We start from the raw sequence: 71,865 nt of genomic DNA, 5'->3' as shown, positions 1-71,865 counted from the left end.
CATAGATAATTGTAAACTAACTATACCAACAGATAGATAACATTTTTGTGAACCTAACAAATTTTATTTCACTCTTTTTGGACACCTACAACATTTACTATAATTTTTTAAAGATTGGCTCAAAACTAAATTGAATAAACATTTACTAATTCCCTGGAAAAAGAAAAACCGAAATCCATCCGCACGGCCCACAAGCGAGCAACGCGGCCCACGCATGCGCAGCGCGCACACGATCTACCGGCACGGCCCACGTGGACGCGGCCCAACCGCGCGACGATGGCCCGCGACAGGGAGGCCTGTGCGCGCCGGTACACTTGCTAAAACGTCCTCGAACTACCGGTGATTCACCCCAAGGTCTGTAGTACTATTCCCACAGTCAGCGTTTAAGCAAATTAACCCTCAGAACAAACTGTCTTCACCACGGCTAAGTCCTCGGGCACCCGCGCACGCATCGGCATGGCGGCGTTGGCACAGGACGGTTACGCCGGCCAACCTAGCCCTTCCCCACCCCCGATAATGAGCCGATGCTCACCTAGACGCAAACTCAAAGCGGTGAGCGGCGAAGCGACGAACAGAGACGCAGTCTTGAGCTCTCTCCATGGTGGCGGACCCCTCCCTGTGGTGGTGGTCATGTTCCCATGAGCCAAGGCACAATGACATGAATGAACTCAAGAATGGGCATCAGCAACTCACCCAGAACCTACTAGATGTGGTGACATGACCGAGGACGGACCGGGTGAGTCTGGCCATGCGCACACGGCAAGCCTCGCCGCAGACATTGGTGGCGCGACCGTGTCAGCTGCTCCGGTAAGGCAGTGGCGGTGAAAATGGGGTGCACACGGGATGGAGGGGAACAGGGCAAAGACACAGTGCCAAATAATTGAATGGAGGTGGACGGTGCAAGGCGAATTGGACAGGCACTGTCGTTCGGTCTTAAGATGGCCAACGGTGGGGAATCTCCAAATTGAAGCTCGACATGGTGTGGCTGCAGCAGTGGGTGAGCTTGGCGCATAGCTAGGTTCCCAATTGCGCTTTCGGCGTGTGCAATTGCTCGGATTGGACCGGCTCTACGAGCTGGCCTTGGCGTGGCTCGGTGACGCCAGTGCGACACCATTAAAGGCGAAGGTGACTGGGGGCGCAGAGTGGTGCACGCCACTCAAAAGAAATGGCCAAGGGCACACAGGGAAGGTTACACGTGCACATACAAGTCGGCACGGCTCGTGCGGCCATAGTGCCTTAATTGGCAAGCCGATAGTGACACGGCCATGTGTCGGTGCAGGAGGCAAGCACAGCAATGGTAGTGGCGACGCGACGCGAGCGGCGTGGGCGCACACGATGTGATGACATGATGTAGGGGCAACATGCACGTGCTAGTGATGACAGCTATGGCCATGCGATGCCACGCATCTATGCGGACGATGACGGCGCCTAGCGGAGCAGAGCCTACACAGCGCGATAGGGCAGCCCCAGGGCACCAACAATGATGCCAGCGTTTGCGTGCATCGCAACAGAGAGGAGGGCCCACTGTTGGCAAGGGCTACCGGCCACCGCAGCTAGCCGAGCTCGGCCAAGTACGCGTGCTCGCTCACATGGCCGGTGCGTCGACGACATCACAGGAGCAATGGTGACCGCATCCAGACGCTGAACTTGGCCGGGAACGTGCCACACACACTGTTTTTAAAGCGTCCCAAAACCCAATTCGATGCTTCAATTGCTAAACCACATATTCTATACTCGAGAGGGCATGTTAGGCTATCAAAACCAGCCATGAAACCATACCACTAATTAATCCAATTCTCCTACAAAAATTGCCAAACTTGGCCTCATAAAACCCTTTCAAACTTACGAAATCGACTAAGTATTGCTCAGGTTCGCGTCAAATTCAATTTCCAAGCTATTAAGTATGCTAGCTAGTGAATACATTCTATAGTGTTTTCGCTATAGATACATTCTATAGTGTTTTCGCTTAATAAAAATTGATTTAAAACCCTAAATGATATAACTTGACTATGAAATGTAACTTTCGTTTCGTGTTTCTGATGATCGTTTCAATTTATAGAATTTGATTTTCACACTATATCACATGCATTAACACATAACCATGATGCTCATGACATGTTTTAGCAAAAGATTTACAGTGTAACACCGAGGGTGTTACAAATCTACCCCCCCCCCCCCGTAAAACAAAATCTCATCCCGAGATTTCATGTGTCAAGTGTGGGAAATGAGATAAGAATTACATTTCAATGCAGACAACTACCTCGGTGAACCAGAAAGATGGGGGTAATGCTTCAAGATATAGTCCTCTTGTTCCCACGTGGCTTCATCCTCCAAGTGGTTTTGCCACTGAACTTTGTAGAATCTCACCACATTGTTCTTTTTCTGTCCAAGATCTTGACAGGGTGCTCAATATAAGTTAAGTCGGGCTAGAGGGGAAGTCCTTCAATTTCTACAGCTTCATTCGGGACCCGCAAACACTTCGTCAACTAAGATACATGGAACATATCATGTACCGCCGATAAAATATCTAGAAGTTGGAGACGATAAGCAACTAGGCCACACTGCTCTAAAACCTTGTAAGGACCCACATATCGAGGGGCTAGCTTGCCACGGAAACCAAACCGATGCACCCCTCTCATAGGAGACACCTTGAGGTACACATAATACCCAACCGCAAACTACAAAGGCCTTTTTCGCTTGTCCGCATAAACTTTCTGTCGGCTCCGAGCTGCCTTAAAATGACTCTAAATAATGCTGACTTGCTCTCGGGCTTCTTTGATGAAATCAGATCCAAAATATCCACGGTCTCCCACTTCAACCTAGTTAAGTGGTGTCCTACACTTCTTTCCATATAGAGCTTCAAATGGTGTCATACAAATACTTTCTTAATAGCTACTGTTGTAAGAAAACTCAGCTAACTTCAGGCATTCACCCCACTTCTCAGGAAAAGAAATGGCACAAGCTCTCAACATGTCCTCGAGTACCTGGTTCACCCTTTCCGTTTGGCCATTAGTTTGTGGATGATAAACTAAGCTTCTAAGGAGATGAGTACCAAGACATTGCTGTAGTTGCTCCTAGAAACGAGAGACAAAAACTGACCCTCTATCAGAGATGATAGTAAGGGGAACTCCGTGTAGGGTCACAACCCGGTCAAAATATATCTGGGCATACTTCCTGGTTCAATATCTAGAATCCACTGGGAGAAAATGAGCTGACTTGGTAAAGCGATCCAAAATGACCCAAATAGAGTCATAGCCCTTGGATGTGCGGGGCAAACCCATAACAAAGTCTATGGAAATATCTTCCCATTTCTACACAGGGATCGGCAAAGGCTGCAAATATCCCGGGGTATGCATATGATCTGCCTTAACTCTCCCACAAGTGTCGCACTCCGCGACGTACTTGGTGATGTCCTGCTTCATATTGGACCACCAATATAAGTGGTGCAAATCATCGTACATCTTGAGTTAGCAGGATGGATAGACAATTTGGAATGATGAGCTTCATTCAAAATCTTCCTTCTCAGCTCCTCATTTGATGGAACAACCAATCTGTCCTTGTACCTCACTACACCTTGCTCATCAATACTAAACTGAGGACCACGCCCTTCGACAATTAATTTCTTGATGTGAGGAATTTCTAAAGTGTCTTGCCTTTGTTCTATGATAATCTGCTCAAGTAAGTCTGAGACTAAGGCAATGTGAGCTAGCACCTTAGCATGGTTGAGAGACAAAGGTGCTTCTTCAACCTGATATGACTTTCGGCTCAAAGCATCAGCTACCACATTAGCCTTTCCGGGGTGATAATGTGCCTCCAAGTTATAATCCTTGATCAATTCGAACCATCTCCTTTGCCTCATATTTAACTCAGACTGAGTGAAGATACATTTGAGGCTCTTGTGATCTATAAAAATGTGTATTTTGTTGCCCAACAAATAATGCCTCCAAATTTTTAGAGCGTGGACCACAGCATCCAGCTCTAAATCATGGGTGGGGTAATTCACTTCGTGCTTTTTTAGTTGGCGTGAAGCATAAGCTATCACATGCCCCTCCTACATAAGCACACATCCCAACCCCATCTTTGAGGCATCACAATATACATCAAAAGGTCTGTCAATATCTGGTTGGGCCAAAACAGGAGCAGTGGTAAGAAATTTCTTCAAAGCTTGGAAGGCTTCTTCATAGGCCGGACTCTAAACAAACTTGGCTTCTTTTTAGAGCAGCTTGGTCATCGGCTAAGCTATCTTGGAGAAGTTTGGAATGAAATGCCGATAGTATCCAGTTAGACCAAGGAACTGACGAATCTGGTGCACTAACTTGGGAGACTTCCAATTTAGCACATCTTGCACCTTGCTGGGGTCTACAGAGATACCGTCAGGTGTCAAAACATACCCCAAAAACTACACTCGATCTAACTAAAACTCACACTTGCTGAGTTTGCATACAGCTTGTGTTCCCTCAATCGAGTCAGTACTATCCGAAGGTGTTGGACATGCTCTTCCTTGTTCTTGGAATATTTCAAGATATCATCAATGAATACCACCACAAACTTGTCCAACTCCGGCATAAAGACTGAGTTCATGAGATACATGAAGAATGCAGGAGCATTGGTGAGACCAAAAGATATGACTAGGTATTCATACAGCCCATACCTAGTAGAAAAAGTTGTCTTTGGTATATCTTGTGGTCTAATCTTAATCTGATGATAGCCTGAATGAAGGTCAATCTTGGAGAACAGCTTGGCACCAGCTAGTTGATCGAACAAAGTATCAATATGAGGTAAAGGATACTTGTTCTTAATGGTTACTGTATTGAGAGGACGGTAATCCATACACATCCGTAGGGTGCCATCCTTCTTCACAAAAATAGCTGGACAACCCCATGTAGCACCTGATTTTAAGAACAAAACCAGATACACACCATATGTGAGCCCAGGAAGTCAAATCTCACATATAACTACAAATAAGGGTAATATCATAAGACAATGCTTATTACATAGCATATTAGTATAAAGAATAAAACCTCAGAGTACAGACAACGGAAAGACAACTCCGATCTTCAGGCGAGTACTCCAAATCCACAGGGACAACTGACTGGTTGATCGCAAGCCTAATTCCTCCAAACTCTAGCAATCTGGTACCCATCCTGGATTTTTATCCAAATTATTGAAAAAAATAAAGCAAGTGTAAGTACATGTCGTACTCAACAAATATAACATGGGGTTCATGAGGCTCAAAAGGCTGACACTGGTTTAACTGCGATTAGCTTTTAATGAGTCATGTTTTAGCAATTGGGTGGTAACAAGCTCATCACAAGACATATAAACACATGATCAGGTAAACATGAATAATGAATAGCATAAACAATAATCATTAGTGAGCATCTTTATTATCAGTATCAACAATGTTCATCATCTTTTCTATAAGGGTTCCAAGGCCGCTCATGACCATGAGCACGACTGATATACTAGTTTTACACTCTACAGAGGTTGTGCACTTTCACTGTGAGTCATGATTTACCCTTTTACCCGAGGTGATCAGCCTCTTGACCCACTACCAAGGAAGGTTGGCAGGGTTCACTATGAAGCCTTTCAAAGGTTCGTCTAAGAAGTTAGGGCCATTAGATTTACTCGGCAAACAGATATAGGAACCCCCCTTCCCGATGGCACAATGACACGTAGCCTATACACAAGGGGACATAGGCTGTCCTATACCCGATTCGGCAAGCCATTCTTACGCCAATAAATGTAACCTCTAACAAGCTAGAAAAGGTCCTCATACTGAGTGAAAGCTAGAGCCATATAGCCCTCACAGTTGTACTGTAAGTCTCGGATGATCACTTACAGATAAGTCCTTAGGGAGAGGAATCTAGAGCACCATAAAAACAGCCCAATGCTCTAGCCCCCTGATTCCATGTTGCTAAAAAACATCTTTTAATGTTTATTGCATATATCATTAGTCAAGTTACAAGATCATGGTCTTTAATTGAGCGCTAGCATCATACTACCCAATGCAATAACCCAAAGGTATCAAGGTACAGGGCAACAAAATACTAGGAAATCCTTAGTGGCAGTCAAGGTAGAGACATGCAACATGGATTAAATGATTAAAGGTGTATAGGACAATAAGGATAGTCTCATGACATACTTGCCTTAACACACTGATCCTTCAGTAAGCTTTAATCTTCAACGTTCTTCTTCTTCTTCTTGATCACCACGTATATCTCACCGACTGGACGTAATCATAAAGCACCACACAAGCATCCATACAATCATACACGAAGCAAACAATAGATCTAAATTAGAATAGTACACCAATTATAGAAAAATAAGTCAAAGAGTTTGAAACATGATTCTACGCATCGCTACGAACACACAAACGCGAGAGGCACACTAATCGAAGCTACGGTGAAAAAGATGCGTCTACCGATAGATCTGCTTTATGCGCGGAAAAGGAAACTATAGGCTTCATTTATTTTAACTATATAAAAGCTTATATAAATTGAATTAAATCAAATTTAGATTCGAATTATAAAACTAAAGTAAAACAAATTACATTTTACTTATAAAATCCAGTTGCATAATTATTAATCAAATTATAATTTAAACCATGAAATTCCAGAAACAGTGACACGATAAACATTGTTACTAACGTGTAGATCTCGTCGCTATGAATACGAACCTAACACAATTTGAACAAGTCAAATCGGAGTTAAAACGGAGAAGTTATAGCTAAAACAAAACCAGTGGCAAATCTGTAATTAGCTGAAAACATATTTTCACGTCAACCGATTAAAATACGCTTTTAAAAGAAGAAGACATATTCTATGCAATATGTAATGGACCGCGGATTAAGTCTTAGATAATTATAAGGGTGTTTTTGAAAAACTCACAGCGAAGGGGTATGAGGAGATCTGGACCGTTAGATTAGAGAGGAACAGCCCACATTGGATTGGCGGGGGAGAGAGAGAGAGCTGGCCGCTGGAACAGTGGCCGATGGCAGCGATTTGGCTGGTGTTCAGCGTTTGCTCGCTGGCATAATTGGGGAAAATGCCTACGGGCTCAATTAGGCTCAGATTTTGGCACGGGGGCTAGAGAGGGCCAAGGTGAACTCAACTAAGCGATCAATTGCAACTATCGATGAACGGAGACGGAGAGCAACAACCTATGGTGGTGGTGGAGCAACTGCTATGCGGCACAGGGCAGCACAGAGGGAAAAAGAAGAAGAAAAGGGGCTCTAAGTGCTCGAGAAGTACTCCCAAAGCTCGGAGATCTTCTTACCGTGACGGAGAAGCGACGGGATGACCCGACGGTGATGGCTTCTTCTCGGCGGAAATTGGAGGGGCAGCGCCAGGGCGCAGACGGCGTTGCGGCTTGCTCCCGGACTCAGTGGGGAACGGCATAGTGGAGGAGGCTACTATTTAAGAGGCAGGGTGGCTTAGGGCGCACGCCATCGAGCGAGCGTGGACGGGCGAACACAGACGTAGTCGAAGAAGCCATGCCGGTTATGAGCTCGAGCTAGGGGATGAAACTAACAGGTAGGTCCTACCTGGCAGTGAGAGAAGAGGCGGGGTTAGGCTGTCAGCCAGAGAGAGACGGAGGAACGCGCGCCTACGCGGCTTTGTTAGGCCGGCCTGCTGGGGCTTCGTCCTAGGCTTCGCGAGTGGAGGCGGAAGCGGGCCTGCGCGCAGGCTGCTGTGGAGAGGAAGAGTTGCTGCGGTGATGGGCCGCGCACGTGGGAGAGCACTTGGGCTGCGGGGCTGAGGGAGAACAGGCCGGCGCAGTGGGGAGAGGGAGAGAGTGTGTTTTCCTTTTTTCCATTTTTTTCTATCTTGTTTTAAGAACCAATTTCAAATGTAAGCCAAATCAAATTCAAATAGAGTTTTGAAAATACTTTTCAACTCAAATAAAAATGAGAAATTTTGGTAAGTTTTCCAAAAAGAAATTTTTACAACTTTTTAAATTCTTTTATTTTTCAAATTTTCTTTTCTTTTACTTCAAAGCTATTTTCATTTACAAAAGCAATTTTAACTATTTTAAATTTTCAATCAAAACCACTCAACCAAATAAATCAAATGCAAGGGCATGTATGCTCAGACATGTTGCTTCCTTATGATAAATTTTAAATTAATGAAAATTTTTATTTTCCTATGTTTTCATGAGCACAAAATTCACAAATAGATCATTTTAAACCTATTTTCAAAAGAGGCAAATTTTAGGGTGTTACAGCCCATGGTGAAGAGCTAGGATGGATGAATCCTTTTTCCAACAACTCTTCTAACTGTTTCTTCATTTCAGCCAATTCCTTCGGGGCCATGTGGTACGGGCGTTGAGAGATAGGAGCAGTGCCAGGCTCTAACTCAATGGAGAACTCCACATCTCTATCCGATGGCAATCCTGGTAGATCTTCAGAAAAGACATCCGGGACCTCATAGACCACATGAATAGAGGCAAGATCAGAAGAAGCTTCAGCATGAGCAGCAACAAGAAAAGTTGGATCTGAGGGCATAAGAAGAGACAACCTATCCTCAAAAGAAGGAAGTCGTAACTCAACAACTCTCTGCTTCAGATCCAAGACTACCCCATATACACATAACCAGTTCATTCCCAAAATTGCATCAATGCCTTACCCAGGCAATACCATGAACTGGAGACGGTAAATGTGAGTGGCTAATACTAATTCAATTGTATCTGTTTGAGTATTAACGCACAACTGCGCACCCAGAGTACTAATTCTATAGGCAAAAGGTATAGTCATAAGAGGTATATTGTGCCGGTATGTAAATCCCATGCTCATGAATGAATGTGATGCATACTAGCCATCACCGGTTCATTTTGCACCAGAATCAAACAACACATAAGCTGGATGGGACTCAATGGTGAACATACTAGCCATCACCGGTTCATTTTGCAATATTTCCTCAGCCTCCATGAAATTAACCTGTCCAGATCAGCTCACTGGCACTTTCTTCTTAATAATTGTCCGCTTGATCAGCTGAGAGTTAGCTGAGGGCTAAGCAGACTGGGTAGGCTGGTTTTGTAGACACTCTCGAGCATAGTGGCCCTCCCTGCCACACTTGAAACAAGCACCAGGCTTGTTCCCTTGTCCTTGACGAGATGGGACCTACTGTCCCTGGGGTAGCTGATGTTGCACCTGTTGAGTGGGTGCATGGTACTGAGTGGAAGGTGTTTGAAAGGTCTACCGAGGCTGTTGAAATGAATGCCCACCTGAAGACTGATAGGGCACCCACCTGACAACCTGTACCTTCTGCGCCTGAGGGTGACTAGAAGACCTAGTAGCCACCCACTTGTGCTTCCATTCTGCTTGAGAGTCACGCTACAATCCCTCCATGGCAATAGCAGCATTCATCATCGCCCCAAAGGTCTGGTAGTTCCCAGTATATAACTCCTTCTGTAGGCTGCAAGAGAGGCCGCGATAGAAACAGTCCCTCTTCTTCTCATCTATATCAACATGAGTCCCAGCATACTGTGATAAGTGGTTGAACTTGTTGACATAGTCCATCATGAACATGCTTCCTTGCCGAAGGTCCAGAAACTCTATCAACTTCCTATTTAGGACACCAGCAGGAATATAATACTCTCTGAAGGCCGCAGTGAACTCCTGCCAGGTCACCCGGTGATCTGTCGGCTGCATGGCATTAAAGGTGTCCCACCATGCACTAGCAGATCCCAACAGCTATTGCACTGCAAAGCGCACTTTCTGCTCCTCAGTTATGGTGAGAAGCAGAAACTTTTGCTCTAGGATACGAAGCCAATGCTCCGCATCTAGAGGCTTAGCCATCGGCGTGAACGTGGGTGGGTGCGTCTTTAAGAAATCCTGATAAGAGGAGGGTCCCTCAAGACCACGGGCACCACCCCCGTTCCCACCATTGCCTCCGTGGCCTCCACAGGTGAAGCCACCGATAGCCTATGCCAGCAGCTCCATGGCACGAGCTGACTCGTGATGAGCAGCCAACATCTCCACCATCATCTCCGCATGAGTCATCGGAGGTGGCGGTGGCCGAGGAGGAGGATCCAGAAGTGGATCATCATGGCTCTCCCCGTTGCCATTCCCATTGCCCCGACCACTTTCACCTTGGCCCTTGCCATGACCGTGGCCCACTCCGGCGCTGGTGCTCCCGCGACCAGACCTCAAGTTCATCTAAAAACAGATAGGAACCAACCATTTAGGACAACCCTCCAGATCAGGAATAAGAGATTAGAGAAATGATAATACATTTATTGAAGCATTCTTTTAGTTATCCTATCAATTCACTAATCCAATTATACATGTAGGAGAGTTTAGTTTAAGCAAGATTCTATTATCATGATGTATGCATCGGCCTATACGTTCACTCAAGCCAGAATATAGCGGCATTCGCAAAATTTTTGGCACATCGCACACTCACTTTCCCAATGCTAAATGGTTTCTTACACAACATAAGTTAGTGTACCTACAGAAAAATGATTAGATAAAACCAGTGCCGCTATCCAAGATAGACCATATTGCTAGGGCTTATACTTATTTACATAATTTATCGCATCCTACTTTTTGCAAAACTTTTGTTGGTCAAATTTTAGGTTTTGGAAAAGGGTGATGAAACTCATAAACTCATTATTGGCTCTGGTACCAACTATGGCAGAACTGCCCAACATAACGCACTTACGGAGGCGCTCGTCTACCACCAGACACTAAGCACCCCGAGAGCGAGCTACATCAGGCGGATTCCGTCGAGTACACCCCAAGGGAGAGCCCTAATGAGACACATTTTTCCCATAGGATCCAATAATGAGAATAAGTTTACATTACTTAGTCCATTTCATACATCCAAAGTTCTCAGAAATATATTATTACAGTACCAAATTTAGAGTGCAGAAATGTAGCAGCGGAATGAAAAGAAACATCTATCATTAATATACAAGGATCCATCTGTGCCCACCAGAGGAATCCTTCACACAACAGCTACTCCTCAAGCAGTACCTGCAATAGGGGTAAATAAACCCTAAGTACACAATCTACTCGTAAGACTTATCCGACTAGTGGGAATAATTTCCCGACTCCAAGGAATATGATAAGCTTTATGGTTTGCTGGGTTTCCTTTTTGTAGAAAGCAATACTAATAGTGAATCCTTATTTATGTTATTATTAGCAGTCATGTTTAATCCATTATCTAGCCATTCTATGTAATCATCTGTTCTACTTTCAAGCAAGGGTTGAGCAAATAGTTCCATTTCATCACCTTTCATCTTTTAGTTCTTACTACGGTGCTAGACTATAGACAAGCCATACCAGAACACCGGCGATTCATGAATCAATTTGCCTAGCTAGGTACCCCAAAACACACGCCCCGCTTGTACCCCAGGCACAAGCAGGTCCAACCCATCACTCTCCTGTCATGGGGTCCAGGTCCCCGTCCAAACTTGGACTCCAAGCCCCCACTCCTAAGTCCTAGACTCAATGCGGTGCTTAGACCTCCACCATCCCCGCCTCCAATCAGTCAGTTCGGAAAGAGCCAAAACCCACGACAAGAGAGCAACAAGTCTTTCCTGCGCCCATACCCAAGTATGTGCTCGGGATAATAAGTCTGTAACTTGCCTAGAACCCAATGCAATGGCCGGTCTTTAACCGACACAGATAGGGAAAAAGTGTAACCAGGCTATGCCCTATTGGCCACAGGACACAGCCTCTTACACCCACCAATACTCAAACCATATCCTTGCCCGGTCTCCATTTTCCGTTCCTCCATTTTATCATGAGTGATCATAATTATCACCTATTGTGAGTAACGGCAGGTTATTCATGCTACCAAAATCCTGAGCATAGCAGCTACTCAACCTATACTAGTAGGACTCATAGGTAAGTATATCTTTGCATGTAGTTTTCGTAAAATGCATGTAACATAAATGCACATCATATATATATTCAGTGATCATTCGAAAAATAAGGGTTATGCACCGGGGCTTGCCTTGGGCAGGCGGGGTGTCAACAAAATCAGCAACTGATGGCTCCAGGGCTCCCTCCTATAAGAGAATCTCCTCCTTGTACTCCTCAATGATCTCCTCATAGTCTTGTTTGCCCGTAGGCACGAACTCTACCAACTCGTTATCTACATGCATGAAATGATAATGCAACACTTAGTAATACGGCAACATCAACTCTTAAAATAAGAATACATCTATCAAGCTACTAAACTAACTGTACCAACTAAGATGCTAAGTTACCTATTATTCCCACTAAACAGGTATGAAACATTTAATGTATTAACTTAGCAACCAAAGGAATCCCTATTCTTAATATCGATTTACTCTATATATGATAAAACAAGGAGTACTAGCTACTCTATTTATCAACCTACTCTAGGGCCACAAAAATTACAATGATCACATAATAATCTAATGAACCTACTGTAAAAATTTCATGGCTAAAGTTATCACCAATTTGCCACCAAAATTTCTACAAATATTAAGCTAAATAATACTAAGCTTTCCTAAATGAATTAATGAATCTATCACTATCACAGATAACTGTAAACTAACTATACCAACAGATAGATAACATTTTTGTGAACCTAACAAATTTTGTTTCACTATTTTTGGACACCTACAACATTTACTATAATTTTTCAAAGATCGGCTCAAAACTAAATTGAATAAACATTTACTAATTCCCTGGAAAAAGGAAAACTGAAATCCATCCGTGCGGCCCACGAGCGAGCGACGTGGCCCACGCACGCGCAACGCGCGCGCATGCGCGATCCACCAGCATGGCCCACGTGGACGTGGCCCAACCGCACGATGACGGCCCGCAACGGGGAGGCCCGCGCATGCCGGTACATTTGCTAAAACATCCTCGAACTACCGGTGATTCACCCCGAGGTCTGTAGTACTATTCCCATAGTCAGCGTTTAAGTAAATTAACCCTCGGAACAAACTGTCTTCACCACGGCTAAGTCCTTGGGCACCCGCGCGCGCACCAGCGCGGCAACGCTAGCACAGGGCGGTTTCGTCGGCTAGCCTAGCCCTTCCCCGCCCCCAATAACGAGCCGATGCTCACCTAGATGCAAACTCAAAGCGGTGAGCAGCAAAGCGATGAATGGAGACACGGTCCCAAGCTCTCTCCATGGCAGTGGACCCCTCCCTACGGCGACAGTCATGTTCCCGTGAGCCAAGGCACAATGACGTGAACGAACTCAAGAATGGGCATCAGCAACTCACCCAGAACCTACCAGACATGGTGACTTGACCGAGGATGGACCGGGTGAGTCTGGCCACACGCACATGGCAAGCCTCGCGTCGGACAGCGGTGGCGCGACCGTGTTAGCGGCTCTAGGAAGGCAGTGGCGATGAAAATGGGGTGCGCACGGGATGGAGGGGAACAGGGTGAAGACACAGTGCCAAATAATTGAATGGAGGTGGATGGTGCAAGGCGAATTGGACGAGCACTGCCATTCGGTCTTAAGATGGCTGGCGGTGGGGAATCTCCAAATTGAAGCTCGACATGGTGTGGCTGCAGCAGTGGGCAAGCTTGGTGCGTAGCTAGGTTCCCAATTGCGCTTTCGGCGTGCGCAATTGCTCGGATTGGACTGGCGCTACGAGCTGGCCTTGGCGTGGCTCAGTGATGCTGGCGCGAAGCCATTAAAGGCGGAGGTGACTGGGGCCGCAGAGTGGTGCACGCCACTCAAAAAAAATAAACAAGGGCACACAGCGAAGGTTACACATGCGCATACGAGTTGGCATGGCTCGTGCGGCCGCAGCGCCTTAATTGGCAAGCCGACAGCGACATGGCTCTATGCCGGTGCAGCGGGCGCGCGCAGCAGCGGCAGCGGCGACACGAAGTGAGCGGCGTGGGCGCACGCGATGCAGGGGCAATGTGCACGTGCTGGCAATGAAAGTTGTGGCCATACGATGCCACGCACCCGCACGTGCGACAACGGTGCCTGGTGGAGCAGAGCCTGCACAGCACGACGCGGTGGCCCTAGGGCACCAACAGCGACGCTAGCGGCAGCGTGCATCGCGACGGACAGGAGGGCCCGCCTTCCGGCCAGGGCTGCCGGCCACCGCAGCCAGCCGAGCCTAGCCAAGCATGCACACTCGCTCACGCCGCCAACGCGCTGACGATGGCACAGGAGCAATGGTGACCGTGTCCAGATGCTGAACTTGGCCGAGAATGTGCCACGCATGATTTTTAAAGCGTCCCAAAAACCCAATTTGATGCTTCAATTGCTAAACCACCTATTCTATACTCGAGAGGGCATGTTAGGCTATCAAAACCAGCCATGAAACCATACCACTAATTAATCCAATTCTCCTACAAAAATTGCCAAACTTGGCCTCATCAAACCCTTTTCAAACTTACGAAATCGACTAAGTATTGCTCGGGTTCGCGTCAAATTCGATTTCCAAGCTATTAAGTATGCTAGCTAGTGAATTCCTTTCTCGACTGTAGGTATTTCATCTTCATCTACCAAGTTCATACTCCTAACCTTATTAAAATTTCGTATATACATTCTATAGTGTTTTCGCTTAATAAAAATTGATTTAAAACCCTAAATGATATAACTTGACTATGAAATGTAATTTTCGTTTTGCATTTCTGATGATCGTTTCAAGTTATAGAAATTGATTTTCACACTATATCACATGCATTAACACATAACCATGATGCTCATGACATGTTTTAGCAAAAGATGGGTGTTACACTCATTTTGCGAACCATCATCCTTAGATAGTGCAGAGTGCACCAGAGGTCTCACTTGAACCGGTAAATTCGAGGCATTCCCAAACTCTTCAAAAAGATCTTCCTCGAATTCAAAGGGAAACAAAGAGGGATGAGGTTCGTCATCCTCTAGAGTGTGGTGTGTTCCCTTAATAGGGGGCTCTATGGCAACCAAATCATAAGAGGGATTTGAAGGAATTTCATATTCGGTTTTAAGTGCCTCCTCTTGTTGGTCGGGGCATGACTCCACTACTTCAGGAAACTTGTCATATATGCTAGTGTAAGGGGTGTCTTTGAGGATTCTCTTAAGAATGGCCTTCCCCTCACTAATAGTTTTATGCGTGAACGAGCCTCCAGAAGATATGTCAAGGTGGAGAGCAGCTTCTTTGCTAAGACCAAGATGTAAGTGATGTAGGAGTATGTGGTCAGGCAAAGAAAGGTTTGGGACGGTATTGATGAGGTTTGTGAACCTAGCCTAGGCTGCTCCTAGAGTCTCCTTCTCCTTTTGTTGAAAGGTAAGAATTTCTATTCGAAGGGTAGCAATTTGAGAAAGAGGGAAGAAAGCGAGACAAAATTTATCTTGAAGTTCATCCCAATTTCCATGAACACCTCCTATGGTATGAGCATACCATTGTTTTACTCTTCCCAAAAGGGAGAATAGAAACAATGTCCATTTAATGGTCTCGTGTGTCATGCCAGAAATATGTAGGTAAGAACACAGTTGCTCAAATTCCCAAAGGTGGGTATAAGGATTTTCATCTTCTTGCCCAGAGAAGGATTGCTCCCAAACCATGGCTATAAAGCCAGGACAGAGTTCAAAGCCAGAAGCTGTGATTGGCTTCGATGATTGTGGTGGCTCTAAGAACTCACCCTTCGGAGCGGAGAATTTATGAATAGGAGTGGAATCCATGTGGTGGGTGATGATTGTGGTGAGGTGAATGCGGTGGTGGTAAAACGGAAAACAAAGATACATGGATGACTTGGTTTGATTCTAGAACAGCTACCATTCCCCAGCAATGATGCTAGAAAGCTTGTTGGTATTTATTAACGCAAACAGATAAATCCGCAAGCGCACGGATACTGCTATAACTTTCACCTGGAGTATTCCTAGGTATCGATTTCCACGGGGAACGAGAAGTGAACTAGAAAAGATCAAGGTCATCCAAGGATAAATGTTTTTGTGGGTAGAGAGGGGTTTTCTAAGGTTCTTCCAAGACAAACTAGATAACCAAGGTTTAGGCTTACTAAACTCACTTACTTCAGAGCAGCGGTTCCTTTCCGATCCTCGAAAAGACTAGGAAGGGGTGATCGGGGTCAGACCACCAAAAGCTCTACGAAAACACCAAACCAAACGTGGTGGAATACAAAGGCCTGGTCAGAGCTGTCACCTCTGGGGATACCACAACTATCCGTAGGTTTGGGCGCAAACTCAGGTAAACTCTAGCCTAGACACCACGTCTATGCTAGCGATTACTACTCTAGTCCGGATCCTTAGACTAGAGCACTCGGTCGAGCGGAGTTCCCGTAAAGCAAAGTAAGAACTAAACTTTAATTAAATAGAGAACTTGGAAATTCCAAAGAAGGAACCTGGATACTACTCATGAATGAGTCGGCTCCATAGAGGTACAAAGTCGAGGAGGACCCGACAAGCCTGGTTCCTCCTTAGCTCTATTCCTCTCCTCTCTTCCTCTTTTCTCTATTACAACTAGGTGCAAGCACCTAGAGGGACACTACTACTACAAATGATATGAAGATTGAAGCTCAAGGTAGGTGTGTTTGAAGGTGAGCACTACCCCTCCTTCCTTTTATACTAGTTTGTGGTCGGTTTTGCTAAGGTAAAACAGGAAACTACCCAAAACCGACCCTAGGCGTCATTAATGCACCACCTGACGAAGATAGGCCTGAGAGGCGGTGGTGGGGGTGCGGGTGCAGGCTAGACCCTGGTTGGCCTCGCTCGCCACCGCCTTCCTCCTATGGGCTCTTGACTAGGCCTGGACCTCTCCCATTGCTCTGCCCAGGTAAGTTGTGTAGGTGGACTTCTTTATTCATTTCTCTTGCGTATTTCTGCTTTACGCTTCTCGACTTGCGTCTTTTGCATGGTTTTCCACTTGTATTTGAATATGAGCCCTACAAAACATGTTTTCTCCAATACAAGTGGTAATAGGTTAATAGTATATGCATATGTGTCAAAAGTATGTTTATTTCTCCTGTTTTGGATAGTAATTGGAGGTCAAATGTTGTCGTTAGTGACCACCAACATGTATGTTGAACAACCTCCCGGTTTTGAAGATGAGAAGAAACCCAACCATGTCTACATGTTGAGAAAGGCTTTGTATGGATTGAAGCAAGCACCTAGAGCATGGTATGAGAGATTGAGGGATTTCCTACTCTCTAAGGGATTTAATATGGGAAAGGTTGACACCACTCTCTTCACCAAGAAGCTAGGCAATGACTTATTTGTGTTGTAAATCTATGTTAATGATATCATATTTGGATCAACCAATCAAGATTTTTGTAAGGAGTTTAGAAAGATGATGGCAAGTGAGTTTGAGATGTCCATGATTGGAGAGCTTAGTTACTTCCTTGGTCTTCAAATCAAGCAAATAAAGAATGGCATATTTGTGAGTCAAGGCAAGTACATCAATGACATGCTCAAGAAGTTTGGCATGGATGAAAGCAAAGCTATTAGTACACCAATGGGGACAAATGGAAGCTTGGATAGTGATGCTAGTGGCAACAATGTGGATCAAAAGATGTATCGATCTATGATTGGAAGCCTACTCTATGTGACCGCATCAAGACCGGATGTAATATTTAGTGTATGCATGTGTGCTAGATTTCAAGCCTCACCAAGAGAAAGTCATTTGAAGGCAACAAAGAGAACATTGAGGTACTTGAAGCATACACAAAATATTGGATTATGGTATTCCAAAGGTACAAGGTTTGAGCTTATTGGATATTCTGAGATTATGCGGGATGCAAAGTTGAGAGAAAGAGCACATCGGGAACATCTCAACTATTAGGAAGATCACTTGTGGCTTGGTCATCAAAGAAGCAAAATAGTGTAGCACTTTCAACCGCCGAAGCGGAGTACATTTTGGCCGATAGTTGTTGTGCTCAATTACTTTGGATGAAGGCTACTTTGAGTGACTTTGGAATAAAGTTCAAACAAGTGTCATTGCTTTTGTGATAATGAGAGTGCCATGAAGCTCATCAATAACCCGGTTCAACATTCAAGAACAAAGCACATAGATGTTCGCCATCATTTCATAAGAGACCACCAACAAAAAGGGGACATTTGCATTGAGAGTGTGGGCACCGAAGATCAACTTGCCGATATATTCACCAAGCCACTTGATGAGAAGAGGTTTTGCAAGCTAAGGAATGAATTGAACATACTTGACTTCTCAAATATGTGTTGATGCACCCCCATTATATGACATGCCTCCCCTTCAAGCAAAGCAAGGTAAAATTGATTGACATGTCATTCATCCATTGCTAAGGACTTGTTTAGTGCATCTAATCATTCCTCACATGTCTTAGGCTCATTTATGAAAATTAAATGGATTTGATGCTTATATGGTACCACTATTGCTTGTATGCTTGACTTGATCTAGTGGTAGTGGGCTTGTGAACCTAGTGTTTGATCTAGAGCATGAGCTATACGTGTTTAACTCAACATGGTACAAAATAACCCTTATTTAGAGATGTGAAGAAGCTTGTCCTTGGATCAAACCGAGTTAAATATCTTTTGCAAGTGATCTAGATTGAACCAAATTGGGAAAATGATCCTCACTTCACATGGTTTCGCCCCAACTTATCTAAAATTTGAGCTCATCTTTTGTGGTCATTGATGACAAGGGGGGAGAGAGATTCACAAAGATAGAAAGATAGAGAGATAGAGATTCACAAATATAGAAAGATAACAAATGAAATGACATTGTAAGGCGGTCAATTAAAATTTGAAGCACACAAGTAGGGGGAGCAAGCTCATAAACTTATATGTTGCATTTGTATGTGTATTACATATGTTTGCTTGCATGGCACAAGTTCTTAAATTCCATGTCCATGCTTGTATGGTGTATGCTAGATGTAGGATTGATTGATGAAATAAAAAACTAGCATGCATAGGACGGTAGTTAGATGTGTCTTGCATGTTTTATAAGTGGTACTAGAGCCTTGCTTATAATGTTGATCTAACAAGGTATCTAGTGTTTGTGTTTTGCAAGTGCTATCTAACTAACCATGGTGCTAAGGATGGTGTTCAAATGGCAACTCTGTTTGGTATGACGCTTCAAAGGTCCATTCTTTACACTTAGCATAATTTGGTAGTCATTACTTCCCCACACTTCCTAACTATGCATATGTGCAAGCTTTCAAATCCAAACTTCATAGCACATATGTGGGGGGAGCTAATGCTACCAATTCGGGTTTATGAAACTTGACCATATCCTTTACACATGGTAAAATGCTTGGGCAAGCAACATGAATCCAAAAAGATTTTATTGAATATCTTTGTGAAAAGGTTGTCATCAGTTACCAAAAAGGGGGAGATTGAAAGCCCTAGTTTGGTTTTGGCTAATTGATAAAACCTAAGTACTAACCTTTGTCATGAGTGTCATGTGAACAAGGTTGGTACATACCAAGTGACGGAGCATGGTGATGAAGTCCATGGAGATGGATATGGACATGTGTTGAAGATGATCAAGCTCCAACTTGAAAAGAAGAAAGAGAAAAACAAAAACAAGGTTGATCAAGGCAAAGGTATCAAATAGGTTTTTGTTTTGACACTCAATACACCATAGAGGGTGTGAGTGTGTTTAGGATAGATAGCCGTATTATAAAGAGGGGAAATCTTTGGCTAAGCGGTTATCGAGTGCCACTAGGTGACATGATTCTTGTATATGCATTAGGGACCTAGTGTGCTAACAATTAACCCTTGAAAATGCTTTGTGAAAATGCTAACACACATACACATTGGTGATACACTTGGTGGTTAGCACATGGAAGCAAGGGCGGTGAAGTTTGAGTTGAAAAGGAGCATTTCAGGTGTAACCGGACGCTACAACAGTGACCGGACGCTACTAAAACAGCGACTGGATGCTACTGAAACATGCGACCGGACGCGCTTGTGCAACTATTCATAGACAGGCAACACATGCGGTTGAATGACCTGACGCTGGGTGAGTCCGGTCAGTAGTGACCAGACGCGTCCGATCGCCAAAATACCTCTCTGGAACCTCTCTGGATCGCACCGAACGCTGATGCAACAATGACCGGACGCTACTGCAACTTCGACCAGACGCTACTGCAACTTGCATCGCAAGCTACAACTTCAACCGGACGCTACTGCAACTTGCATCGCAGGCTATTACAACAATGCACCAGACGTGTCCGGTCATCCCGACCAGCGAGTCCGGTCGTTGTGCAGGGAGCCCCCTCTTGTGCCTAACGGCTCTATTTCGTTTGGGGTCTTTAAATAGACCATGGCCAGCCTTGGGCTCTCACTCTTGGCACTTTGACATACTTGACATCCTTGTGAGCCTAGGCAAACACCTCCCACTCATCTCCATCATTGATTCATCATCATAGTGAGATTGGGAGTGATTCCAAGTGCATCTGCTTGAGTCATTGCATCTAGTGGCACTTGGGGATCGTTGTGGCTGCGGATTTTCAAGGAATGGATGCAGATTTCAGTCTTGATGAAATTGAGGTGGTGGTCAGATCCCTACCTAACAGCCATGCTCCTGGGCTAGATGGCTTTAATGGCCTATTCATCAAAAAATGCTGGAGCTTTATCAAAGATGACTTCCTCAAAATGTTCGGAGACTTTTGCAGCCATAATATTGATCTTACAAGCATTAACTCTTCTGTTATTGCCCTGATTCCAAAGAAGGAGAATCCTGAAACTGTCAATGATTTTAGGCCCATCTCCCTGCTAAACTATTCTCTGAAATGTATCACCAAGATTCTGTCAATAAGATTGCAGAAAGTCATTCTTCAACTTGTTCATACTAACCAATATGGTTTTATCAAGGGCAGAACTATTCAAGACTGTCTTGGTCTTTTCAGTTTCTACACCTTTACCATCAATCCAAAAAAGAAATTATTATCCTGAAACTTGACTTTGAGAAAGCCTTTGACAAATTGGTGCATCAAGTGATTTTGGAGGTCCTCAAACACAAAGGCTTTTCAGACAAGTGGGTCAGATGGATTCAAAACTTGCTAGGAACTGGTACCTCAGCTGTCCTTCTTAATGGAATACTAGAAAAATCTTTAAGTGCAAGAGAGGAGTTAGACAGGGTGATCCTCTCTCACCACTCCTTTTTGTTCTGGCTGCAGACCTGCTACAAACAGTGGTTAATAGAGCATGGCAAGCTGGGGTTCTCAAACATCCCATTTGTGACAATTTCCAAGGTGACTTCCCAATTGTTCAATATGCTGATGACACCCTGCTCATCTTACCTGGTGATGCTAGAGTGCTTTTCAATCTTAAGGGCCTACTCAGATCAGTTTCAGACTCCACTGGGTTACATGTTAATTTTGCAAAATCCTTCTTGGTACCAATCAACATGGACTATGATAGAGCTACTCACCTTGCCAATACTTTTGGATGTCAAGTTGGTGGTATGCCTTTTACCTATCTAGGTCTGCCTTTGGGTACCACTAAACCTACCATCACAGAGTTTGCACCCTTGCTTACCAAGATTGAAAGGAGACTGTCAGGAGTCAGCAAATTCCTATCCTACAATGGAAGGCTTATTCTGGTCAACTCAGTGTTCTCAGCTCTCCCTACTTTCTACATGTGCAGCTTGAAACTCCCACCCCAGATCATTAAACAGATTGATATCTTCAGAAAACATTGCTTGTGGAGCAAAGGAGATATTGATAAAAGAGGCAAGTGTTTAGTTGCTTGGGAGATAGCTTGCAAACCAAAAAATCAAGGCAGTTTGGGCATCATTGACATTCAAAGTCATAATGAAGCTTTACTCATGAAGTTCTTAGACAAGTTTTATAATAACGTTGATGTTCCCTGGGTCTCACTTACCTGGTCAAAATTCTGTTCTTTTTTGGTCAGATATCTGGGTAGATCAAGCTATGAAAGATAAATTCCCTCAGCTATTCTCATTCACGAGGAAGCCTAAATGCTCTGTCAGATTTTTCCTCAGCCAACAGATGGATAGAATTTTCAGCCCCCTTTCCCAGATAGCACAGGCACAACTAGATGAGGTACACCAAATCTTACAATCTAGAAATTGGGATGAGTCTATCAAGGATACATGGCACTACAGTTGGGGATCCTCAAAATATAGCAGCAAGAAAGTCTATGGCATACTTATTGGCACCAGTCCAGCCTCTCCTCTCTTCAAATGGCTTTGGGGCTCAAGCAATTTAGGCACTCACAAATTCTTCTTCTGGCTTCTCTTAAGAGACAGATTGAATACCAGGAACCTGCTAAGGAGGAAAAACATGGACCTTGATGACTTCAGTTGTGTTCTTTGTAACTTGGGGTGTGAAGAAACTAGTATCCATCTATTTTTTGAGTGCCCTTTTAGCAGAGATTGCTGGGCCACGATCCCAATTCTATGGAATCTGAATTTCAGCCCCCTTGACATGATCTTGCATGCAAGAGCAGTCTTTAATAATCCCATCTTCAGAGAAATTATCATCACGGCATGTTGGATTATTTGGAACATGAGAAATAAAATCATCTTTGATAATGGTCAGAAGAATGTTGATAGTGGAAAAGAGAATTCAAAGCTGAGCTTGGCTTGGTGTGTACCAAAGCCAAGGGTTCTAAGAGCACCCTTCTTAGTTCTTGGAGAGACAACTACTTGTAATATCTTTTGCCTTTTCTTTTTAGGCCTAGATGCCTTGTATTTTGCTCTTTATTTTGCTCCTTTTGTAAAAACCTCGTGTACATAAACGTTCTTTCATTTAATGGAAAATACAAAAATATAGGTAGGGGATTCCCCTACTGGTTCGGTCAAAAAAAAGATGTACCTAGAACAAAACCAAAACGACTTATAATTTGAAGTGGAAGGAGTATATTAGAAAAAAAAAATAGAGTCCTTACTAATTACTAACCATTGATTGATTAACCAATAATAATAATATATATGCATATATATGTGACGACTGATGGTGTTTTGTGGGCCAAACTAATGGCAATTGATATTTAAGGAGATGGCTATGAGGAGGATAGAGATGATGATGATGATGAGCGGCGGCGGAGGCGAAGGAATAGGTAGATAGCAGCGGCCATCGGCGATGACAAAGATGATAACTACGAAGCCAAATGAAAGGAAGGATGAACTAATAAAACCGTATCAGTTATTGAGAGTTAGCTAGCACAACTGAGCGTGCAACGGTCTATCCATTTGTAGAAATAGTTTATCTGTTCCGATCTGGCTGTAATGACGGGAGTTGTGTCAAGTGCTAATGACTGTGATTGGTAGTGTATCCCTGTAATAACTTCGCGTTGTACTAGCATGGCCGGTTTTTCTTTTGCTGTTGAGGTAATGGGTATGCAATGAAAAAGAAATAAGATGTTAGAACTTATATGAAATTTGTAACCAACAACTCCTGACCTGAGGAAATCATAACTATTTAGAATTATGCCAAGCACCGGGTTCTGTAAAATTAACCTGAGGAAATCATGACTATTTAGCATCATGCCAAACACCGGGTTCTGTAAAAATAAGAATAAACATAACCAGAAGCATAGTCTATCGGTAATTATGCCTCTGGTTAAATTAATACAATCCTTTCACGCAAACTATCTAGGTGTGCTGAGAATTCGCAGAATCCAGGGGTAATAGCATACAATGCAAGACCAAGAAATGGAAAGCTCAAGAGAGGAAAGTTGGGCACACCACCCCCAACTTAGAGACAAATACAAAATTCAAAGTCCCCACTCTGCAGCATCAAGATCATTAATTTAGAGGAAAAACTTAGCAACATAGTACTGCATGATGGCTACAAAAAAATGTAGGCCTTCATTTCCTACCTTGTTTCACCGTCAAGAGTGATAAATATATAGCATTGGATTACTACATATACATCCATATAAACCAACACAAAATGGATGGGACATGTATTATTCGGCCTGTTCGCTGGTTGATTTCTGGGCTGATAAGCCCGGCTGGTGCTGGTTTATTGTGAGAGGAAAACACTGTTGGCTGGCTGATAAGCCCTGGCTAAAACCAACAAGCAAACAGGCTGATTGTTCCACATGGATGTGCTTCCCCCACACAGTAACCCAGATGACCCAGTAAAAGGACAAAAAAGGGCATATACAAATACAACGCCTCTTTAGCATGTATTGGTGTAAATGTGAGCAACGTTGCAGTGCCCAGCAATGTACTTGTCACCCCTGGGATGCAGCATCCTTGGGCCGCATGCAAAGCAGCGTGCGAAGTCAATGTTCTTCCTCACCACCGTGGCACCATCAAGCTGAAACCCTTTGTGTCCAACTGTAACAAACAAACGAAAACAAACGCCTCCTTCAGAACGTACGACACATGAAAACCATATATGGATTGTGATCTCAATTGTGTAATGTTCCAGCATCAACAATCAACAAAGCAAAAGTAGTCCAAGAGTTCAGTACCATAACATGACACATTATGAATTTAGCAGTTCAACTCTTCTCAGAATTCTAGCCACTTCATGTCTAAGATCCACACCCACCCACCCACTCACCCTTTTTTCTGTAAGTTAGCATATTCAATCCAAAAGGCCATATATTACCTAAGACAGGTAAACTGCCAATATCAGATCAATAAAAAACTGCACATGTCCTAACTGCTAAGAATTCACATCTTTACCCCATCTTCCATAAAAGATTAAGGATCGCATATTCACATCTAAGTTTATTTTATATCTAGTTACTAAAGCTGCCTATTTAAAGGCTTTAGAGGAAACACTTTCGTTTACAAAGAAACTGTTGAGCTAAATATAAGCAGCAAAGAAAGAAATAAAAAAACTCACCAGTAGCATCAGAACCCAATGGTTCACAACAAGTCACAAGGAAGCCACTTGGAGCCCTCCTTTTGCCACAGTTGTAAAGCTCAGCAAAGAAAAGTTGTTCCTTCGAACCCTCCTTGCTGGACCTTGCAGTGAAGTTAATATGTGTATACAAACGGCCTGACTCAGGCATCTGGACCACAGGCATGACATCCAACAGCTCAAACTTGATCTGGGCACAAGAAATTAATCAGATAATGAATCATAAATTACTAAATCAATATAGATAATACTCATATGATCTTTTTCTTGAAAAAAAGTGGAATAAAATGAGCAGCACACCTTTTTCCTTCTGTTGTAATGTGCCAAGGCACCCTTTCCTAATCTCTTCGATTTCTCAAGAATAACATCTGGACGTGCAGTGAGAAGGTACTGATATTTTTTGTGAGGATTGATTTTCCTGCACCAACAACAATGTCAAATTGAAACACAAACAAAATAGACAGATAAACATTAAATAAGGGTTAATGAACCAGCATATATAACAATAAATAAAACATCAACATACAATTATATAACTTTCCCATCCAAAGTAATGAGATGATAGAAAACATGCTATAGAATGTGTATATGGTATCCATGGCGCAAACATTGTGCCTTGCTTACTCGGCACTATTTATGGCATTAGTGGCACTGATGCATAAGGTTAAAGAAAAACTGGCACTTTGCAAAGTTCATTTGGCTAGAAGAGTACAGAGTAGAGCACTTTTAACAGTTGTCGTTATCTTTAACAATAAAGATTAGAGGGATCCACAATTCTACTGAAGTGGGTACATCAGTTATCCATTCATATGTAAATAAATGCCAGATGCAAATAGGGCTAGGGTGCTTGCAAAGTGGATTAGGAGGGTCTCAGCTACGGATGTTTGTGGCAATATGACAATTTTGCATTATGTATCAATGTGATGATCAACTACATCCTACCATGAGTGCATGACGAGATAAATAACACATAGAATTACAAAACATAACCATTATGACGTCAATCCATTGCACAAATCATCAGTAACTCTCTTGCCATGGTCCAATTCATTACTACTTGCCTTGCCATCGCATACAGGCACTGTAACCAGCTATTTTCCCAGCTCATGACACTAAAACACAGTTTCCCATGCTAATGCCAATGTGTTCAATTTGATGATAGATAGCATAACATTAGACCCAAACAATATCCAATAATAGACATCGAGCGACAGTTCGCAAAGAGAGTGGGGCTTACTTTTGCTAATGACATAGTACCTGGTACTTCATAAAATTGGACCTGAGACGAAATAAGAATTCTTATGTTTACACAAGAACCCCATACAAGTTACAACAGACCTCCACGGGATATAACGCTTAGCCTACCAGGGGGGGGGGTGTTCCCCACCCCAGACCTCAGACCTGTGCTTTGGTGTGGGACAGAGACTTTGGTGTGGGACAAAGGCAGATGAGGAGATTTCTTTAACTACCTAAAAATTCAAACTCACGACTTGAGGAGAGCTACTCAAGCCATCTAACCAACTCAGCTAGAGGCCCTTTCACGACCTCCACTGGATATGAACAAATACCATTCTAGGCATCTTGCAATCTGAAAATGCAGGTATCAGTACTAAATTTTATTATAACATAAGCATAAAACGTGATAAAAATAGGATTTGTGAAAGTACTTTCAATGCAAACCTACAAAAAAAATTACATATATCCAATCTAAATATCTTAAGATTTGATAGTCAATCAAAGGTACTAAAAGGTTAAGTTGACCATCATTTATGCCCCAAACGTTGGGTATTTCAAGTGGAATTAAGATTGTATTCGTAGCAAACAAAGTAGAAATGAGAGAACTAATTGTAGCACAGGGGCACAGACTAATGGCAGGTGCCCAATGCAAAGGACACTAACAAATTAGTTAACTCACTTGACAAGTCCCAAAGCCCACAAATTATGTCAATATAAACACACCAGGTGTGCAAATAAGTGTGTGATCCGGATGAGGAGAACCAATATATACTATAAATTAAGATGGGTCGATGTCTTACCGAGCAGGCGGCGGCGGCGGCGGAACAGGGAAGTAAGTTCTAGCCAGGTTGACGATGCAGCGGTGTTCGAATGAGAGGCATCCAGGATCTCCTGACTCTGTCTCTGAGCTGGTGCTCGACCTTAGGAGGTCGCAAACTGGGGGAGGGAGAGCTATAGATTTTTCGGAGTCGGAGCTGCTGCTTGACAACAGATGGGAACTGCTGCTTGATCGCGGCCCGGGAGGTAGGCATCCAGCTTCTCCAGGCTGAGCAAAGTCGCCGAGCGACCCCAAAGTTTGCTGCAGCACTTCCATGATCCTGAAAAACGGTGGGTGCTTGCTTGATAGTGACGTCCAAAAGTTTTAAAATTCGACTCAATTTCAACTCGTTCTCGGCAGAAATAGAGATGAGCTCGAAATTTCCAGGCAGACTGAAGGAAATTGAATCCAAGTTTTCAGCCCAATTAACATATATGTAAGTCCAGTTCGGAGAATTCCGCATAAACTTTCAGCTATATCGGAACAATCAATAAATTTGGATCAATGGGGAAAAAACCCGGTTGGGGTTAGGGTTTGGGCACAATCACCTTCTCCGTCGTCGTCGTCGGCGGCGGCGGCGTGACCTCCTCTGGCGGGGAGACGACCTTGGAGGATACTGATGTACTCCGCCGGCGGGGACGGGGGCGATCGAGTCCTTCCTGCGGCGGCGGCGGCGGCCTGTCCTTTTCCCCTCCCGGACGCGGCGCTTCGAACGAAGTCGAATAAGACGGAACGGAAGAAGGCTAGACATAGGAACGAAAACGGTAGGGATATTTTCCGACCATATTCGAGACTGAATCTATTTAGAGGGGTTTAAATTTATCTATATCCGAGTTCGGATATTTAACATTCGATACCGTATCCGTATCTAAATACTCAAATCGCATATTTATAACGTCGATATCAAATCGTATCCTATCCGACATGGTTGACACTATCCGTATTCGAATCCGAATCCGACTAAAAATATAAAAACAAATATAATATCAGTAATATTCGTCCGTATCCGCTCCGTTTTCATCCCTACTCCTACTGAGTGATTTCTGGTCCGGACTCCGATTTTCCATAGAGCTAGACTCTCGTTTTACCTGATTCAGGTAAAAGCAACTGAGCCGAGGCCCATACCTAAATATGAATGCCTACAAAAACACATCTCTAGCAGGATACCAGAGCCCCCAATTTAGGGTGGACACCAAATCCTCCCCACGGACCCAATTCTGGGACCTCACTCCCCGGCCCCATCTGGCCACTTCGGTCGTTTTCCTCCCCGCTCGCACGCTGAACCGGCATGGCGACACTCCCTTCCTCCGCGTGACCCCTCCCCTCCCTCCGAATCCCACTGGTAGCGCCCGCGGCGACGCAGGCCCTCGCGGCCACCTGGAGGCGCGAATTTCGACGAGATGCGGCCGGTAGCAGCTCCTCCTCCGACTTCCCCGGTAAGAGCTGAGCCAGCGGTGGCGTACTTGTCGACGGATCCCGTGCCCAGCCGTCCGCCCGACGCCGACTGGATCCACCGGGCGCCATGGTGGAGGAGGAGGGACGCGCAAGGCCGGAGTGGACACTGCTCCTGCAGCCAGAAGGAGGAAGAAGAAGCTTGTGCGGCCAATAGGAGGAAGAAGGGCGGAGAGAATGACTTGTGGGTCCTGTTTGTCTGTGTAACATCCAGAAAAAAAATAACCTGTCTTTGGACCTAATAGACTTAGAGTGGGAGAAAACAAAGGCCTAATTAGAGTCCAACCTAGAGAAGAGGAAAGGGAGGAACAAAAACTAACGGGTCGCCACTACCGACGTTATTTGTGGATCGTTCCCCCAGAGGAGCATCTGTGGCCGCCATCGCGAGGTTCATCTTGGTGGGTGCTAAGACTATCTTCAATAACAACACCTAAAATACAAGACTCACTCAACGTTTGGGTAGCGCTACAGTCAAATAGTTCAATACATATTCGACATCTTCTCCAATAACAGGACCACAAGAGAATCATTTCTACAAATAGGTTCCCAGGAGAGGTGATACTTATATTTGGGTTGTGCCTCTCAGACAACTCAAAATATGTCTCCCGTATATGTACTATGTTAAAGACTGATTTTGGATCTCCTGCTATCGATTTTGAGTTTGGGTGTCTAAGGGTCACGGAGACAGTCTAATCGATCCGTGAGGAAGCACCTCAGATTGTCTGTAATCGTTTTCCCTGCTGTTTGCTTCTGCCCTCAAGTCCGTCTGTCGTTCATTGAGTGCAGACCCTTGCTGCTGCCGCGTTGGAACACTACCGGAGACCGGCTCTTTGCCGAGTGCCAGGTGGTTTGCCGAGTGTTGTTTTTCGGGCACTCGGCAAAGACACCTTTGCCGAGTGTTTTTTTTTTTTGACACTCGACAAAGAGTCTCTTTGCCGAGTGTTTTTTTTTACACTCGGCAAAGAAAATTTCAAAGCACATTTTGAAGCAGTAAATTAATTCAAATGAAAAAGTTTTCAACTACAAAGTTGTATAACTCATCAAGATGTACAATGTTTGTTTTGGTCTTTTCTTCATACGACAAAGTGAAAATAAATTTGTTCATAAATCTAACATATCTCTTGTAATTTATGAAACTACAAGAGAGATATATAAGATTTGTGAACAATGTTAGAACGACCATGTCGGATGAACAGATGATCAAACAACCAAAATAAACTTTGTAGATCTCGAAAAGTTATGAAACTTTGTAATTGGCAACTTTTTGATTTGAAAACATCTTGTCATGCAAAATTGCGTTTGAATTTCAAAATTTTAAAATTCGAACTTTTCAAACGACCTCGGATGAAAAAACAACCAAAATAAACTCTGTAGATCTCAAAAAGTTATGAAACATTGTAGTTGACAACTTTTTGATTTGAAAACATCTTGTTATGCAAAACTGTGTTTGAATTTCAAAATTTTAAAATTCAAATTTTGTAAACAACCTCGGATGGAAAAACTTCCTAAACTAAAAGTGTAGATCTCGAAAAGTTATGAAACTTTGTAGTTTACAACTTTTTGATTTGAAAACATCTTGTCATGCAAAACTGTGTTTGAATTTTAAAATTTTAAAATTCAAATTTTGTAAACGACATCGGATGGAAAAACTTTCTAAACTAAAAGTGTAGATCTCGAAAAGTTATGAAACTTTGTAGTTTACAACTTTTTTATTTGAATTCGTTTAGGGCCTCAAACATACAATTTACACTCGGTTTAGTATAATATATTGGGAACTAAAACGGAATCCAGACACAAGTGAGAGTGTGGTGTTGTGGTAGAGGAGGTACGTGCACAGCGGGAGGTCTCGGGTTCGAATCGCGTCGGCCGCATAGCCATGAAATGCACAGCGGGAGGTCTCGGGTTCGAATCGCGTCGGCCGCATAGCCATGAAATTCACGCGAAAAATGTCGTAGATGGCTGGGCGCTGGCCGGTGGGGGCCTCCATCGATAAAAAAAATTCCATTTTTTTTGGGTAAAAATTCCCATTTTTTCGAGTTTTTTTCGGTTTCAACTTTGCCGGCGGCAAAGGCTTTGCCGAGTGCCCGATAAAAGACACTCGACAAAGTTGGCTTTGCCGTCACTGTTTTTGGTGAGTGCTGTTCGCCGAGTGTTACACTCGGCGAACCATTTACCGAGTGTTTTATGTCTTTTACCGAGTGTTTCGGGCACTCAGCAAACTCAAGCAGTCCGGTAGTGGAAGCAGGCAGCAGTCGGGGCAACAAAGCTGCCAGGAAAGAGAACTCTGCCAGATCGTGATAGGTATGAATAAAAAATGTGGGATCCTGTATCTCTGCCGCTTTAGGATGATGATTAGGGCTAATCACCTGGAGATCTCGTACTGGTCATGTGGATGAGTTGCAGTTTCTCTCGTCTAGTGTATTGCAGATCGGATCTCTGTTTTTCTTTTCTTTATGGTGCCAAAAATCTAAATTCAGATAAAATAAACAGTATGACGATTTGAGGGGCAATTTATTTTATCTCTCCAAAGGTTACTCAAACTTTGAAATTGGCCGATAGAACAGGGAACTATGGATTTGAGGTCCGGCTGTTTTCACACCTTTTCAGACTAGTAGGAAATGGCGCAGTTACCTTGTGTCCTAGGCTAAAAATAGTAGAAGGCCGAATTAAGTTTCGTGATGAGTACCAAAGATGTAGGAAATTTTATGTAGATACTATTACTGCACTCAACCATATGATTTGCTGCCATATAAAAATAGTTATGAAAATAATAAGGTATCTGCCCTGAAAATAGATATGTGGCTGTTTGGCAATATTTATTCTTATTTTAAGATTTTCTTTTGCAACTAGAAAATGTGGGGAGTACGATCGACTAAACATAGGGACATGTATTTATTCTTTACATGATATGCATACTTTATTAAGTAGTTCCAATGATTTATCTTTATCAGGAAGTGCGGCTCATAACTGTTCTTAGACGCGCTCGTCAAGATCATTTTCTTCGGTGAAAAGGCAAGTAACGTAGGGGTGTGGCTAATGCTATGTTTATATTCATGTCTTGCATTCTTTTTGCATAAAATACAGCAAGATTAATAATATGGTTACCTTCATTCTTGCTTATGTATACATTGTTCATGGATTTATTTATAATGTCGATGTCGCTTCTCGCTATGAGATAATAGTTGTGGGTTATTATATTATAATTGTTGCACTATGGAGTTATGCATACATGATCATTCATATGCATATATATGCATTTCATATGAAGTTAATGGCCGGTCATCGCCGGCGCGCAGTGACTAGTACCGGTACATGGAGTTGCATGAGAGGTTGGCACCGCCCAACGTAAAACTCTCAATGGAGTTGCATCATAACATGCATACATCTTTACTCGTTGTTTTGGAGAATGTCAATACATGGGTAATTGTGATACTCTAGTCCTATGATAATGTTTGGAAGTCGCTACATTATGGAGCTACACAATTTATTTGTTCGTTTACTTTTTATCATTAAGGATGTTCATTTGGTTTTCAAATTTAATAACTCAACACGTGTGAGATGTGTCTATATTCATAGCCGTTGCTCGCTGAGTTTATCTCGCCCCTTTAATTCTTTTCAGGTGATGATGAGCTTGGGACTTAGATGCATGCACGCGTCACTTTTTCACTACCAGAATAAATGTTTATGTTTTAAGAAACCAGTTCCCAATGTGGCACTTTGTCTTAAGTTAAAGTATTGTCGAAGTTAACTTAATTATGTTGCTGAGATCTTATAATTGTGTGGTGTGCCTCTTGAAGTTGATGTTTAATTAGTTATCTATATTTGTTGATGTTTTCTTTCGTTAAGCTTGAGACTTGTAATCTTTCGTCTTGCTGCGTTTTGAAATAAGTTGCTGCCAATTTTTCTACTTTCAATATAATATTAATTGGTAGGAGTAGGGTGTTACAGTCTGTGTCTATCCGAATATATTTGGGGGACTAAATTTGGGGGCTGTTGTTGGAGTGGAACAAAAAAAAAACTAGGCCAACAAAAATGGGGGAGCACTCAAATAAAAAGTAAGGGCCCTGTTTTGGGGGCTACTGCTCTCTCTTAGGGGCTTTGGTAGAGCTCCACTAACTCTAGATTCACCAAAACAAGATATAGATCCAATTTTTCTAGCCAAGCATTTTTGGATCCAGCAACTCCACCATGAATTTGCACCACCAAAATGGTGGATCTGCACCTAGATTCACCAAATTGGTGGAGCAGCTTAGAGGATGCTCCACCAAATCCAAGTTTGATGGAGAAAAATTACCCGCTATGCCACTTGTTACACACAAATAAAGGTTCGCTCATGCCTTTTTCTTTTTCTCCCAAAGCAGCCCGACGCGTCGGCCCTCTCGTCGAGCTCGCTTTGGCCATGGCCGCACCCTCGCCGAGCTCGCCTTAGCCATGGTCACGACGGCCCCCACGCGCTCACCTCAGCTTCCCCACGTTCGGCCATGGCCACCCCACCCCCCACCCCCCACCCCCGCCCCCCGACGAGCTCGCCCCGGCCATGGTCGCGTCGACCCTCGACGAGCTCACCCCAGCCATGGCCGCGACAGTTCCAGACACGCTCGCCCCACCCCGCCCCGCCCCGCCGCGCCGAGCTCGCTACGGCCGCGCGCTGCCCTCAGTTGATATGTCACATGCAAAAGTTGATATGCAAACTGCCTTTTGAAAAAATCATACAAAAATGACAAATTACAGTTGCAAGTGCGCTAGAAGACAAAATGCACACGCACCTAGTACGTGGTGGTTTTCACCGTAAATATTCTCTTTTTGCTGGTCCTTTTGAACCCCTTGTCACTAGAAAGTCCTAATAATCGTTATGATTCTTGCTAAAAATCTCTTGTTGGACAAAATGTTAGCCTCCCAGTATGATTGAATGAATTGACCTTTGTCGTAGTCTAGATTTAAATTTTTGATATACGAAATTTTAAGCTTACTTTTGTCTCCATGGGTGATAAGGACGACCAAGGCGCATAGTGTTTGGCTTGAAATCGGCATAATGGGTGCACATAGAACAAGAGTTTACAATGCTGAATTTGGGAAGTCAAAAACTCGGTAAGTAAAAAAGAACCAGATCCAAGGAAACAAACTCGTCTTATAAACTGAATTTGGGTGCAAAGGCGCTTATTTTGCAATTTAATTTCATGGTTCTAGCTACAATCTCAATACATGTGTGATTTAATCTGAAACAGTAAGTTCATGACATCCCAAGAAAAAAAAAGAAACTTATAGAACATCAGCAGATTCAATGATTCATGCATTCTAATTTTTTACAGCACTAGTTCACAAAGTTGATCTAACAATACAACATATATTGAATTATCATAGTAGAATACAAAAGACACAAAGTTCCAATATCACATAACACTATCTATATAAGTTCAGCTAGTCCACAATAACATCAAATGCATAAAGTGATATTATGCTACTAGGTAATATTCGACCGAAACCCTTTTTACCGAACTTCTTACCATTACAGTCTAAGAACTCAAAATAAGGAATGGTCTCCTCAAATCCGAAACCAGTTACAACTACCACATGGGTTGGAATGCCTAATAATCCTTCTTCATTTTCATCTTCAAATACTGGATCGTCTTCGTCGTATGCATATATGTGTTCTGTGCCCTCATCAAGACAATAATAGTTCGCACTTATAGGGAAGTGTGCAAGCATTACTGTTCTGCTAAGCATGTTGTTGATGGCCGCCTTCATATTGTGCTGATCTAGGCCACATGGAACATCTTCACAAATTATGTCCACATTACAGAATTCGTAGAACTGACTCACTTTAAATCGTTTGCCATTCAAATTCTTCTGTAAAAACAATGCAAGATAACAAAAAGATACTTAACTTTTGATAACAATATTCTGTAAGCACATGTAAGTTCTGAAAACAACATTTAGAACAAGATGGAAATTCAAGCAATTCATCTAAAAGAAAATTGTTTACTAATAACATGAGATGACTGTCACATGATGAATGCTAAAAAGAATAAAAACATAGAAATTCTTACAAAAAAAAGCAAAGCATCAAGGTCCAAACACAATTCAAAAGAAACACCCAACCATAGACTCATCTTCAAATCTGATCCGACCTACCCCTTATCAGATACGCTTCCATATTCCCCTCATAACAACTAAAGCCTCACATAATCCTTAGGCCTGCAAAGGGGGCGGATCGACCCGTTTGTGAACAAGGTCCGCTCCTCAAAATCAACAATGGGTCAGGGCTGATCGGATTGCTGATCGACCCAAAACAAAAGAGGATAATACAAGGTCCGATTCCACCGACCCTGGGTTGAGCCGACGCAAACCGCTAGCTTGCTCCCATCCCATCGCCCCCTCTGCCTCTTGCTCCCATCCCATCGCCCCCTCTGCCTCCACCCTCCAGAGTCCAGACTCCCTGCTACAGCAAGATATTGCTTGCCACTGGTCGATTGGCTCCCCACCAGTCTCATCACTCGTCGATGACCGGATCTACTGATGTCAACACCCTTGCCGCCAACAAGAGATGCCTCCCAACCCGTCTTGTCACCCTCCCCAACTCTAGAACTGGGCCTCCACCATCAGCATCAAGATCATATATGAAGCCAGCCAGTCTGTGGGCTATGCCCCCTCAGCGATGTCTTGCCTCGGGACACATCACCACTAGAAGACAAGCGTCAGGGCCCCTTCCCCTCACATCCCACCCCACGGTGAGCCACAAGGCTTGGTTGCCTTCGATTGCAATGAGTTGTTTTTATTGGTGGTTCGGATTAGTAAAGATGCTAGATGTTTCTTTCTAGATTTCTTGGTGGATTTAGTTCTTGTAACTTACTGGATATTTAGTATGATGCTATGATCCTACTGTCAAACACGAATCTTACTGCTCATATGCTTTTGGCTATACTACACAAAGAGTAAGACTATGTGTATGTTATGATATAATAGATGTAGAGGATCTCAATTAATGTAGCATTGCTTTGGTAATGGGACTTGAGTCCTTTCTTTTAACATAGCTTTATGTCGTATTGATTCCAACAGAACTAAACAGATGCTTTCCATATGTGTGCTCTGTGGTGTTGACCTCATACTAGCACTCATCTTCGCTTCATATTCTATCTTTGTGTGCATATTCCCTGCATTGATGGAATAATTTATTTGCTCTCAGTAGCTCTTACTGAGTCACCAGGTCGCGGGTTCGAAGCAGCCTCTCTGCAGATTTTGCGGGGGAGGCTTGCCTTGGTTTTTCAATTCCCCAGACCCCACTCATGTGGGAGCCTTCGGCACTGGGTCTGCCCTTTTTTGAAGGGCAGGCCTGGTGCAGTGGTGAAAGCTGTCTCACTAAGTCACCAGGTCGTGGGTTCAAAGCAGCCTCTCCGTAGATTTTGCGGGGGGAAGGCTTGCCTCGGTTTTTCCCTTCCCCAGACCGCACTCATGTGGGAGCCTCCGGCTCTGGGTCTGCCCTTTTTTTTCTCCGTAGCTCTTATGACACATGACAGCAGTGGCGGGCCCAAGATTTTAGGGCCAGGTATTCAAAATATATAGGGGTACTAATTTTTCTTTTTTACAACCAAATGGCTAATATTCGGCGTGTATAATGCCGTATAGTTAAAACTGCATAATATATATAGGAAATATATAACACATAATTGAGAACAATTTCATATATTCAAGAATTTGAGCATAAATTGAAATTATTTAGCATAAAAAGGTACCAATGGTTCAACATAGAAAAGTGACAAATTGCTATCTCAACTTACAGGTCGCTGCCTGGCCTGCCTGCTGGCTGCTACTGGCCCACTGCCACGCCTCCTGCATGATGGAGCTGCTGGCCAGCTGCCACCACGCCGCCCGCCGGATGCCGGACGCCGGCCGGTGCGCCTGCTGCCGCCCGCTGGCCGGTGCGTCTGCTGCCGGATGCCGCCAGCCCTCCACCGCTAGCCGCCAGCCACCGCGCACCCCCCGCCGCTACCATCGACGCTAGGCGCCGGGCATCGCACGAAGCTAGGGCCTAGGGTTCAGTGGCGTTCGCCGAGAGTCTGGAGTGGAGAAAACACTGGCACGGAGACGGAGTTGAGTTCCTCCGTGCACGTGCGGGAGCAGCGGGACAGGAGGAGGAGTTGGGAGCGCATCCTTAGGCCTCAGCTAGAGAAAATGGGCCACGGGGCAGCACTGGGCCTTCGATGGGAAGGGAAAACGAGTTGAAATTGGGCTGAATTGTTTGTATAGGTATGCAGTTCACTGTATTTTTCTTTTCTTTTTCATATACAGACTTGTATATACACTATATATATGAAATTTTTTGCCAAAAAAAATTGGGTATTCAACTGAATACCCTTGAATACTGGTGGGCCCGCCCCTGCATGACAGTACGTTCATCAACTGAGTTTTCTGTGGTATCAATGATGATTTGTTTATGGATGAGGATCATATATGAAATTCACAATCAGGTAAGCATTGTGACTAGCTAAGACTTGAACTCTTCGTTTGTTAGCTGGTATTTATGTTTGACTTCTCTGTAAACAACTTCTTGTGATTTGTATACAATTAACTGATTGCTGCCCTTTTTAGTTGTCCCTTTCTCACCTCCCAAGATTAGGAATATATATGTATGCATGAGCTCATCTTGTGAATACATAGATGTCATGTGGGGCCGCCACTACATGCGTCAGACCCGCACCAGAGATGCAGCCAGGACCGCAGGAAGCAGTCCAGCACCAGCCGCACCAGCAGCGATCGCGATCACCGCGCATGGGCACAAGAATCAGTCCAGTGGCTGAGCAGTGCGCATGGCAGCAGGCAGCAGCCCGTGGCTGAGCATGACCGATCAAGGTCCTAAGTTTAGCGCGCATGGCAGCAGGCAGCAGCCAGTGGCTGAGCATGGCCGATCAAGGTCCTAAGTTTAGCAGCTTCGTGTATGACCGCAGGAAGCAGCCAGTAGCTGAGCACGGCCGATCAAGGGCCTAATTTTAGTAGTTTGCTTCTGCATTTATTTCATGTAATCAAGTGATCAATCAAGAAAGAACAATTACCCAATTTCCTTAGTCTTCCTTTGTTGAAACAATCGGGCGCCGAGGGGTAAAACCTCGCCCCAACACCACGGGTTGCGACTACGAACTACGTAGTCGAGGTCTAGCTACCCTGTCCCTTGACGCCCTTGACATAGATTCAACTCAGTTTTCTATGGCAGCAATCAATTATTTGAGCTTAGGAGAGCATGAAGTTCAAAGTCAAGTAATATGTTGTTCAGCTACTAGTTTCCCTGTACAATTTTCTGAGTATTTGAAACTGAATTTTATATGAAGCTGTCCCTCTCTCATGATATATGCACAGCATGTAGAAACCATAAAGCTGTAGGTAGTTCTGTTGTTTATTCTTACTCAAGTTTAGCTTGTTCAAGTACATACTGCTCCTACAGGTGATGTTTACTCTTTTTGGTGCTGAATATAGGTTCAATATTTGAAACTGACAGGTCCTACAAGTGATGTTGTGGTGTTCCTTTGAGGTTGATCTAGCGGTGAGATATCTAGGTGCGTTGAACGAAATCAACACTGAGCAGATACAAAAGATGCCTCCTTTGGACATCCCTTTCTCCCCTTCCTGTTCTTGATCCAAATAAACTTTAAAATCAGCACCGAGCTGATACAAAAGCAGCAATTTGAAAAAATCTCTAATGTGTATACAAGAACTTTCTTATTCTGTCTTTGACTAGTCATATTTGCACTCCCAGGTTGAAATAACTTCACCAAAAGTGTCCCAATGAGATGGACGCCTATGCCAGTTGCATGTATTACTACAACAAATTTCACTTATTCTATGAGGAGCAACAAGGTTTTGAGAAAGCCTGCCCCATTTCTGAGTAGATCATTCAGAGTTTTGCTTCCAGTGATCTTCGCAAATAAGGATAAAAATTGCTAAAACTCAAGCAAATGAAGTGTGCTGTACTGGAGCATTTCCTTTCACTTGTTTGTGCAACATTTTAACCTTTGTTATGAAAGAATGGTATTCCAGTAGATAATTAATTCTTCTGATCTGTTGGAGGTTATGGAATTTAAGTAGCCTTTCATGCTTGTTTCATTCACATTTTTTAATTTCCTGTGATTTTTTATTATTATTCAATGAAGGATCACTTAGTTTGGTTTTTGTGTAATTCCATGTATGGGTGAATTTATACACTGTTAAAAGAAGGGAAACTATTGTGGCAGTGTTCAACATTGTGCAGTGAACCTTGAGATGGCATTAGAGGTAGAGAGCAGTGGGCATCTTGGCTTATTAATTGAGTGAACTATGCTGATGGTTGACCCTAAGGTGCCCCATGGGCTATCAGGGTCTAGCAAGGAAGTGGAACGGATCGAGCCTGTTAACACACATCTTTTATTATTGGAAACAAATAAATTCTCTCTTATTCTTGCCTAATTCCTCTCATGTATCACGGCAGGTTCTTAGGTTCTGGGTAGGAGTTGCCAACTCTAGCTCTATTTTGGAATTCAGAATGGAACTTAAGGAGGCAATTTGGTTAGTTGCATCAAGTTAAGCAGAAGTGAAATGCAAAAGCAAGGGACATTTAATGTGGTAAAAGAATTTACCTTCTTGTAATCAACTCTTTTGTGAATTCCACGATACTTCAGGACCCGAAGAGCAGCAGTAGTACGGCACGGATTACATTCATCAACCATGTCACATAATTCTTCCCATGCTAACTCTTCAACCTCCACTCCCGCAATTCGGTATGCAGCTTCTAGTGCAGTGGCAATAGAATAATATACACAGCTCCCTTTCACATAAACACAAATCATGAATATTATTTTTTTTGTAAGATTGGTAAATTGAGACAATTCCATTATGACTAGCATGTACCTATGATGTTTTTGTCGCGGTCACGAGCATTTGGTAGAATATTGATACGCTTCACATGATCTAGATGAGGACGTAACACACCATTCCATGTAAATCTTTCTTGGGATCGTTCGTACCAAATTGGATTGATCTCCCACGCTGTGACAATAGCAAAACATAAACAGTGCAAAAACCCATAAGTAAATTTAAACAACACCGGTCAAAAAAAATTGCCGCAACAAAACAAGTATTTCCGTACAATTGGAGGAAAATTCGTAAAACTAACATATTCTTGTCCTATCGAAGAACTACTACTTATAATGCCCATTTCACAAAATCACTACTTTGGGTTCCCTACTTTCCTTGTCACAAAAGTGCCACTTCTTTACTCCTATTTTTTTAGCATCTAGGCCCACTCCCATTTAATCCACACATATTAGGACAGGGGATAGGGGTTATTCTAAAACAGTGCGTCCAAATCTAAATGGCTCTTCTGAATATGAGTAAATTCCTGGGCACCAACTTCAACGGTTCAAGCAATTTGACCCCATTTTTTACCAATTGCGTTTGCAAAGCTCGTACCTCGTGCATCCGCAGGGATTGGTGGTCCATCTCCATCAACAACCTGGCCCATGCCGAGATGCTCACCCCCACGACCACCACGTCCTCTTCCACGTCGGCCTCCCACGACCCCGCGCCTGCCTCCGGCACCACGAACCATTGCATCCCGACTGCCTCCGACCCGACGACTGCACGCGCCACAAATCAATCCACAGCTCTAGGCCACCAAACGAATCGATAGCAGGACGAGGGGCGAGCGAGTGGGTGTGGAGGGCATACCTGGCGGGGCGGTGAAGATCAGTCGAGCGCCTGCCGTCGCCGAGAACCTGTACGATAGCGCGCCGTGGTGTAGCGGTCTAGCGGAGGAGGCTCCGTGAGACGGTGCCGCGCCGCCGCTAGAGGGTTTTTTTTTTTTTTTTTTTTTGTTGCTGTTGATGAGGAGATGAAAAACCTAATAAGTGCGCCGCCGGTCGGAATTTTGGAAGCAGGGCAGGTAATCGTGTTCTGGGCCTCCAGAAGCTCATACGGGCCGGATGGAAGCTGGAAGCGGGTCTGACTCCGGGCCGATCGGAGGCCTCTTTTGCGCTAACTTGGAATTAAATTTATTTTAGATAATACCAGGATTTTTTATGTAGAGAATACCAGGAATTAAATTATTGTTAGGAAACACGTTTTTTAGCCTGTTATTTTTAGGCAACTGAAATTCGTTCACTATGCCAATAGTTTTGTCGAGATAAACACTCGATCGGTAAATGGGGATGGTTGGTTGCTATAAAAACCGTATTCCAATCAAGCATGCACATACCTCCGTCTTGAACATTTGACGCCACATTCAGATTTGACGTTTAACCGCTCGTCTTATTAAGAAACTCGGTGCAAATACGGTCGTCAAACTCGTCCTAGTAAGAAACTCAGTGCAAATAAGTATAGCACATGCTTAAAGTACATAGCTGTGGCAAATATATAAAGTTTCATCTTAATGACCTCTGCAGGGAAGAACCACAAAAATGGACCACCTGTAGAAAAATCGGGACAAGCATGCAACTCAACCACCACAGGACAATTAAGTCAATAACACGAAATAAACTAGCTTCGCTTGCAATTAGCACCTCTATCAGTGTGCTGCGTACAACAATTCTTCCAACCACCATGGTCAGATTCGAATCTCTGGTTGGAAACAGAATACAATAGAGGCATTGCAATGGTAAGAAAACCTAAGAGTAATCGTACAGGGAGATGCTCTTGTCATCCGACGCGCTAGCTAGACGCCCTGCCCGGATTCCCGCACCACCTGGTGGCCGGAAGGCCACGGCCCATACCTGATCAGAATGGTTGCTCATGGTCTGCACCGAGGTCCTCATGTTGATGTCCCAGAGCCGGACCGTGCGGTCGCTGGATCCCGTAGCCACCGCCAAGCCATCAGGGCTCACATCGATGCTCAGCACCCAGCTCGCGTGGCCTGACATGGCCCCGATGAGGCTCTTCTCCTTGGCGTCGTAAATGTGGATGTGGCAGTCGTCGCAGGCCGTGAAAAGCACGTGGGGATCCACAGGGGAGAACACCATGGACCGCACCGGCATGTGGTGACCCTCGAGATGGTGGAGAAACTTCATGCGAACAACGTCGTAGACGGCAATGGTGCTGTCCATGGACCCACATGCTAAGAGCTTTCCATCAGGGCTCCAGGCAACTGAAAGGACAAACTTGCCACTGCCTGTCTTGTCAGGGCGAGCTCCCTCCGGACGTGGGACAGTGAGGCTGGTAATTGGCTGCCACTTCTCTGTGTCCCAGAGCTTCACTGATCCACTGCCACCACCAGCTGCAGCCAGAGCATTACCCTAAAAAGTAAAGAATATGGTTAACCCCAGCCTGTCAATAACCAAACTGAAGAAAGAACAGCCAATTTCACAAATTAGATGTAACAGGATAGAAGGATAATTCAGTCACGATTTCCTGTCATCTGTATTACCTGGAATCATAAGTACAACAGAACATGCCATATCAACTGTCAAGGTTTTAGCCAAATCAGAATATCCAAACTAATATTATCAAATAATGACAGGTGAAGCTTTTCAGGAGAGGACTGAAGGAACAGCCCCTAACACATTTCAACTGTGTAAACATCAAATTCTACATCATAAACACGTCTATCAATATGCATTTGTGGCAAGCATACAGTACAGGGAAATTAATTTCATGGTTCAGACAAGGTTCAGGATAACCTGGCACATGATCCAGAGTATGATGTATGCTTCTATAGTGTAGCAAGGTGAATCACATCAAGATAATGTCTAATTGAAATGACAACAGCCTTACTACTTCTACTTCTCCAAATTAATTCTTTGAAGCGGTATTACTGTCCAAATGTGAAAAAAGAATTTGATACATTTCAGCACAAATACAAACTCAAAGTATTCAAAAATTAGATTTCTTTATCTTTAATATAGTAAAGGCTTCGAAACAGTCCACAAGCAAAGTGAACTCCCAAATCAAATCCAGCCCCACAACTCTTGCAACTTTTACCAACTAAATGTACTGACAGCATGTAAAATAGTGTGAACCGGTTTATCAAACAGATGTATAATGGAAACCTGATGCAGCATAACCATAAAAATCTAAGCTCATAATCTGTCACAAAGATGTCTACGCAAACCTTGCATCAATGCATATAAGTTGATAATTGCATATTATTTTCAATAAGGACCATTTTTTAGTTATGTAACAGGAATGTAGAATCAACAGTACAAGCAAGTGATTGCCAAAACACCAACAAGGGGTGATCAAGTGACACTATGCCACTAAATGAAGGCCAATTACTGGCAATAAACAAGTGAAGGGCTAGAAGTGCCTTCATTTGATAGCAATAATAAAGCAACAGACAAGTAACAGGACAGACTTGCCTTCCCTATGCACCAACTACAGGCTTCAGCTACACAACACATGAATGGCAGATTGGGAAAGCTTGAAACCGACCATTTATTTTCAGCATGCAAGATCTTAATTTTCCTAATTCCAAGGCTAGAATTAGCATTTTAAACTGAATACAACAAAATCGACCAAGCAATCTGAGGAATACTCTCTTAAATTTTCAGTTTCTCACAATAAGTAAAATTGCAAACTCAAGAAATCCAAACCAGGACAGCACTTATCCAGCACTACGATTGAACTAACTAAAAGGGAGCTTATTCATATGCAGCATTTTGTTTTTCCTTAACTGTAAAAAACACTACTAGTGGCAGTCATGTATTCAAGGCCACATTTTTATCATGTGATTCAACCCTGAAATCTACAAAATGAACCAGGCCATCTGAAGAACACACCATTGATTATCAATCTGCACTAGCACACTTAACAATAATTGTGAAACCCACAAAATCCAACCCAGGACAACATTTTTGCAGCACTCTGCCCTCGAATTACTAGAATCACCGCACATCTAATTAAAATCCCACACATTTAGCTCAATCTACTATGGATTGCAACCTAAGTTACAGCAGAAATCGCAGGAAAGCAACCATTTTTGCCTTTTGAAAAATCCAGAGTCCCAACTAGGAGGGAACCAGCCGCGCGCTCACCTTGGGGTGGAACTGGACGCCCCAGACCTCTGACGGCGGCGCCTCCAGCGTGGCGACGGAAGCCCCCGTGTCGACGTCGAAGACGCGGATGAAGCTGTCGAGCGACACGGCGGCGGCGAGCGCGCCGGCGGGGTGGGCGGCGAGGGAGACGACCCCGAGCGCGTGGCCCCGCGCGGGGGACCCTAAGGCGGCGAGGTCGTCGGGGAGCCAAGCGCGGACGGTCTCGTCGAGCGCGCCGGTGAGGAGCACCGCCGTGGGGCGGTGGTCGGCGGCGGGCGCCCACGCCGCCGCCCAGATGGATTCCTCGTGGGCGCCGTCTACAGACTTGAGCCCCGCGAGCTTCATCTCCCTTGGCCGCGTCAGGGTCCCGAACGGCTCCTCGCCGGCGAGCGGAAGACGAGGTGGAACCCTAGATCGGTGCTGCTCGATCTGGTGTGGGGGCTGGGGAAAGTGGGAGACAGGGAAAGAGAGCAGAGGAGGGCTTCGTGGGTTTTAGAAAACAAGTCTTTTTTTTATGGAATCAAAGTCAAACAACAAATATAAAGAGAAGACTTTGATGATCATCCTGTTCGCTTGTTGGTCATGCTTATTCAATCAGTCAATAGTATTTTTTTCTCACAACGAACCAGTACCGGTCAGCCCAGAAACCAACCAGCGAACACGCTGGATGACCAATTAAATGAGATGAAAGACAAGTGAAAAAATAAATAGAAAAAAAGACTTTGACGATGGACAAATTAAATATGAGGAAAGATTATAGATACTAGTATTCATCAACCTCTCCCCTTTGAAAAAGATGGAAGGATGGCTTAAAGTAACATCGTAGAACACCAGATTATGCATCATATATATGGAAACGTATCAAGAAATAAAGAGGATATTTCCTCTCTCGGTCCTAGTTCTTGCTCTTGCATCTATGTAATCCAACTAGTCTCTCAACAATTTTTAGTACTTTTTGTTAAAAAAGCCTTTTTAGTAGTTTTGACTAAGGCATAGCTAAAACCCATAGCAACACGTCCACAAGGAACAAAAATATAATTATTTTTGTTTTGTATTGTTTATTACTCCCTCCATTCTAAATTATAAATCGCTTTGTTTCTCCTAAGTAAAACATTTGTAACTTTAACTGTCAAACAGTTCTAGTAGTGAATCTAAAAACATATATCTTATGTTTTTAACCTATATAAATATTTTAATAATGGTCAAAGCTTAAAATATTTTACTTAGGACAAAACTAATAATACGTAAAAACTGAGTAAGTAATTTGTTGGAAGCCATCGTCATGTCTAACCACACACACCATAAAACAGTAACAGATGATTAGAAAGAAAATTACTCATATTTTTGGCATTTTCGCACCATGGTTGCTTGCAATATTGCCCACAGTCGACAATAACAACGCAACACACCACTTTGGTCGTCACTCGTCGTGGCCCCTCTATTCTACCCTTTGTTAGCCAAGTCACTTGTCCCGTCATCTCATCTTGCCACTGCCACCTATGGCATCCCAGTATAGCTCCTCGACATCCCAACTTTGAATCTTGAAACACTCCCTATCCTCATCTACTACCCAAAGGCCAAAACCCTAATTCTAATCCTTCTTCAACTTCACCCAGTTAGAGAGGAGAAAGTGACTGTGTGTGAGAGAGAGAGAGGTTGTCGTTGGTAAGCTACCAGCACTAGTAATGTCGGTCATGGAGACATATAGCTTGGTTGGTTGTGAATTAGTTTCCTATTCAACGAGAGGAAAATCTTAGGTGAATCCAATGTTCAAAAAGGCGACATTAGGCGTCCACCTAGGCGCGACTAGGCACTAGGCGAGGGGGTCCCACTGGGCCTATGGGGGTAGGCGGACCCCTAGGTGGTGCCAACTTGTCAGCAGCACCAGTGGTGAAGGAGGAGCGTCTGGCGGAGGTCGCTGGTGGGGAAGGAGGAGCTTCGGACACGTGCGGGTGGCGGCGGGCGCGCACTAGAGGAGAGAGATATATGCCGGAGAGGGAGAGGAACCGACGGCGGTGACTGATGCGGGAGACTGAGTAGAGGTAGCAGACATCGAGTGCGACCGCGACAAGGAAGGGAGCGATTTGAGGATTGCGGTTGCGGCCTGCGGCTGGAACTGGAGAGCAGAGGAGGTGGATCGATAAGGTTGGAGACTTGGAGTGGGAGATGGGCTGGACTCAAGATGGCAACGGGCCCCGATTCCCGATCCCCGACGGGGATTTCATCCATTAGGGGATGAAGATGGGATGATTTTGATCCCCACGGGGAGCTTAGCGGTCCATAGGTCATCCCCATCGGGTGAAGCAGGGGCTGGAGCGTTCCAGCAGTCCCCGTCCCCGTTACCCACTGGGACCCGAGTATACGGGCCAAAAGAAGCCCAATACAAATTGTTCAGCCCAAATTAAATCAGTATATATAAATATTTGGTAACCCTAACACCCACACCCATCCGTCGCTGCCAGCTCTATTCTCCCGCATTGCCACCCTTTCTCTCGCATTGTATCGCAGAGGCTCGCTACCGCATTGGCACTTTCTTCCACGTCGGATTCGCTTCGAGCTCGTTGAGTCGGACGTATTTTTGTCTTCCCGCAGAGCGCTCGTGGAGTTGGATGTCAGCTGCTCCTGCTGGCCGCTGCTGCGCCTCCTCTTCCTTCTCCAGATCCCAATCTCCATGTTCTGTTGCTCCTTCCCTAGTCCCCGTGCGCCCATGGCTCCCACGGCGACGTGCTCGGTGCTCTGGTTATTATTACTGCTTCGCCGCCAACGCACCTAGGTGAGATTGGCGCGGCGCCGCGACCACGTCGTAAGGAGTCACTGCCGCCATCCTATCGGGTGTGCGACCCCTGACGGGCCCCGTGACTCCAATCGGCGACGAGAGAAAATCCGCCCGAGACGGGGAGCGGGAAAAATTAGAGACATTGGGGACGGGAACGGGGCACCACTCCCCGCGGGGGATGTCCCCGTTGCCATCTTTAGGCTGGACTCTTGCCTCTTGGACCTTTCTACCTATTTATGCCAGCCTTTCTGTCTATCTAAGCCCACTATTCAGCTGTTTATTTTTTTCTTTTAGAAGATAATATATGTATATTGGTATACATACAAAACACCTAGAAAAACGGCTAGGCTCGCTTAGGCTTGCCTAAGCTCTAGGTGATGGGTCACCGCCTAGAAATCGTCTAGCGCCTTTTTGAACATTGGATGAATCAGCTTACAAAGAATCGTAGATGCGTTAGTTTCTATCAATCATCATCTACACTTTGATTGCCAAGTCGATGAGGTACTTATGGGCCGTTTTCAGTTTCGACCGGTTAAGGGCATGTTTGGTTCCTTAGACTGAATTTTAGTCTATGTCCCATCGAATGTTTGGAAATATGCATGGAGTATTAAATATAGACTAAAAAGTAACTAATTACACAGATTACGACTAATTTGCGAGATGAATTTTTTAAGCCTAATTAGTCCATGATTTGACAATATGGTGCTATAGTGAATATATGCTAATGATGGGTTAGTTAGGTTTAATAATTTCGTCTCGTAAATTAGTCTTCATCTATGTAATTAGTTTTATAATTAACTCATGTTTAGTCCTCCTAATTAGCATCCGAACGTCCGAGTGACATGGACTAAAATTTAATCCGTGGAACCAAACACCCCCTAAATTTACCTTCTTGTGGATACCTAGGACCCACATAGTCAACAACCACCGTGACTAGTTTGGACGACATTCTTTATCTTGATAGTGACATACGATGTGTTACATGTGTAGACACCCATACGATGTGTTACATGTGTAGACCAACACATCACACGGTAGACACCAGCACAGCACAGCATGCAAGGGGGTCGCCGGATTCAACACGGTGCCATAGCGGTCATTGAGGTCCATGCCCTCCAATCCGATCCCATCACCACCATCAGGTAGTCTCCACTCATTTCTGTGCACAATCGATGCCAGCAGCAACGGCACGGACCGCGCGGTGTACTCCATCCCAGGGCACACCCTGCGCCCCGCACCGAACGGCCTATACGCCTCCTTCAACATTGATGAGTGCACCTCCTGGCCAGCCAAGAACCTCTCCGGGATGAACTCCTGGGGACGAGGCCATGCGCTCTCGTCCCTTCCAATCGCCCACAGGTTGACGATGACGCCCGCTCCTTTCGGCACATGGAACCCACCTAGAGACACGTCGTCCGCGACCACCTCATGCGGTATGAGAGGCACTGCTGGGTGTAGACGAAGTGTCTCCTTCACCACGGCATGGAGGTACGGCAGCTTGCTGAGGTCGCTCTCCGTGACGAAATCTTTAGACCCTAGTTGCTCAGCGAGCTCGGCGTTCACCTTCGTCATCTTCTCCGGGTGGCGAAGCAGCTCCGCCATCGCCCATTGCACGGCCGTGCTCGTATCACTCGCCGCGATGAACATATCGTGTAACCGATGGTGGAGGTTATATTCCATGTAATATATATAATGCAAAGTTTATTGTCCAAGATAGTGTGTGTGTGTACGTACTGTTAGAAATGTAGTGATCTGTTGGCGCGTGAACTTGGACGTGGCCATCCGCGACAGGAGGACATCCAAGATGTCATCGTGCTTCTCGCCGCAAGCTAATCGTTTCTCGATGATCACTTCATCAAAGAACCTGAACAGCTTGGCCAGGTGCGTCGAGATGCGGCGGCGCGAGCCGAGGAGGTGTTCCAGCGGCGCCAGGAAAGGGAAGGCATCGGAGACGCTGGGCTTGGACCACTCCTCGAGCACGGGCACGACGAGGCTCTTGAACGTCTGTGCTTTCTGCTGCTCACGCAGGTCCACCACGTCCTCGGAGAAGAGAACGTTGGACACGACGTTGAGCACCGTGCCGTTCACGGCCTCCCGGATGTTCACCGGCCTACGACTGGAGCCAGAGCACGTCCTCACGTGCTCGGCGAGCTGGCCGGCGCGGCGTTCCAGGACGGGGCGGATTTGGCTGGAGGAGAAGCCGGCGCCGATCAGGATGCGGAGCTGCCGCCACAGCTGGTCAGAGCTCGGGAGGAACACCATGGACGTGGCGCCGTACGACAGCGCGCGCACGTTGTCGGGGACGAGCCGGGCCGCCAGCGCCGCGTCGTTCTTCACGAGGGCCTCGTGGGCGACGGCGGCGGAGGAGACCACGGCCATGGCGCGGGTCAGGCCGAGGCGGAGGTACACGATGGGGCCGTGGGCTTCGGCGAGGGCGACGAGGCTCCGGTGCGGGTTGTGTCGGAGGGGCCCGATGACGTAGAGGAGGCTGCCGAGGAGAGGGTGGCCGGCGGGGCCAGGAGGAGGAGCCGGTTTGTTGAGAGCTGTGTCGCGGAAGTACGCTTGCTCTGCATAGATCTGTGCAGGGTGGCAATGGTGAACGCTAGCAGCAGTGTCACTGTGTACGTAAGCAGCAAGCAACACCAAGAACCCCATCCTGTCGTGTCTGTCAGTGTGCATGTCAGTGTGTGTGTGCTATTTATTGAGCTAGCTAGGACGGCAAGATATATATAGATATTTATGTGTGTGTGGTGCTAACCCTAGCTTACCTCTAAATGTGAAACTAGTCCTGTTGATTAGCCCATGATGCGGCCTACGTGGAGCACTGTGCGTGCGCTGACAATGTCCCTCTGTGTCCGACGAAAATAAAATAGAAGGTCTGCCCGATTCTATTTCAAGTAAGCATCGTTTTCACGTTGTACACGCGGCACAATTTTTAAATGCTATTGGAGCAGTGACAGTTTTCCTCTCCGTCGGCTCCGACAAAAACAAACAAACAAACTAACAATATCTCCTGCAACTAAAAAAGATAAAAGTAAAACTATTTTTTGGTGCGATTTTTTTTGGGTTCACTCCTCTTCCCGTCCGTGCGATACCGCGTCCCCCGCCTCCCGCTCTCCGTGCGATACCGCGGCTAATAAAAAAAAAGAAAAATCCCCCCGTCTCTCTCGTGACCCGACGCCCGACGGCGCTCCCTCCCACCGATGGCCGACGGTGCTCCTCCCTCTTGGCCGCGGCGACGCTCCTCCCTTGCCGGCGTCGGTGGCGCTCCTTCCTCGCCGACGATGGCGGCGCTCCTCCCTCGCCATCTCCAGCAAAGCTTTGCGAGCTCGGCCTCGGCGCGGCCAGATGCGCGAGTACGGCGGGCCCTAGCTGCATCGCATGGGGGCTAGGACGGCCGCGTGGCCGAGGGGCCGGCGACAGCGGCCCCTGGCCTGTCCCACCGCACCACCAGCACCTGCGGCGACTCCTAGTACAGGCGCGACAAGGTGTAGGGGCGATGGTGTGGCCACTCCGCAGCGGCACCAGCGGCGGCGGTGCCCCCTCAGATCCGATCTGCAGGTAGGAGGAGCCTCGAGCGAGATGAGGGGCGAGCAGATCGAGAGGGATGAGGAGCGAGCAGATCGAGAGGGATGAGGAGCGAGCAGATCGACAAGGTACGCCCTTTCCTCCTCCCTAGCTCGACAAGGTGCAGCTAGGCCATCGAGCTCCGCGGCCCCTGGCGACAGCCTGGCCAAACCCGCGTGCTCGGCAGCCCCTGGCGGCGGTGCGGCCCCTGATCTAGCTACTTCAACCTTCCCCTCTCCATCGGCATCACAGGGGCGGCTCCCCCTTTCGTGGCTCCAGTCGGGCAAGCAGCAACTACAGCTCTGGCATGCTCAGCCCACAGAACAGCCCATCGCGCCCAGTGCTTTTCTTCTCATCTGACCCTCTGACCCGTGCAAGCTTCCCCCTGCTCTATCAGATTCCTTGTGATTCAATGATTTTTTGTAGCATGCTGATACCCCGCTTGAATGTTGCAGTAGTGGGTGGAGGCGGTCCCTCCTCTCCTACCCCAGGCAACAAGCTTTGACGGCATATCCGCGTCCAATGAACTACTTGAGGTGATGGATTTTTCTTTTTTATGCATGGACAAAGGGGATTTCTTTAATTCTTTAATTCATCTCTTGTTCCTCTTGCAGACACGCATGGTGGCCAGGGAGTTGAATTCCTGCGACATCTATTCTGCTCTATATAGTTTGGATGATTCCCCCTATAAGAACTTGATTACGATTGTTCCTATTTTGCAACACAGATATGCTTTTTTCTTAATAGCAAAATAAGGGCATTACTGCAACTAGAAGCTGGTTGAGCACTACTCAAACTCATCATGAAGATATACTTATTCTATTTCTATCTCCGTTTTGTTCTTTGCTTAATTTTACACCAGGTCCTGCGCACTTGGAAAAGGTATTGAGAGAGCAGATTGTAGGAGGCCAGCTTCACTACTGGAAACCGGCAATTTGCCGAGTGCCTGCGACACTCGGCAAAGCCCAAAATACATTCGGTAAAGGCTTTGCCGAGTGCCGCACTCGGCAAAGAACCCGTCGGCAAAGGTTTCTTTGTCGAGTGCCACATATCGGGCACTCGGTAAAGCCTTTGCCGAGTGTCACGTCAGCACTCGACAAAAAAAACCGACGTCAAATCTGACGGCCTCTTTGCCGAGTGCCACCTCAGCGGCACTCGGCAAAGAATTTTCCTTTTTTTTTTGAAAATTCTTTGCCGAGTGCCATACTCTTGCACTCGGCAAAGAAATTTTTTCTTTTTTTAAAAAAAAATCTTTGCCGAGTGCCATGGCTCTGGCACTCGGCAAAGCTAGGAAATTGGGTCTCTGCTTCCCAGCTTTGCCGAGTGCCATGGTCACGGCAATCGGCAAAGCCCTCTTTGCCGAGTGTGGCACTCGACAAAGAGGGGAAAATGCTATTTTTTTTGTTTTTTGCTTTCCATCAGCGCAAACAAAGAAATCACATATATATCAACACACAGCACATGATATATCACATACACATCCATATTCCATCACATACACATCCATAACCCATCACATACACATCCACCATCCATAATACATCACATACAAATCCATTATCCATAATCCATCATACATTCGCATCACCCATGACAATATCCATCACAATATATATATGTCTCTAGTAGTAGTCCAACATAAGGCTAAGTCTAACACAAGTCCATACAACATGAAAAGAAACAAATAAACGGTACCTACTGCCAGCCTCCCCACCCGGAGTGTGAACTGCCACCTTGAGGAGGGCGAGTTGTCCACCCGGCCTGTGGAGAAGGGCCACCTTGAGGAGTCGGGTTCGAACCCGCCGACTGTTGCTGCACAAAGGAGAAGTGAATTCATGAGTATCTACAGGAGGATCGCACAAGCTAAAGGAATAAACAACCATATATACTCACCAGAGTCCCTACAGAAGGAGGAGGAGCCACAACTAGAGCGAGCAGCGAATGGGGCACGACCACACCTGGCAAGGTCTAAAGGCTCGCCATAAAGCTGAACATGTCCTGCAACCTCTACGTCTCGGCCGCCCTCTAGGCTTGTATAGCCTCCATCTCCAGCCGATGGGCCTCCGCCTAGGCCACCTGCTGGGCCTCCAACCTCCGCAAGTCGGCCTGCAACATTCCACCCGCAATGTTTAAACAATGCAAAGGCAAGGTAGATGTGTAAAAGCAATGAACGACGAATAAAACAGTACTAACCTAGAGTTCCGCCATCTGCTGCTGTGAGCTCTGCTGCCGAGAGCGTATCGGGAGGGAGGAGCTCGTGCTCCTTGCTCGAATCTCGGTGAGGATGGGAACAGAGGCGGAGTCGACTATGCTGTCCGCCATCCAGTATCGGCCGTGCTGCTTCCCTCCTCCCAGCCTCATCAGGAGGTCTATGTCCAGGGGCTGGGTGGCCGGATCAAAGTCCTCCCCATGGCGCTCACGGGCCACCGAGGTGTACTCACTAAGCTTGCTATGGACGCTCGTGCTGGTGTACGCCTCGGGCCCGTCCGCTGGGTTGTAGATGACTTCTAGGGCCATCGCCTTGCCCTTGTGTGCCAGGGCGTATGCCATGAACTCGTTGCATTCTTGGCCTCGGTGCGCCTGGGACTACGAGGAAAACACAAAGATGATTACAAGTAATGAGAATTGAGCGTTAGAATAAATAAATAAAGATGAAAACATAAAGAAGATTACCCATGTCTGGGCGTACGCACTGAGGCTCCGGTTGCCTTGGTGGTGTGGCACCCCACCCATCTGCAGGCGCCAGTCCCGACGGATGTTGTGCTTCTCCGCCCACTCCTCCGAGAGCCACCTGTCCACAATGGCCTCCCAGCAGAGGCGGTGCCTGGCGCACCAATCAGGACATTGCTGCATGCCATCAAGTTATTGATATGTCAGAAGATGAAATGAAGCCTACCTATTCTTCATGGAAGGAGTCAGTATTAATGTTTCGTACTTACCAAGAGGTACTGCTCCTTGGTGAGCGTCCTGGTCCTGGCATCGGCCTTCCTCACCACCTGACCAAGGACGTCGGCGCTGTAGTTGATGATGCACTGGAGCCGCATCTTGTAGTACAGGTCCGAGAGTCGGGACCTATAGACCTTGTCCTGCACTCGCGCTACCCGGTCCTCAAACCCTTCGTCGCACCTGAAGAAGTCCTGCATACAGACATCATGTATCGTTTCATTATTTCAATAACGACCAATGAATGCGTAGTATTGACCAATTTAGTGCGATGAAGACTCACCCAGAACTCGTCCTTGATCCATGCCGCAACGTTGCCGAACTCGCTGTCCTCGGCGGCGTAGAAGTGGTCCCACGTCTAGGGCGGCGAAGTCACCGAGGCATAGGTGACCATGCTAGGGTAGTGCTGCCGAATCAGAAGGCCCAGGGTGCCATTGATCTGTCGGTCCATTCTGGACACAACTTCCCAGTTGCTGCAAGAGTCATTAAGAAGAATTGTGGAGATGCAGTTCGATTTTCAACATGTCATATGAAATAGTAGTGAAATAATACTTACTTGTCGCCGCTGGGTCGAATCACCGGGCGCCGGTGAAGTGGGATCGACCGCGCCGGGAGCTGCGAGGGCCCGTGCAAGTAGACTCCCGACGAGGTAGAGCCAGAGGCAGTGCTAGTGGAACCCCCTGGTGTCGCTATCGCCGCCTCCCCGTGGTCTGACGAGTCAGAGGAAGTGCCACCCCCTCCTATGTGCAGGCCCACCGCCTGGTCGTCCTCGTCCACCGACGGGGTGGCAGCCGGCTGCACCCTCGTCCTCGGACGGCCGCGGGGGCGGCCGCTCCTCGTCCTCCTCATCGGCGGCTCCGGCAAGGGGTCCTCCTCAGCGTGGGGTGGTGAGCGCTCCCTCATGTAGAGGGAGTTGACCCCCCGACGGGCCTGCCTTCCGCCCAGCATTTTGTCGAGTGCCTACAATTTTAAAGAGTAAATCAATTAGCACAGTTAAATTACAAGTACTTATAAAGAGATGCAAAATGAACGAAACATAATTGCAATAATAATAATAATAATAATAATATAGTATTATATGAATTAGAAATATTCTTCACGATCGGCAGTGGCTGGATCATAGGTGTCGTCATCACTATCAATATTGTCGAGTAAATCGGGCTCATCTCCATCGTTGTCATCATTGTCATCGCCTAACTGTAATCGCTCAAGCATTTGTAAGTCCTTAGCATTTTGCACCTCTTCTCCGTCGTCCTCATCCCCATCGTCCTGATCAATGTCATTGTCTACTTCCATGCCCATCAGCGAAAACATGTCTATGTCAAACCTCCCTTCTAGCCCCTGTGGTTGATAGAACTCCCGTGTGTTTGGGTCAAAGTTGTAATCCTCATCGTTTGAGACAGGTAGTTTACCGTGCGGTGATCACATGTGGAGATGTCCTAGTTTATGAGCATCGTACGTGACAACGTGCTCGAAACTTTTTCAAATTTTTTCCACGGCATACACATACGATACGGCGACAACTCGACAAGTTTCATGATTTTCGGAATTCGTCCGCATTTTATACAATTAAAAAACCACTCCCACGCAGGTTGGCGGCGTTGCCCCGTGAGCATGTTGATCGAAATTTCGAGACAGTTCCTAGATTTAGCCTAAATTTACACTAAGAAACAAGGATAACATTTTTTGAACGAATGTAATCCATTATTCGATGCACCTGCAGTTCAAACTTACATTTTCTGAAAAAATTCAACAAAACAAAATAAACTATAGAAATATGCCAAAAGGCAATGAAAATGTCCCAAATTTAAACATGTTGTTTGTGGTAGTGTACTAAAGCTTCAAAAAAAAATGGTGACAAAAAACAAAAAAAAATTATTTTACCGAGTGCCTAGGGTTGGCACTCGGCAAAGTAAATTCTTTGCCGAGTGCCAAACGGGGGGTACTCGACAAAGAGGACGCCGCTAGATGCCGTTAGGCCCTACCAATCTTTGCCGAGTGCCAGGCAAATGCCTCTTTGCCGAGTGTCATATTTTGTCGAGTGCGACGCTCGGCAAAGCAGGTATTTGCCAAGTGCCCGAAATTTAGCACTCGGCAAAGATTTTTGCACTCGGCAAATCACGTGTTTCCCGTAGTGCTTCATGCCCATAGGCCATGGGAAAAAGATAGTCATTTTTCTTCATATTTCAAGGCAGGCATTTTTCTAATTGAAAGGTTGCCGGGAATTTGTGATTCTTTCTTTCAGTTGCTTAACAGATCATCGCGAATGTGTACTTCAGTTGCTTCGGACCTGCTAACTTGATGGATGTCAGATCAAATTCTATAGGGGTACATTGGGCAAAATCTGGTCTGTGAGTAATCCCTCTCATCAAATGGCAAAGGAACGTTTATGTCATCGGTTTATGTACTGCAATCGCTCAATTCTCAAGCTTTAGCCAGATTCATGACTATACATTTATGTAAAAATTGCTCCACAAAAAACTTGGGTTCCAGCCTCCCATGCATTTAATAGTTCTGAAAAAGTATTAGTTATAGCCTCCCAGAGCAGCTAACACGCAATAGTTCTGAACTAAAAGAGGGAGTGAAACTTGGGTTCCAGCCTCCCATGCATTTAATCTCCCCGATAGGGTTTCTGCAATGCTGGTGGGGTGTCCTGATATTTATTCAGAACGAAGTGTATCTCAGCCGTTAGTTTTATCCAATGGCTAAGATAAGATGGAGGTCTAATATGGGCTGAAGTGGGCTATAGTGCACGGTACCATTTATGAATGGACCCATAAGTCAGCCGTAGTAAACTTTTCCACTTACACTCGGCAAAAATAAATACAGAAAACGTTGGGTAATTCATGTTCATGTGAATAGTATGGTTTTCTTTTTAATCTCGGATTAAAATTTTGAATTAGTCTTTCTCTATCATACGACCTGAAAACAAGTTGATTCTTTTTTATTTGTGCATCTAAAATTAAGCTCTATCATGTGTTCGGATTGATTTGTTCAAGAATTTTCGAAGTGATTTACATACTAGAACCTTGTATTTTGATGACTTCAACAAAATAAACAATAATAGTGTAAAATGGCTAGAAAATTCTAAAAATTAGTATGGCAACCTAATATGGGCATATAATCTTGCCATAAAATTTTCAAATCATTTCATCGAGCGACTAAGCATTGTACATAAGTGGATACATCACTCATATAGTTTCAGTTAACTATATGAGAGGTGTGTCATTTGTGAACAATGTATTGGGGAGTATAATATGTAAACAAAAGTTAAGAACTTCAATAGGGAAAAAGGAACATGTGCAGTTTGTGCATACTAGGTAGCGTGCCCGTGCGTTGCTATGGGACACCTAAACTTTTACACTAAATTTCATGGCCCTATTTGGATTGGATTTCTGGAGGCTACACAACTCCAATAATAAATAATAAATCATAAACCAAAAATTATTTCTAAGGCATAATGATAGCAACCAAAACATGATCTTATTTTGGTGGTTTGATTTGCATCATGATCTATCACCATATACTGTAGTTCAAATTTTGTTGGCACGTGGCCATGCACAGGCATCAAATTTACGGTCATGTATGCTAACAAATTAACAATGTAGGTGTTGTAGTTATTTCAGAGGCCTCACATGATGTCATCAAGATAACAGGACACAGGCACAGAGCACGTGGACAACTTTAAATCTTTAATTGCTTGCCGATCGCCATAGAATAATAGTAATTATGTTCGACTAATGTCATCATATATATTTTTCATTATTTTGGTTTCTCAGTTGCCGATATGGGTTCTGGCCGTCGGTCGCTCAAAAGAAAGAGGGTGTACGCTGACCCAATGCCTGCAATCACCGATACACACATCTACAGGTGAAAGGATCAAGATGCCCAAGAGAGGGGTGAATTGGGCTAATTCTAAATTTTTATGCAATAATTAAATCCTACGGTTAGCCCAATTAACCCCTTGTGCCTAGAAAAGTGTTTCTATTAATCTAACGCACAAAGGACTTGCAACCTATGTTCCAAACTTACTCTAGCATGGCAATTCTATAAATGTAAAAACAAGTATTGAATTGCTCAAAGTAAATGCTTAAAGTAAATAGAGAGAGAGGAACACGGCGATATTTTGCCGAGGTATCGGAGAGTCGCCACTCCCCACTAGTCCTCGTTGGAGCACTGGCGCAAGGGTGTAGCTCCCCCTTGATCCGCGCAAGGATCAAGTGCTCTCTACGGGTTGATTCTTCGACACTCCGTCGCGGTGAATCACCCACAACTGCTCACAACATGAGTTGGGTCACCCACAAGCTCCGTCGGGTGATCACCAAGCTTTCAATCACCACCAAGCCGTCTAGGTGATGGTGATCACTAAGAGTAACAAGTACGAACTCTCACTTGACCACGCAAAGCCTAATGCGAATGGTGGATGCACACTTTGCTACTCTTGATTTACTAATGAGGCTACTCTCTTGGATTCTCAAATCTCAATCACCTCACTAGGACCTTGCTCTTCTTGGCACTCACAAACATGTTTCTTAGCTGTTGGAATGAGCAAAAGTAACTCCACACACGAGTGGAGCTTCTATTTATAACAAGGGCCAAAAAATGAACCGTTATGTGCCTCTACGGGGTGACCGGATGCGCCAGTCATGTTGACCGGACGCTCCGGTCAGTTCAACCCGCACACCAGTGTTTAAGTGTTGACTGGACGCTGGAAACGTCCGATCATCACTGACTGGACATGTCCGGTCACATTTAACCCTCACTAGAACCTTACTGTACTCGACCGGACGCTGAACCCCCAGGGTCCGGTCAGTACTGACCGGACGCGTCCGGTCACAGATTTTCTCTTCTAGAACCTTACTGGAGTCGACCGGACGCTGGCCCTCAGCGTCTGATCACTCGACCACTCAGCGTCCGGTCACGCCAGACGCAATCTCCTTGATCAAATGAACTGACCGAACCCTGCAGCCAACGTCCGGTCCGACCGGAGCCAGCGTCCGGTCAGCATTTGACCCTCCATTCACTTCCAACTCTCGATCATATGTGAATGAAGTTTGCTCCATAGGATCATAGGGCTGTTGTGGAGCTACCTAGTGCTAGTTTTGATAAGTCTGCACCACACCTAACTCACTAGACTCATCTAGGTCAAGCTACCCGTTCATACCCTCCTTAATAGTACGGCCAAAGGAAAAACAAAGTCCTAAACTACTCTAAGTGTTTGTCCAACTCCAATCGACACTTAGAATTAGTCATCCTTAACCTTGTTGTCCATCCTTTGAAAACCAAAATGATTTCCATCGTAGGGGCATGACCACCTTGATTGCCCAATTGATCTCCATTACCATGACCTAACTTAATTGCCTCTGCAAAACACTCATTAGTCATAGTAATCTTGTATTGTCATTAATCACCGAAACCCAACTAGGGGCCTAGATGCTTTCAATCTCCCCCTTTTTGGTGATTGATGACAATACCACCTCGGGTATGTGAAAGAGTGAGGTTTTTGACATGCTTGATTCATATAATCTTTTGTCAATAAGAACAAAATAGTTAGGCAACCTTATATGACCCAAGCCAACACGATGTACTCAAAAGATATGAAATAAGCATGAGTACAAGTAATAAAGCTCATTTGCATCGGAGTAAAGCGCGGAAGCAAAAGCAAATGAGCTTAACACAAGTGATATGACATATAAAGAAATTCAAAGTAGAGAGCACACATGTCATATATCACAATCACGTAGATATCACTATCACATAGATATAGTTTAAAGCATGAAGGTAAACACACAAATGCATAATAGTAATAGTGTATCACACAAATAAAACTCCAAATATATATAATAGACTAATAGCTAACTAGGCTCCCCCTAAAAGTCGCTCCCCCTGAGTCTACATACTTGAACCCTCTCCCCCTTTGGCGTCAAACACCAAAACCTAAGGGTCGGTCGGCGGGGCTGCAGCAGACAAGCCGGGCGCTGAGGTACGAGGGGCAAGCTAGAACTGGGCGCCATTATCATCTAACTCTAAGCTCTGTACTGACTGACCCTCTGTGGCTGGAAGCATCGCTGAAGCGGTCTGGGTCTGAGCTAGGGCAGGTGCAGCCTATGATGCTGCTGGTATGTCTGTCGTAGGATCTAAAGATGCGACAGAAGAAGGAAGCCTCTGAGTAGTCACGGCAATGGGAGCTGCTGTAGAAGGACCTAGGGCATGCATATGTGGCGGTGTAGGCATCCCTGTCAACTCGCTAAAAGATGCTCCAAGACTTCTGGAGACTGACGTGTCAGGCATAAACAGCGAGGGTGACTAATCCGGTGTGAAGCCCGTCTGAAGTGGTGTGAACTCCGGGGCTACCACTGGCGAGGATAACCACTGGGACACCTGTACTGTGGGAGAAGCAAACAGAGCTAGATACTGTCCCTGACTCTGAAGCCCACTAGGCTGTACTGCTGAAGTCGTCATAGTGGTAGTAGGCTGACCAATCTAGGGCGAAGGCTGTGGCTGTGGGGCCCCAATGGCTGTCACTACATGCTGCATGAATCCCAAAAGCTATTGTTGCATGAGTAACTATTGCTGATGCATCTACTGCTGCTGCTGCTAGAGGACCCGCTACTGTCGTTGGAACTCATCCTGACGAGCCTAAAACTATGCAAAGTTGGCAGTGGTCTCCTGAGCCTGTCTAGCCTGATCCTGCTGCAATCAAAGCAGGGTCTGTCTATGGTGCAGGTGGAGCGGAGCTAGAACTGTCGGTCTCTGCATCATGTCTGCATGGAGACATCTGAGGAATAGGCAGGTAGTCATCATCCAAACTGTCACTAGACTCGCTCCTCTCCTCCTGAGCCTCAAGCTGCTCCTCCTCAGTAGCTGCTATGTTCCTGATAATCTCGTCCTACTGAGCTATAGACTCTAATATATCTGGACGACAGTGAGGCTAACTGGATGCCTGTGGCGTGCTATGCCTGATCCTATGTGCCATGTTATAAGCAGGAAACTCGGTGGTGGCACCTCTGTACTCTACAACCATCTCTGGTGACCTGACTATCACTACCTTGAGGATAATGAAAGTGATCTAGTGAGCATAAGGTAGATGCCTACGACTCTTGAAGCCCTCAGCTATCGTGTCCTCCATCTCAGATAGAAGAAGATCCCAAACATCAAACACTATCTGTTGCATCAGGGCATTGAGAAGCCATAGCTAGATACGTGTCAGGCCCTCCCTGTATCCCATCCTAGGAAGCAGTGTCCTCCTCATAATAGCCTCTAGAACTCGAGTAGTCGGAGTAAGATCACTAGGGTTCCTGCGTGAGCCCTCGCCAAAAGGCTCCTTGAAGCAGAGGCGAACCAAGTCCGTAGGGGGCACATTGCCACCATGAGGACACCTAGGAGGCTTTGTCTGTCCATAACAGACCTCATGTAACTTGACGGGCTGCTCCTGTAGCCTCAGTATCTCCCTGACCCTCTGACTTGTCAGTCGGTAGTCTCTGCCTCTGAATGCAAAGTGAATATATCTATGGTGCGGGTCAATATAAAGAGAAGCATAGAACTAACGAACCCAAGATGGAACATATACTCCTGTCCGTCCAATCAAATCTATCAGCCCCGGCACATATGCAAGATAGGGGCAAATATGCTCTCTAGCTGCTGCTACTATAGCCTCAATGCTGCAGACTCTTTGAGATCTGAAGACTGCTCCACTGTTTAGATATGCATTATAGAAATCTTCCTAGAGCGGTGTGTAGAATCCCTCAGATGCTCTCTCATCCCTCCTCAGAGGAAACCATACATCAAACTCTACAAACCTCAGCTGCTGAACCTACTTGGCCATGGTGGCCCTCAAGTCAAGGTGGGTCACTAGAGGCGGACCCTATGGTCGAGGCGATGGATGAGAACCCCTGCGCTGAGTAACTGGCCTTAGTGAAATTGGGACATGAGTACGACTAGAGCGGTGTAACTGTGGCTATGGTGCCAGCTCTGTCTCCTCGGCCTGCTAGACCTGCTCACCCTCTTGAGACTGCTGTGACGGCTGTCCCTCCTGTGTCTCCTGAGCTAGCTAAGGCTCCTGAGTCTGCTGTGGCACCTGCTGTGACTCCCCATATGGCTAACTCTCTTCAATAGAATGATGCCTTCCTGTAATCATGACAGTCCTAGGTGCACCACCATGAAGGCGCTCAACTAGCTCGATTCCAGCCCTTATGTCCAGTGAAAGCGGCTGATCTGCAATGACAACTCCACTGCGGGCACCTCCTCTCTCGATAGGCTCAGTGGCCTCTACAACTACTGCTGCTCTTGCTGTCTCTGCATCAGGGTACTTGTGTTTCTTTGATGCAACCTTCTTCATTGCCTTGCCTTTAGGACCTATAGGCAGGCGAGGCGGAGGCCTCTGATCATCATCTCCTGGACCACCACCAACATTCTTGGTGCGAGCCATCAGATCTGACTAGAACCACCGCCATTGACAAGATCAACTGTCCACTGACACTTTTGAGGCTTGGCATCGATCCTTACTCGCGAGCTTGGCCCTAAGTTAACTGACAACAGCACCTGTCACCTCAACGGCACCGACTCGCTGCACGATGGAATAGATAGATATACGAATGAATATGATATTTCTAATAGATGTGAAACCCTAAGAGAGCAAGCAATGTAGGTACGAAATTGAAGTGACTGGCTTGCTACCTAACGAACCAACTATCCGAGAAGAGAAAAGCGTCACGCGGGGGAAACACCGAATCGGCTAGGGTTAGGGTGGAGCGGTGAATTGACAGCCCTAGATGCAATTGAAGTCAAAGCTTTGAAGCCAATCTAGATTGAGAGCAAAGCAAAGTGGGTGCTAGGGCATGGCCTTACCGGCGTGAAGCAATGGGTGAGAATAGCACTGCGGCTATGAATCTTGGTGACGTGGACTGATGGTGACGCTAGGGCACCGGAGCTCGGCGGCGCTGATAAGCGAGCAAGGCAGCGCGGCTGCTGTTGGCAGCGTGAGGGCACAGCAAGGACATGCGGCGGCGCGGATGATGCGTGGGAAGAACGGCGCGGCGGAGCTCGGGTGGCGCAGATGAGCGGGGCGGCACTAGTGCACGACGAGCGCGCGAGTTGGCGGTGGCGCTAGGGCACGGGACCGTGCGGCTACGACGGCTCATGGCGGTGGCGCACGGGCAAGCGGCGGCGTGGAGCTTGAGCGGGTGCGGTGGAGCTTGCTGTGCGGCGGTGATGACGGCTAGGGCGCGGTGTGGGGGTATGGCAAGGACTGAGTGGCTTTATATGGGTTCCCCGACATGATGAAGTAGGAAACGGATTAAGAGATAGAGATCCGCGCAATTCCTACTGACTGGACGCTCCGGTGGTAGCGACCGGACGCTACCACCCAGTGTTCGGTCGATTCTAGAGAGGTCCAATTCCTCTAGAATCACGACCAAACGCGTCCGGTGGACACCGTCCGGACGTAGCCAGAGTCCGGTCAACTTAGCCTTCGTCTTCTTCACACGACCGGACGCTGAAAGATAGAGTTCGGTCACTCCTTCGCATCGAGTTCACCTCCTGTGAACTGACCGGACGCTGGACTCCAGAGTCCGGTGCAGCGTCTGGTCACTCTTTTCCAGCAAATCTTCAATGTTCCTCCATGCTGCCTATTCCCAATCAAGTCCCAACTCAAATAAGATCTAAATAAACACCAATTGGGACTAATGTGAGTGACCTCTCTCAAACCCTCATATTTTTCAAAATATTTTGCCTTAGGCTATAATTCTTTTTAAGAAAATAGGCAATAAGAGGGCAAATGGAACAAAATGACAAAACAACATTCATGCATATGCAATACTTGTAAGTAAATCTAGTTGCTTGTCAAGTTTGATCCAAGGTTAAGCTTCTTCACACGCTTTTCGGCGGTTATCTTAACCATGTTAGACAAGCCCTAAATGCATTGCCATAAAGTAAACATGTAATATATTACAATGCAATGCAAGGGACAACACAAGCTCATCTTTTATTGAAGTTGCTAAAATCAAGCACATTGAGTTCATTCCGCAATCTACAAAATGTAGCCTCATCTAGCGGTTTAGTGAAGATATCCGCTAATTGATCTTCGGTTCTTACATCTTCTAGTGATATATCATTTTTAGCAACATGATCTCTTAGAAAGTGATGGCGGATATCTATGTGCTTGGTGCGAGAGTGTTGAACTGGATTATTTGCAAGTTTTACCGCACTTTCATTGTCACACAAAAGAGGTACCTTTTCTAGAACTACACCATAGTCTAGCAAAGTTTGTTTCATGTATAATATTTGTGCACAACAAGCACCCACGGTAATGTATTCTGCTTCGGCGGTGGACAAAGCCACACTATTTGTTCTTGGAGGACCAAGACACAAGTGATCTACCAAGCAAATGGCACCCTCCGGATGTGCTGTTTCTATCAACTTTGCAACCGGCATAATCTGAATCAGAATATCCAACTAGTTCAAATATAGCTCCTTTGGGATACCATAGGCCAATGCTTGGTGTGTGCTTAAGATACCTAAGGATTCTTTTTACGGCAATTAAATGTGTTTCCTTAGGATTAGCTTGACATCTAGCACACATGCACACACTAAATATGATGTCGGACCTAGATGCGGTTAAATATAACAAGCTACCAATCATGGAACGGTAGAGAGTTTGATCAACTGGGTTACCTCCCTCATCTAGGTCGAGATGTCCATTGGTAGGCATTGGTGTCTTGATTGGCTTACATTCATCCATCTTGAATCTCTTGAGAAGATCTTTTGTGTATTTCTCTTGAGAGATGAAGATGCCTTCTTTCATTTGCTTGACTTGAAAACCAAGAAAGAATGTAAGCTCACCAATCATTGACATCTCAAACTCCTTTGACATTGTAAGGAAAATGGACCCTAGGACCATTTACTTTGGATTTTGGTGTTTGATGACTAACACAACCAAATTAGACTAATAAATTTGCAAGTGTTTGTTTTGTAGTTCAATAGGATGCAAGATGTGACTTGGACGATGGCGACATGATGATCCAATGATTAACACCTTAAGCAAGACCTTACGAGCACAAGAAAAGGCCCAAGATATCAAGCAAAGTCCAAGCATAAAGATAGGAACCAAGCCGTACGCAAGATCGCGAAGAAACGAGCTCGTAGAGGCGACCGGATGCTAGACCGGACGCTGGTGGCTCAGTAATCGAGGCAACCGGACGCTGGACCGGTGGCTCGGTAGTCGGGGCGACTGAACGACTGGACTGGCTCTGTAGTCGGGGCGATCGGACGACTAGACTGGTGGCTCGGCAGTCGGGGTGACTGGACGATAAGACTGGCTCTATAGTCGGGGCGACCAGACGACTGGACTGGCTCTATAGTCGAGGCAACTGGACGACTAGACCGGCTCTGCAGTCGGGACGACCGAACGTGGGCGGCGAAACCGACCAGATGCAGGGAAGTAGCGTCCGATCAAGTATAGTACGGTTCCTGAGCGGCAAATTTGCGACCGAACATGTCCGGTGGTAGGCGACCGGATGCTGGCCAGCGTTCGATCAGTATATTGCTGGCTCAACAGTCGGGACGACCGGACATGTCCGGTCAGGACAATTCAGCGTCCGGTCAGTAGCAGAAAAGCGGGATTTCATCCCCAATGGCTACTTTCTCCATGGGGCTTATAAATAGACCCCCCCAACCGGCCATTTGGCAAGTGTGGAGCTGAGAAAACATACCAAGGGTGTTGATACACCATTTTAGTGATCTCCACTTGCATAGTGCTTAGTGATTCATTAGGTGATTAGCGTAGGTGCTTTACGAAGTGCTTAGGTTAATTAGACCACCGCTTATGCGCTTGCTCTAGGTTTGGGCCGAGTGTTTAGTGAGGTTTGCATACCTCTTACCACTTGGTGCTTGCGTGCACCATTGTTGTACATCAGAGGGGCATGAAGTCTTGCGAGATCACACCAACCATATTTGTGGTGTGGCCGCCACCATGTACTGGAGGGAACAAGGCCCACAGTGTTTCAGCCGAAAGCTTGATAGTGAAGACGGCAAGGAGCATCCGTGAGAGGCTTGCCGGAAGGCACGTCAGAGACCCACTTGCGCGTGGGGAAGGCCCGAGGCTATCCATGGAGTTACCCAACCGGGAGCTTGGCCCTTGCGAGGGATTCCTTGCGAGGGGCTCCAACGAGGACTAGGGGGAAGCTTGCGCGCTTCTCGATACCTCGGTAAAAATACCAGAGTCATCGATAAGAGTTTGCATATCTCTACCTTGCTCTTTAGCTTCCGCACTTACATTGTTTACATTACTTGTTTTGCAGTAGAGATAGCAACTCACTAGCAAAACCATAGTTGCACATTTATATAGTTCATCTATTGCATAGGTTTTGCTAGAGTTAGAAAAAGAGGCCATTGTTTTGAGTTAGAATTTTTAAGTTACCTAATTCACCCCCCTCTTAGGCGTCATGGTCCCTACAATTGGTATTAGAGCCGGTTGGCTCATTTTGGACTTTTGGCTTAACCGCCATTGAGCCGATGCTATTTAGAGTGGTTGGGATGGATACCGCTAGGCCTCCGCACTTTGATGGCACTAACTTCCCATACTATAAAGCTAGAATGGCTTGCCACCTTGAGGCGGTTGATTTGGGTGTATGGGGAGTCACTCGTGACGGGATGAAACCCATCAAAAATTCCGAAAAACCCACAAAGAGTGATGAAAAAGAAATGCACTTCAATACTAGAGCTAAAAATTGCTTGTTTGAATCACTTAGTATGGATGTTTTCAACCAAGTACTTACTTTAAATACGGCACATGAAATTTGGTTAAAACTCCAAGAGCTCCATGATGGCACAAGCAATGTCCGTGAGCAAAAACATTGTCTAGCAAAGCAAAACTATGATTCCTTTACTATAAATGAGAATGAGCTTGTTCGTGATATGTATTCTCGTTTGAATCTAATTATCAATGAGCTCCATTCTATAGGATTATTAAAGCTAGATAATGCAGACACCGTGAGGAAAATCATCTCTGTGCTACCACAAAAGAAATATGCAAGCATCATCACCATTCTTCACAATATGGAGGACTTGAGCAACATGACCCCGGGCATAGCCATTGGCAAGTTAGTGGCATTTGAAATGTCACGTAAGATGGGTCAAGAAGAAGCTTCTTCATCAAGCAAAGGCAAAGCTCTCGCTTGTAGCGAGAAAAAGAAGATGAAGGGCAAGCAAGTTGAGACAAGCTCAAGCTCAAGTTCCTCAAGTGAAGATGAAGAAGATGAGGACGATGATGATGATGATGAAGACTCAAGTGATGATCAATCTTCCTCCTCCACCTTCAATCTTGATGAAGAATCAATCAAAGTGATCAACAAGGTGGAGAAGATGATCCAAAGGCTCAATATCAAGGGTGTGCCCATCCAAATTCAAGATTTTATTTTCACAAATCAAAGAAGTGAGCAAAGAAAGAGAGGATGCTATGGATGCGGCGAGTTGGGGCACTTTGTGGAAGTTTGTCCAAACAAGCCCACACCCAAGACAAAGAAGAAGGCATGCAAGAACCAAGCCCTCACATCAATAAGATCATGGGATGGTTCTTCAAGTGAAGAAGAACCCCATCACAAGAGGCGAGGCAGCAAGCACTCATCATCAAGCTCTTCTCGTGTGTGCCTTATGGCATGAGGTAACAAAAGCTCTTCCTCTAGTGGGAGCGATAGTGATGATGATATGCCTTCTTATCATGAACTTGTGCAAGAAAATCTTAATTATGCTAAAGCTTGCACTAGCCAACACAAGAAGCTCAAAAGTTTAAAAGAAAAGCTAGATAGTTCACAAAAAGCATACAAAACCTGGCTTGAACAATATGAGAACTTTGCTAATCTCAATGTTGAACTATCTACTAAAATTGAGAAACTTGAGGCTAGTGCAACAACAAATGCATGCACAATCAATGATGAGCAACTCTTAAGGAAAAATGAAAAATTAAAAGAAAAGTTAGCTAGCTCACAAGAAGCATATAATAGTTTGCTTGCTAAAATGGAAACCATGTGCAAACATTGTGATGAGCTAACCAATAAAGTTGCTAATCTTGAAGCCGTTAGCACAACCCCCACCAAGGCATCTAAAAAGAAAAGTTCTATCTTTAACGTGTCTAAAAAGGATGCCTCTACTTCTTGTAATGATTTATGTTTAGACTCACCTTTGTGCAACCAAGTTTGTGTTGAGAAAGTTGTTGTAGATGCATGCACACAAGAGGTTGCAAAGGAGAATGAGCAACTCAAGCAAGAAGTAGCTCACCTCACTAAGGACTTGACTCAAGTGAAAGGCAAGGCGAAGCAAACCCAACTTCATCAAGATAACACTGTCAAGGGAGTGAAGAAGCTTGATGAAGAACAAACCGTGGTTTGTTACGTGTGCCACAAGGAAGGTCACAAGTCCTATGAGTGCAAGGTGAAGAATGGGGGAGGAGCAAAGAAGAAGGAGAAAAAGCAAACAAGCAAGCTCTCCAACACCTACACCAACAAGGTGGACAAAAAGGCCTCCACACCTTATCTCTTGAAGAAGAAGAAAAATGACAAGGTGGTGGCCATCAAGGTGAACAAGCAAGCCAACAATAGGGTCAAAAGCTTTTGGGTGCCAAAGGAAATCATTTCAAACATGAAGAGCACCAAGAAGGTTTGGATCCCAAAAGGGAAGTGAGAAGTCCATTGGACTTTGGGGAATTTGGAGACTTGGCAAAGTATGGGTGCATTTCATGGGGTGCATCATGATGGACAAAATCATTGCCAAGTAGGCTAGTGAATACTATGGAACCAAATTCCCCTTCCCATGTTAGGTAACTAGATGTTATTACTTTTCAATTGGTACATCTTGCAATTAGTTTTTCCTACAATTGATATCTTTAGGCATCTAGTTACTCTTCATACCTAGGTTTACATTTGCATGCTTATATCTTTTATCATGCATACACTAGGTATATCTTATGGTAGGCTTGCTCGGTCTCATTTTTAACCCTTGGAGCAAACCTACATGGTTTAAAATTGCTTAGAAGCACGGCACATAGCTTGTCTTACTTTTGTTTATCTAATATGTGCTAAAGTCCAAATTGTAGATAACCTCTCCCAAATATCATTTTTGAAAATGATTCTCACATTCATGAGATGTCATCTTTCAAGTGGTATTTTGATTCTAAAATCGATGTGCATGATTCCTACAAAGTATTCCACATTTGTGTGCACATATTTAGGGGGAGTAATTCTACAACTTGGATGCTTTGAGACTAACACTTTTTTAAAATGGTATCAACTTTTCAAACCTCACATGTGTAGTAGTCTCATTGTAAGGAAATTGGAGTCCCCGGAGTTAAGCATCATTCTTCAATTGGCATCATCATGTTGATTTCATTTCATATTTATATGCTTTTTCCATGCATTATATAGATTAAACTCTCTTATGCAATAAATTGCTAATTATGCATATGCCTTGCTTTCTACCATATGTATGCATACATTTAGGGAGACCTTAATCTATATAATGTGAGAGTCAAATTTTGTGGCCTTTCCTTTCTACTATCAAAGGATCACAAAGTTTGACCCTCCCTTGTGCCACTAATGTCTTCCTTTTCGGTGTTTGATTCCAAAGGGGAAGAATTTAGAGGACCAAAGGCAAGCATTAAAATAAAGTGTAATGGTCCGAAAAAGGGAGGATAGTGGATTATGGATTGCCTATGTATTGGAAAAATTTGTAGGAAGCAAGGCTTAAATTCATAATGCCACATGGGGACATTTGCAAGGGCAAGATGGTCTTCAATTGGTATCTAAGTAGGATATTCTAGCATCGTATAACCTTGCCCTTTGCATTGCATCCTAGCAAGTAGATAGTTTTTAAATTTAAAATTTTTTATTATTTGCTTGCTTTGGTCGTGTTGGCATCAATCACCAAAAAGGGGGAGACTGTAAGGAAAATGGACCCTAGGCCCATTTACTTTGGATTTTGGTATTTGATGACTAACACAACCAAATTGGACTAATGAATTTGCAAGTGTTTGTTTTGTAGTTCAATAGGATGCAAGACGTGACTTGGACGAAGGCGACATGATGATCCGATGATCAACACCTTAAGCAAGGCCTTATAAGCACAAGAAAAGACCCAAGATATCAAGCAAAGTCCAAGCATAAAGATAGGAACCAAGCCGTACGCAAGATCGTGAAGAAACGAGCTCGCAGAGGCAACCGGACGCTGGTGGCTTGGCAGTCGGGGCGACCGGACGCTAGATCGGTGGCTCGGCAGTCAGGGCGACTGGACAACTAGACTGGCTTTGCAGTCGGGGTGACCGAATGACTAGACCAGTGGCTCGGCAGTCGGGGAGACCAGATGACTGGACTGGCTCTATAGTCGGGGCGACCGGACGACCGGACTGGCTCTGTAGTCGGGGTGACTAGACGACTAGACCGGCTCCATAGTCGGGACGACCGGACACGGGCGGCGAAACCGACCGGACATAGGGAAGCAGCGTCCGATCGAGTACAGTAAGGTTTCTGAGCGGCAAATCTACGATCGGACGCGTCCGGTGGTAGGCGACTGGATGCTGGCTAGCATCCTATCAGTATATTGCCGGCTCAACGGTTGGGACGACCGAATGCGTCCGGTCAGGACGATTCAGCGTCCGGTCAGTTGCAGAAAAGCGGGATTTCGTCCCCAACGGCTACTTTCTCCATGGGGCTTATAAATAGACCCCCAACAGGCCATTTGGCAAGTGTGAAGCTGAGGAAACATACCAAGGGTGTTGATACACCATTTTACTGATCTCCACTTGCATAGTGCTTAGTAATTCATTAGGTGATTAGCGTAGGTGCTTTGCGAAGTGCTTAGGTTGATTAGACCACTGCTTATGCGCTTGCTCTAGGTTTAGGCCTAGTGTTTAGTGAGGTTTGCATACCTCTTACCACTCGGTGCTTGCGTGCACCATTGTTGTACATCAGAGGGGCTTGAAGTCTTGCGAGATCACACCAACCGCGTTTGTGGTGTGGCCGCCATCGTGTACTGGAGGGAACAAGGCCCACGGCATTTCGGTCGAAAGCTTGATAGTGAAGACGACGGGGAGCATCCAGGAGAGGCTTGCCGGAAGGCATGTCGGAGACCCACTTGCGCATGGGGAAGGCCTGAGGCTATCCACGGAGTTACCCAACTAGGAGCTTGGCCCTTGCGAGGGATTCCTTGTGAGGGGCTCCAACGAGGACTAGGGGGAAGCTTGCACGCTTCTCGATACCTCGGTAAAAATACCGGAGTCATCGACGGGAGTTTGCATATCTCTACCTTGCTCTTTAGCTTCCGCACTTACATTGTTTACATTACTTATTTTGCGGTAGAGATAGCAACTCACTAGCAAAATCGTAGTTGCACATTTAGATAGTTCATCTATTGCATAGGTTTTGCTAGAGTTAGAAAAAGAGGCCATTGTCTTGAGTTAGAATTTTTAAGTTGCCTAATTCACCCCCCCCCCTCTTAGGCGTCACGGTCCCTACAGACATCAATTCACCAAATTCTTTGTATGAGTCTTTATTTGATGATCCAAAGATGATATCATCAACATATACTTGACGAATGAAGATATGCCCATCAAGCTTCTTGGTGAATAGTGTGGTGTCGACCTTCCCAATGGTGAAGCCCTTCTCAATGAGGAAGTCCCAAAGGCGCTCATACCAAGCTCTTGGGGCTTGCTTAAGCCCATATAGTGTCTTGGACAACCTATAAATATGATTAGGATATCTAGGGTCTTCAAACCCAGAAGGTTGATCAACATAGACTAGTTCATTAATAAAGCCATTTAAAAATGCACTTTTCACATCCATTTGATATAGTTTCATTTCATGATGTGATGCATATGCAAGTAGGATACGGATGGCTTCTAATCTTGCAACCGGTGCAAAGGTCTCTCCAAAATCCAAACCTTCAACTTGGGAGAACCCCTTTGCAACTAGTCTTGCCTTGTTCCTCACAACAACACCTTGATCATCTTGCTTGTTGCGGAACACTCACTTTGTTCCAATGACTCTTGCACCTTGTGGTCGCTCTTCAAGAGTCCAAACTTCATTGCAAGTGAAGTTGTTCAACTCTTTATGCATGGCATTGATCCAATCTGGATCTTTAAGAGCTTCTTCTATCTTGGTAGGTTCATAGCAAGAGACAAAAGAGTGATGAGCAATAAATGAAGCAAGTTTTTAAGATCGAGTCATTACACCCTTTGATGGACTCCCTATGATGAGATCTTGTGGATGATCTTGTAGGAGGGGTGTATTTCTTCTATTGACCACTTGAGGAGGAGGTTGTGGAGCATCAACATCTTGTGCTTGTACCACCATTTGCTTATGGGAGACATGAGTATCTTTATTTTCTACTCTCCCATCTTTTTCACCATCTTGTGGCACACTTGATGAAGAAGAATGATCAATGACTTGTAGATCATCTTCATCATCTTTTGGCTTGATGTCTCCCACTAGAATATTCTTGATAGCCTCCCTCAATGGTTACTCACCTACATCATTAAGATTCTCATGTGCTCCTTAGGAGCCGTTAGATTCATCAAATTCCACATCATATGTTTCTTCAACCAAGCCGGTGGTATGATTAAATACTCTATATGCTTTGGACTTTGATGAGTAACCAACAAGAAAACCAATATCACAACATCTTTGGAACTTCCCTAGGTGTTGCCTCTTTTTGTAGATGTAGCATTTGCAACCAAACACCCTAAAGAAGGAGATGTCTGGCTTCTTCCCATTGAGCAACTCATAAGGTGTCTTGCCAAGGAACTTTTGAAGGAATAGGCAGTTGGATGCATAGCATGCGGTCTTGATTGCTTCCGCCCATAGAGCTTTGGGGGTGTTGTACTCATCAAGCATTGTTCTTGCAAGAGTGATCAATGTCCGATTCTTCCTCTCAACTACACCATTTTGTTGGGGAGTGTATGTTGCGGAGACCTCATCTTTGATTCCAACTTCATCACAATAGGCTTCTATGTTTGTGTTGTCAAATTCTTTCCCATTGTCACTTCTAATCTTTTTGAGCTTCACTTCAAATTTATTTTAAGCTCTCTTGGCAAACTTCTTGAAGCAAGATGCAACTTTGGATTTGTCATGAAGAAAGAATACCCATGTATACCTTGAATAGTCATCAACAATCACAAGACAATAAAGATTTCCTCCCAAACTCTTGTATGTTGTTGCTCCAAATAAATCCATGTGAATGAGTTCTAGCACTCTTGTGGTTGACATGAAAGCTTTGGTTGGATGAGTATTTGCAACTTGCTTGCCGGCTTGACATGCACTACAAAGCTTGTCCTTTTCAAACTTCACATCCTTCAACCCTCTCACCAAATCATTCTTCATAA

At 45.2% G+C, this 71,865-nt stretch overlaps 3 protein-coding genes, 1 long non-coding RNA gene and 1 pseudogene across 5 annotated transcripts; 1 reads left to right on the top strand and 4 right to left on the bottom strand.

The window, feature by feature from the left end:
- Positions 1 to 23,615: 23,615 nt before the first annotated feature.
- LOC136485605 (uncharacterized) lies at positions 23,616 to 27,515 on the bottom strand. Of its 2 annotated transcripts, none has more exons than XM_066482454.1 (5): positions 27,326 to 27,515; positions 26,761 to 27,169; positions 25,025 to 25,142; positions 24,707 to 24,914; positions 23,616 to 24,189 (listed from the first exon to the last, which is right to left on the bottom strand). In XM_066482454.1, the coding sequence occupies exons 2-5, from the start codon at positions 27,051 to 27,053 to the stop codon at positions 24,029 to 24,031; spliced, it is 780 nt and encodes a 259-aa protein (XP_066338551.1). In that variant the 5' UTR covers positions 27,054 to 27,169; positions 27,326 to 27,515; the 3' UTR covers positions 23,616 to 24,028. The 2 variants fall into 2 exon arrangements, with proteins under 2 accessions (XP_066338551.1, XP_066338550.1); XM_066482453.1 differs by having other exon boundaries at positions 26,761 to 27,057.
- Positions 27,516 to 33,507: 5,992 nt separating this feature from the next.
- On the bottom strand, positions 33,508 to 40,097 carry LOC136485601 (uncharacterized). Its single transcript, XM_066482452.1, has 5 exons — positions 39,921 to 40,097; positions 39,663 to 39,829; positions 39,102 to 39,239; positions 38,831 to 39,018; positions 33,508 to 34,076 (listed from the first exon to the last, which is right to left on the bottom strand). The coding sequence occupies exons 2-5, from the start codon at positions 39,799 to 39,801 to the stop codon at positions 33,648 to 33,650; spliced, it is 894 nt and encodes a 297-aa protein (XP_066338549.1). The 5' UTR covers positions 39,802 to 39,829; positions 39,921 to 40,097; the 3' UTR covers positions 33,508 to 33,647.
- On the top strand, positions 36,011 to 38,674 carry LOC136485603 (uncharacterized). The gene is made up of 3 exons (XR_010766496.1): positions 36,011 to 37,478; positions 37,717 to 37,774; positions 37,975 to 38,674. It is a non-coding gene; the product is annotated as an uncharacterized lncRNA (long non-coding RNA).
- A 565-nt stretch (positions 40,098 to 40,662) lies between the features above and the next one.
- On the bottom strand, positions 40,663 to 43,683 carry LOC136485600 (WD repeat-containing protein VIP3-like). The gene is made up of 2 exons (XM_066482451.1): positions 43,217 to 43,683; positions 40,663 to 41,479 (listed from the first exon to the last, which is right to left on the bottom strand). Exons 1-2 carry the CDS (start codon positions 43,559 to 43,561, stop codon positions 40,856 to 40,858), a joined length of 969 nt encoding a protein of 322 aa, XP_066338548.1. The 5' UTR covers positions 43,562 to 43,683; the 3' UTR covers positions 40,663 to 40,855.
- A 3,287-nt stretch (positions 43,684 to 46,970) lies between these two features.
- Positions 46,971 to 48,647, bottom strand: LOC136489515 (cytochrome P450 76M5-like; annotated as a pseudogene).
- Positions 48,648 to 71,865: the final 23,218 nt, after the last annotated feature.

Source organism: Miscanthus floridulus, chromosome 10, assembly GCF_019320115.1.
Source record: "Miscanthus floridulus cultivar M001 chromosome 10, ASM1932011v1, whole genome shotgun sequence".
In the NCBI taxonomy this organism is placed as follows: domain Eukaryota; kingdom Viridiplantae; phylum Streptophyta; class Magnoliopsida; order Poales; family Poaceae; genus Miscanthus; species Miscanthus floridulus.
The sequence above is the reverse complement of the archived record's forward strand: the minus strand, read 5'-3'. Positions and strand labels throughout refer to the sequence as shown.

Coding starts and splice junctions, on each gene's coding strand:
- LOC136485605 (XM_066482454.1), bottom strand. CDS start 27,053: ATGGAAGTGCTGCAGCAAACTTTGGGGTCGCTCGGCGACTTTGCTCAG. Junction 24,915..25,024: donor ATTACAACAGAAGGAAAAAG/GTGTGCTGCTCA, acceptor TCTTGTGCCCAG/ATCAAGTTTGAGCTGTTGGA. Junction 24,190..24,706: donor ATTGGGTTCTGATGCTACTG/GTGAGTTTTTTT, acceptor TGTTTGTTACAG/TTGGACACAAAGGGTTTCAG.
- LOC136485601 (XM_066482452.1), bottom strand. CDS start 39,801: ATGGTTCGTGGTGCCGGAGGCAGGCGCGGGGTCGTGGGAGGCCGACGT. Junction 39,019..39,101: donor CCGCGACAAAAACATCATAG/GTACATGCTAGT, acceptor TTTATGTGAAAG/GGAGCTGTGTATATTATTCT. Junction 34,077..38,830: donor AAAGAGTTGATTACAAGAAG/GTAAATTCTTTT, acceptor TTGTTTTTACAG/AAGAATTTGAATGGCAAACG.
- LOC136485600 (XM_066482451.1), bottom strand. CDS start 43,561: ATGAAGCTCGCGGGGCTCAAGTCTGTAGACGGCGCCCACGAGGAATCC. Junction 41,480..43,216: donor GCGTCCAGTTCCACCCCAAG/GTGAGCGCGCGG, acceptor TTTACTTTTTAG/GGTAATGCTCTGGCTGCAGC.